This window comes from Glossina fuscipes, unplaced genomic scaffold (genome assembly GCF_014805625.2).
Source record: "Glossina fuscipes isolate IAEA_lab_2018 unplaced genomic scaffold, Yale_Gfus_2 28, whole genome shotgun sequence".
In the NCBI taxonomy this organism is placed as follows: Eukaryota; Metazoa; Arthropoda; class Insecta; order Diptera; family Glossinidae; genus Glossina; species Glossina fuscipes.
In genome coordinates this window covers 7,079,861-7,151,949 of record NW_023998423.1, presented here as the reverse complement: position 1 = coordinate 7,151,949, position 72,089 = coordinate 7,079,861, and the positions used below count along the sequence as shown (strand labels likewise).

Genomic DNA, 72,089 nt, shown 5'->3' with positions numbered 1-72,089 from the left:
AAAACTTTTGTCAGGCGATATCTCGCATACCCTAAATGCTTTACATCACTTCACCTATAGATAATTCTTTCTCTTTGCCATGAAATATTAAAACTTATGCTTTAATGATATATAAATTAAAAACGACTTCTTATGCGAACCTTTCTATGGAAAGGTGTGTGAAAATTGGACCTATATAATCTAAACTTTTCCCAGCGAGCTTGTTCCTGCCATATAAACGGAAATTTTCCTATAAAAAGTTTTAAGCAGATTCATCCCAAGCACATTTATTTGCTTAGTACGACGAAATATTATTTTTTACCGACTTTTTTTTCATTTAATAATTCTTTTTAAATAAGTTATTATAGATGGAGTGGCTGTACGCATAGTGCGATCCGATGCATTTTTAATAAAGCTCGCTTTTGGATTGAAACAATAGTACATTGATTCAACACAAAAAAGCATGAGCAGACATTGAGCGGACTGACGGACAGACATGCTTAAATTAACTTGAAAAAACGATTCTGATTGCTAATGCTATTATAAAAGTTAGGCCTATCTCAAGTCCTTCTAGGTGTTGGACACGAATTTCATATGTCTTTACCTCGACTGACTACTACACCCTAATTTTTCTCAAAAGCGATGAAAAAACCTTAAATTGACAATTATTTCCGCACCATTAAAAGAAATCTTTGCATAATCAGGTCCCTCGAGCATATATAAAATTGTGAAACGATCGATCTTTAACAGTCAGTACTATAAAGGATAAAGTTTGTCTTCTGGTACCGGTTTCTTATTCTAATCCACAAAGTTTTTAACTCTAATCTGTGGTTTTAAGCTAAGAAACAATCTGGATATGTTTCTATCTCAATCGTTGGAACGTTTAGAACATAAATAGGAGCCTACGAAGGAGCAAACTGAACAAACTAAAGTGTGACATGAGTCTTTGAATCGCTTTCATAGATTTCTAAAATGATTGCCGATGAATTTGAAAATGATTATAAAAAGATATATATTCGTCGTAAAATAGATAAAACGAACTAATCTATATAATCTGTCTCGTTATCGTGTAAAGAAAATTAACTGATTGCCGTCATGAAGTGCATTTTTTTATTATCATGTCAAAAAAAAAAGTGTTGCTGTGCCTAAATAAAAAAAACAAATTAAATCAAGTGTTAAAAGAGCTTTTATTGTTTGGTGTCACGCGGAAAATTTGCTGTCATTTTTTTTATCATTTCTCCGGTCAGGACACTCATATATAGATTTTATGGCTCATATGATGAGATGAAATCAAAATTTAATTTTTTTTTTTCTAGATTTTATTAAAATTAAAAAATAAACATTAGAAAAGAAGCAAAATGATTTTTACGTGCGAGAAATATAAACGATTGCGGATTCACTGAGGATTCTCTTCATTATTCTTTATCATCCGATTCATCTTTACAGGTAATTTTCACATTTCCTTTCAGTATTATTTTTTTCCTTTATTGAAGAAAAAGTTTGTCCGTCCCATATTAATGCTATGAGTCATTCAAAATAATCTACACGTATACGAATGGAGGAAGAATACATTTGTTTGTTGTTTTTGCTTTTCAATTATTTTTTCTCTGTATGGATTTCATATGCGCAAAGAAAATTTCTTTTTTATCAGTTGTTCGTTTTTTTTCTTTATTACTGCAGTTGTCGATTGAAACTCATTTTATGTCGTATGTAAGATGTGTAGATATTCGTTATAACGCATAGAAATATGCGTCGGTCGATCCTATAACGTTGTATGGAATGAAGGAAGGAATGCTACACTGGAGAAGAAGACTTTCTCCAACAATATTATAACGCTATCGCTTGAAGACATCATTCTGCCGAAGCTACGAAGAAGAGCAATTACACGGTGTTAGATAAAGAGTGCATCACGTGTGCATTCCAATTTTTAACGATGTACTAAAGATGAATCATTCTGTCAATATCTGTCCATCGACAAATTCGAATCATATTTTTCGAATAAAAATCCAACTGCAGGCAGCTTAGATCCGAATATGTGCATATTCTTGCATCGTCCCGACACTAGCTCATAGTTAACTATGATCTTCATGGTTAAGGTATACAATGGTCCGATCACACTTGCGCTTATTGTAAACATACATCGCAGACTTATCTACCGCCACTAGGAATTTGCTCTAGAAGACGTATCAATCATAGTTTGAATATAAACGACGCATAAAGAACGACGAAAGATACAGTTGTCGTTACTATCCGTCTAGAATTAACTTTAATGTTGTCAGTCTGGGGTAAACTTTAAATCCAAGACTTGTCTCTACCCTTGACTTACCAATGTAACAACTGCCCAGGAGTCTTAAACCTGGTAGGTGTTATTACAATACCTTTAGTTTTGCCTTAAGTTACCCATACCAGAGTATTGTGCAATTTGATTAAGTTAAGGTTAACCCGATTGACCATATCATGTGCAAGTCGACGAGAAAGAGGGTAGCAGATCATCTGTCTATAAATGAATTTTTGCAGTTTAGATAACAAGAAACCATATCGGTTATAGGAAGAGTAGATAAAATTTGCCTCAGAATGGAAATTTGCCAAACACCAGAACATCAACTGCCTACCTAAACACACGGACAGCGATTAATTAGGTAAGAGTTAGTAAGCCTTTATCGGCTTAAAATTTGGCAACATCCTTGAAAGTTTTTACTTACTCAAGTTGGTATCGCATGGTATGGACTAAATTGGTTAAAGGGCACATCGACAGTACAACTTGAACTGAGGAGAACTTTTCGTACTTCACGTACATTCTATAGATAATCTTACAGTGCCAATGCAAATGTCGAATAACTCAGCTACGCGCAGCCAACATAATAGACTATCGAATTTCGCTTATCCCGAGTTTCGTTTTCAGATAAGGCTATAATAAGGTTTTGCTAATATGGGTTGAGTTTAGTAATTTATGCGGTACGAGCAATATGTAAATATCGTGAAAAGATGTTGGAAATAAAAGAAATTATTGTCTTTGAGTGAGAAATATATACAAGAACAAGTGTAAAAATTGTTTTCGAATTTATTGTACTCACACCATTTTTATCTTTGGAATAAAGCCGAAAAAAAGTAAATCTCAATACTCCCGATTTCTTCCATTTTTCACATTCATAGAATATATCTGAGAGTTTTTATCGTTATATCAATCGTCAATAATGCAAAGAATAAAAAACTTCTAAAGCAAATGAGTTCTCGTCCTTGTAATTTTGCAGACGTGTCTAGCACTAATAGTAAACTCTGTGCAAGAGCTTCGAAGGTTGTTAGCAATTTTGAGGCCAGACGGACAGACAAAGATAGCTATATCTCTTCAGAATTTGATAGTGGCCAAAACTATAGCGGCTCTGAAGTATCTCTCCAACTATTGGCAAAATGAATACGCGTTTCTCTCTGAAAGCTGAGTACAATAGAGACGTGCTGCCTCGATAAATATATAGATACTATATAAATTGAAACGTCTGCCCCAATATCAATCGATTATTAGATTATTTATCATAGGCTAGATAATGGATGAATCTTTAATGATTTGCGACTTGTACTCGATCCGAAGTTTCATTTGCAATTTTTTCCTAAGTTAAATAAGTCAAAACACTTTTTTAGGTTTAGGCTGTTGTCAAGCGTTAATAAGACCTCTACGTGAGTACGCAGTGATTGTTTGGTCCCCAAACCACACACGCTCTATACGTTTGTCACTTCGTATCTATTCAGAAATCTTTTTTCAGCATTGCATTACAAGAGTTGGTCTGACATCCCGAACGGATCTTACTTACCTCTTTATGATAGTCCGCTAAGTGTTACAAGCTTGCCATCTCTTTTGAAAGGACGGACTTGATTGGTTATGTCATTTATGATAAAATTCTTGAAAGGCGAAGTGACAGACATTCGGTTCGATTAAGTTTCCTCGTTGTCGAAACGATTACGAATTGTTTCGGCCTCAAACACTAATAGATACTATAATTCGGACGATGATTCCTCTTCGTTCGTAAATCATGTAAAGGGTAAAGCGAAGCTGCGTTGTTCTGGGTTAGCTGTCGTACTTAATTTGAAGTTGTCAATTAAGCGGATAAGGATAAGGATAAATGACTCGTATTAACCTCTTATATTACTTGCACCTTTCGTAGATATCATGAAATTTGGTTTGCTATATATTTAGGGTTGTCTTTGGCCTTTAATAGCTTAGCATATACAGTCCAACCAGTTTTTGTGCGGTAGATAGGGACCGCAGAAAAAGGATCGCACAAAAAAAAATATTCAAAAACTTCTTAAATAGCTATAAAAAATAATTTTTCACAGCATATTAAAGAATATTTTTTTTATGCGGTAGAGAGGGACCGCATAAAAAAAGTCTCACTTAGAAAATATGTCAAAACTTCACGAAATAGCAAGAAAGTGCTTTCCAAACAAAATAAATAATTAAATTACACATTGAAACATTTAAAAAAATTTTAATTTCTAATTTTAAACAAGGAGAAATTTTCAAAATGTACATAATTCAATACTACTCGTCGTAGTTCAAAACGCGCAAATTTTTTTCCGATGAACTGGTTCGTAATCGCTTTCGTCACTTGAAGATACTACAGTTGATTTATTTTTTGTTAACATGTAGGCGGTGATAAGTTTTTGCGACGACGGTCGTTTGGTCAGCTGTTTGTAAACGTCGCGATAGCCAGATATACACAATCGAAGCTCTTTTTGGAATTTCAAACTTCTTTGAGAATTGTTATCTACTTTAAGAAAATGCTTTTCCAATTTGCTGCAAAGCTTTATCCCTGCATATATTTTATCCGCTGTAATAGATTCCGGTTCCTCTTGTCCGTCTTCATGATCTGTTAAGTTATTGATAATGTCACTATCATTAACGGTTTCGTCCTCAATCATTTCAATAAGATCATTTTCGCTGAAAGAGTCAAAACCTTCTCCGCAGATTTGATGTGCTAGTGCAATGATATCTGATGATACAGTGGACGTGTTGTCGGTTACATTTCTATTAATGACACATTCAGGCCAGACCGCTTTCCAGTACGAATTTAAAGTGTGTTGTTTTATTTGAGTAATTGCTGCAGTGGCGTGGTTTATGCAGTCTAAAATCGAAAACTTTTTCCATACTTCAGTCAGGCTTATTCCATCGTTTTCTAGTTTTTCCAAAATGTATCTGAAAGTTATTTTCACATAGTGTTTCTTAAAAGTTGCGAGTATGCCCTGGTCCAATGGTTGTATAAGGCTAGTCGTATTGGGTGGTAAAAACACTACTTGTACATTAGGATGCTCTAAACAAGGATGACCGGGTGCATTGTGAACAATTAACAACACTTTAAAAGTATTCATATACCGCACAAAAAAGAATCGCACAAAAACAAAGCGGATTAAAAAAGACCGCACAAAAACCGGTTGTAGTTGTAGACAATAGCCACTTAGTTCATAATTCCCAATTTCGCAGCTGAGTAATGAATAAGCAAATAAATAAACAGACTTTATTCCATTAACATAGGCGACGAAATTAGTTTTAATCTCTGCAGATTCAATAGGTGCCATCTTTGCAAAGTCTCAGCTAAATTCAACTAGAGAAAAGATATTGCCAAAGGCTCCACGTGAATTTAGAGAAAAAATCTTGGTGAGATAAGCTTTAGTGTCCCTAACCACTTTTCTAGGTACTTTATCTTGATTAAGCCTAGTCAATGTAAATACAATTATCAGCTGTTTAACACTCTCAGAGTTGTTTGCAGAAACCTAAATGATGTTTATGACTTATTCTCATTACCCGACCCTTTAAAGTCTATTAAAGCAACTTTGCTTAATATGCGCGATTTACCTATGTCGTACTTAAACTAACATTTCATCCCTTAATATCTCGTTTTTTATTTAATATAATATTATGCTGGTTGCCAAGCTTATGCTTGTTTGCAATGGTTCAGGGATTCACTTGCAACCTGGATCTCTTCTTGTTGCGGATGTGCTTCTGTGCTAGCTGTATACAAGCTTTTTTTTTTCTTTCTTTTTTCTCTCTCTCTCTCTTTTAATTTTTTAATTTTCTTTAGTTGAATTTCATGTATAAATTGGTAAAATAAAATTAAAATAAAATGTTAAACTATAATTACAGACAAAGATCAAAAATTAAACAGGTATGCGATGTACAGATTTACTTTTCATAATAATACTGGTTAACCCATTGACCGATGCGGTTTAAATTTTTCACATCAATTTAGCGTTTTGAAATGCCACTTACTGTCCATAGATTTTTTTCAAGAAATTTCGAAAATTCCAGATTATCTTCTCGTAAAGGCATTCAATATAAAGGCTTATATCCAGACCACTACCACTACCAATGGAGTGGTCTGGAAAATGGTCCGATTTAATCCATTTTCAATAGTTTCCGTCGCTGGGCCATTATATATCAGTGTACCAAAATTTTCAAAATATCTTAACGCAAAAATACATAGGAAGGCATAAAACGGACAGGCATCGATTCAGAATAGGCTCCGAAAAGATTCCGAATCGATTCAGAAATGATTTCGAATCCATTGCTTTAGTAGGAGGCAGTCTGTCTCTTAGTATTTTCATGCATTCCCTTAAACCTAACATAATCTATGTCGCAAACGGTATGCATAAATATGTGTGGCCTTATCTACTATGACGCATATTTATTTCGAAGAAAACTACAAAATAAGTTTTTAAATGCATTCAATTTTTTATGGGCAATCAATGCTATAAAAGCATATATTATGCAGTCAGATCCATGATGTTTCCCTTTTTTTAGTCGGGTCTTTAAAGATATTGAAACAAATATTCTCTATATTATCTACTCTTTCTTTCTTTACAGTTTTGATTAATTATTTCTAGGACCTCTCGCCGCCAAGATGTCGTCGGTTAAAGTGGCGGTGCGAGTGCGTCCGTTTAATTCACGGGAAGTTGGCCGTGAATCGAAATGCATTATAGAAATGTTCGATGGCACCACAACTGGTAATGATATTCTAAAATTATTTCAATCAATTTAAAATGTCTGACTATATATTTTCTTATCCATCTTAAGCCATTACGAATCCCAAAGTACCATCCAATTCCAGCGAAGCAATTAAGCGTTTTAATTTTGATTATTCTTATTGGTCACATGATGTAAGTAACTCGTACTGTTATCATCATTTTTAATTTGCATTATGAACGAGCTTTTTTTGTACGAATGTATGTATAGCCGAAGGATCCCGATTTTTCTACGCAAGCAATGGTCTATCGAGATATTGGCGAGGAAATGTTACAGCATTCCTTCGATGGGTACAATGTATGCATATTTGCTTATGGTCAAACTGGTGCTGGCAAATCATACACCATGATGGGTAAGCAGGAGGAACATCAAGAGGGCATTATACCTATGATTTGCAAAGATCTCTTTTGTCGTATACGTGAAACCGAGTCCGATGAATTAAAATATTCGGTAAACATTGAAATATTTTTTTATTCACTTGGGTAGATTCGCATTAATAATTGAATTGCAGGTCGAAGTTTCGTATATGGAAATTTATTGCGAACGTGTACGCGATTTATTGAATCCCAAAAATAAAGGTAATTTGCGAGTACGCGAACATCCTTTGCTGGGACCTTATGTAGAAGATCTTTCCAAGCTGGCAGTAACCAGTTATCAAGACATACATGATTTGATTGATGAAGGGAATAAAGCACGTACGGTGGCTGCCACCAATATGAATGAGACCAGTTCACGTTCGCATGCTGTTTTTACGATATTCTTTACACAACGCCGTCATGATCCGATGACCGATTTGACAACGGAAAAAGTATCTAAAATTAGTTTAGTAGATTTAGCCGGTTCAGAAAGGGCTGACTCTACCGGCGCCAAAGGTACACGTCTCAAAGAAGGCGCTAATATTAATAAATCTTTGACTACGCTTGGGAAAGTAATTTCCGCCTTAGCCGAAATTGTAAGTACAAGACGATACGTTTGCGTATTGAAAATTTTTTCATTTCCTCTCCTTTTAATTTTTCCTCGACTTTTTCACGTTTTCAGTTAACGTACTTTATATATATATATATATATATATATATTTATCCACTCACTTTTTACAATTTCTCTGTACGAAAAGCAAAAATTTGGTTTAATAACTTTATGAACTCACTCTTTTTTCTCGCTTTTTAAAACAATCACTAAATAACTTGAAAACCGAATTTTTTAACAGTCCGTAAGTATTCTGCAGAAAAAAATTCTTTTAATTTTTGTATCAAGAATATATTGAAAATTTCTAAATTATTTTGGAAATTAATTCCGAATGTTAATGCTTAAGCAAATAGGATTTTTTACCATAAGCATACTTTGCGGGTACCATGTTGGGCCGTCTTGCTGATGAAAATCTCCTTATGTCAGAGAAGAAAGATTATGCCTGGAGCTCTTACAACGTCATAGCGCGTGCCATTAGCTGTTTCGGCACTGTCTCGTTCATTAAAAGAAAAGTACGGCACAATGACGAAGCTGTCATGACAATTCGTCGTTAGAATAGCATTCGTCTTAGTAGCGAGGCCATAGAATCGAAACGATCTTTATAATAAAAAATCGTTGTTCTCTTCGATGTGCTCAAGAGTCCGAGTATTCAAGTATCGATTTGCAAGACGAAACTGTAGCTACAATTGTAGTCCAGTGCATTATGAAAAAGAAAAGTTTTTTCAAAATATACTTCAAAACCACAGATCATCCTCAATATAGTCGCCTGCAACTCTAATCATCTCTTTTGTTCTTTTTTTTGCCCTTAATATTTTAGGAAAACTATGAAATGATTTTTTTTTTTTTTTATAAAATGTTCAAGTATTTGTTAATTTTTGATAGAACTTGAAGCAGAACATAAGACAAGTATGAAAACCATCTATAAGCTCAAAAGCGGCGAAAGCCGTCGCTATAATTGATTTCAATTCGTTGATTTTCATTTCAATGTTATTCCAACGGCTTACCCTGCGTAGAGGGGATAGGAGATTTATAGAAATTTTTTTTTTTTTTTTTTGTAATTTTCTCCAAACCACTTTATTGCAAAGATTAATCGGCAAGCTACACGTTCTCTTTGGAGATTGGTTATACAATCACAGAATTCTTCTTTAGTTTCCATTTTTAAATCATTGATTGCATTAAACATCTCTTACAAATTCAATTTTTGACAAATAAGTATCAAATAATTGCCAAAAATAATTGATAGGCTTCCAAAAATAAGAAATCGAAAAAAGCAGATTTTATACCATATCGGGATTCGGTGCTTACTTGGTTATTACGCGAAAATCTAGGCGGAAATTCTAAAACTGCTATGATAGCTGCCATATCGCCAGCAGATATTAATTACGATGAAACTTTAAGCACTTTAAGGTACTAAGCATTTATTTTTATTCTCTCATTTTATTTTTGAATCAAACATTTTCTTTGTTTTTTTTTTTTTTGTTTAAATTCATATCCGAAGATATGCGGATCGGGCTAAACAAATTGTCTGCAAAGCTGTGGTTAATGAAGATGCTAATGCGAAACTTATCCGCGAACTTAAAGAAGAAATTCAGAAATTGCGTGATCTCTTAAAAGCTGAAGGCATTGAAGTCCAAGAAGGTAATTTACTCATAAATATGTTAAGCGAAATAACGAGGATGAATTATTGTAAAACGACAAAGAATAACAAAAGCATTTCCTTGAATCCTTTTTGATAATAGTTAGAGTTAGTAAATTAATTGAATTACTTTATATATATATATATGAATTAGAATCGCTTATTTACAAAAACAAAGCATACTTTTTACACTGTATCAATTCTATCCTTTAATTTCAATTCATTATTACTATCATTATCAATAATTATTTAGGGCCCGATGGCAAAGTGGTTTGTGAGAAGCGCGACACAAATAGTAAGTAAAGCTCTAACCACTCATTCATTCTTTATTACTGTGTGTTCGTCTCTGGCATACGCTGAATACAAAAGCAAACACATAGATATGTATGTAATGATAACTAAACACTCTATGCTTTGCTGGCTATTATTATATCCTATGTTCCTTTTTAATTTTTTCTATATATAAAATTATTTTTGGTTCTTTTTTTTTTTTTCTTTTTCAAGAATTATATACCAAATTAGTTATGCTGTATGTTTATCTCGGTGTTGATTTCGACTAGGAAATGTACTTATTATTATTAGGTTGTCTAAAAAATATGAAACCCTGAAGAAATCAATTATTCAAATGAACATAAATAACATAATAATTTAGGTGTTTGCAAAAATTTTGATCACTTTTTCACTTGGAGAAGGAATTTATTGTGGAAAATGTGTTTTAATTAATAATATAGTTTCCATCATTTTCTACAAGATTTTACAAATTTTATGGCGACATGGCGATATCATGTTGAAAGAACTTATATTGTTTTGGCAGCGATCCACCCACCGGCCCTATTTCGCACTTCTTCAATTTTGCAGATCCGCTTACAAGCCACGCCATGCTGCACCGATGTGAACAATTAGTAATCAGGAGGCGCCATGCCTGGTGAGTACCTTTGGTGTGAAAAAATTTCCCATTCGAGTTGCAACAATGTATCCTGGACAACTATTGCAACAGCTAGACAGAAAATGGCGTTTTCCGTCAATTCGTGTCACCACTCTTAACGATGTGGTGCAACATCGGCACAAACCTCTGAACGTTTTTAGAGGGCAAGATTTCTTTAAATAAGCAACAGAGGTAATGAATTTGAAAGAAGAAGAATTTCGAATGCGCCCTGATTAGAGTCGGCCTCCGCCGAATAAATCAATGATAATAAATGGAAAAGTGTGATTTTATGTAGAGGAAGGAAGAGGAACCATCGAATTCAACCATTATGTATACTGGTGTTTCCCATTTCTTCATAATTTTCACCTCTAGAAGTCGCTGATCAAAATTTTTGCAAATACCTAATAAGAAAAATAGTAATAAAACTGTAACTAAATACATGTCTGCGTTCTTTGGGTTGAATATATTTTAATCTACTTAGTATTTATATGAGGAGGAAAAACTCTTTCGCCCACTTTTACAAATAAAAATGTAAATTTTTTATTCACTCATTTTGTTAGCATATTATCTAATGGAACTTGAAATCTACTCAGAATATTTATTATTTCATACCTATATCTACACAAGATACGTTGTGTAAGTACGTAGTGTACGCTTTCTTATATATATATCATATTGCTTTGCAGAATAAACTAATGGTTTGACTTCTTTCTATCTCCACACGGGTAAACTAAAGTAGGTCAAGGCGAAAAAGGAATATTAACAGCAAAAAGAACATTACAGGTAGACAAGGGCAAGCTACCCCCGCTTCGCCTAATATACCTGCTTGGCTTCCTCTTTTTTTGAGTAAAGGTCAACAAATAGATCTATGTGGTCCAAATTTAGTAACATATCTTATTACTTCAACTTAATAATTTGATCACATTTTATCAGAGTAAATGCTGTCAGAAGTGCTTCAATAGATGGCCCCATCCCATCGAAATTTTCCGCATACAATTAGTTTACTAAAAGACATTATTTTTTATCGATTTGGGTGAAGAATTATTTAACTTGAAAAAGTTTTTTTTGTATTTTGTTTTCTGCGGATGTATGTAATAAGCAGAACGCATTTATTCTTTTTTTTACTATTCACTACAATACTTGCTTTTTCATATCAATCGGGTTTGATTCATTTTCGGAATTAGCAACCATGTCTGTCGAAGTTTTTGCTTGATATTTACCCATGTAACTATATACTAAAGCTAAAAGATAAATTTTCGAGATGTTTTAGTGAAATTTGAAACGCTTGACATATATTGAACCAAGCACGAGCGCTAGTGGAGCGTAACTGGGACGCATAATTTTTATCGCCTTTGGAAAAAGTTGCAATAAATTTCATCAATATGTCAAGAAAATTGCAATTTGTAAGTTGACCACAAAAATACAAAATACATACATACATACATAGAGATTTGAAACGGATAGACCGTCAAACATTTTTAATTCGACTTACGCAACGATCTTGGGTATAATAAGAGATGAGTTAAGTCGTTCTGACTTCTGTTCACACATGCTCAAACGTTTAATCTGCTCTTTTTACAAATGGTGGACGGTATAGTAAATTACTGAGATTTTGCTTTTTATTGAGATTGCTTAGAATATTCGATAAAAACGATAAAAATGAAATTTTAACTTGTAAAACAAAGCAACATCAACGTTTAACGAAATGCGAAAAATGCTTTATAATTAGAAAAAACGTAATCGTCGGCTTAAACGTAATTAATTAATATCCTGCGGTAATTTAAAATAAGCAAAGATCTGCTCTCCGTACAGTGGAATGTAAAAGAGCAACAAAATAACGGCGGCCTTTAAACATAAAATGTATATACTAACGACGAATACCAAAAGTTTTTAACTTGCGCTTTCATTTTTATACTCACAACCCAAGGTTGGCGATATATTGATTTTGTCAAAATTTTGAGAAAAGCTTCGGAGGCTGTATAAACTCTATATATCATTGCTCAGAATCAAATTCGAACAAATTGATTTAAGAATGGTCGTCCCTCCATCCGTATCTCTGGACAATAAATGCGGTGAAGATCTTGGAAGTTCTTGTATGTCAAAATCGGTCGAAAGATGTGCAAACAGAGCAACTTGCTTGAAAACACCTCAACTTAGAATACAAAAATTATATCTTGTTTATATATAAAGGAATATTTCTCCTGTGCGTAGTTCTTGGGAAGCGGGCCCAAAATGCAACCTAAGGTACTACAAGTTTAATCCGTACAGGGACCAGTATTCAAAAATAGGCGTAGAGAATAAAATTTCCCGGCAAAAGAGTTATATTTCGACTAAATAGTTATAATTCGACTTTCGAAATTGGTGTGAAAACTTTGGACCGGCGGGGCTAATCCTTTAAACCCACTTTTATAAAACCGCTTTTACGGAAATGGAAGCTTTATATGGTAAAAAGGTCGAATTTCCAATATTTCATTGTGAAAACTACCTCATAATCATAAATTGGCAAAGGAATATACCTTAAGGACCACATAAGACTGTTTTTTGGATACCATTGCATAAAAAGATTCTCATAAAACGTAAATCTTCCTATGCCAATCCTCATATGTTAATTTTTTTGTGATGAAAACTTGCTTGTGACAGTTATTAAATAAAAAAATGATGTAGACCTAACTTGAACCACATGGGTCTATTTCTTCCCCCACTCCATATAAGATATCTCATGATAATTTAATAATTCATAGAAGCGTTTGAGCAAAAAAAAATTAACGGTAAGGAATTTCGATCACATAGGTCTACTTCATTTGGACCCCCCATTTGTATAGGCGCTATCACGAAATGCAAACTCTTATGTGAAGAGAAAATCGAACCTTTCAGTATGCGGGCTTGGCATGAAAATGATGGCTTGACATGCAAATAATGTGTACTTTTTGTTGCGCGCAAATAACTGTACTAGGCGAAGTGGTGTAGGGTATGTATGATCGGCGTCACCCGAGTATAAAGCTCTTAATTGTTTTTTCTATAAACCTTAAGAGTTTAGATCAGTTAGATTTTGATTCTATCCAAGGATAATACAACTCCTTTGACAAAGTTTCAGTTTGCCAGGTTGTGCAAAGAATGCATTTAGCGAGGGATTAGTACATTACACAATTGTTGTAATTGTAACCGAAATATTTTTATTTACTTCATGTGAGAAGGCAGGTACAGCAAATTGGACAAAAGTCAATTAATTTCAAAAATGATTTACCGAACGACCAGTGATAGCAATAATAGTAAATATTAACAAGCAATTATTATAAATATTTAAGAGAGTAAATAAGTTGCAGATTAACAAAGGAGCAATATATTCTCGATAATGCAAATTGTCTTATCATTTTTGCCATGGTATTGTTATTGTTATTGTTTTTTTTTTTTTTTGTTTGTCTTTTCGTCCTTAACGAATATCCTTAATAGCAATTGGTATCGCTTTGTTCATTGTAAATATGTAAATTGCTTTTTTAGTATATAAATATATATATGTACATATATAGATATATATATATATATATATGAATATATATAAAAATCTATTGCCTTCATAAGCACGCTTTTCGAAATTCTAATATCAAAGTTATGACTAATTTAAGAATATTGTCTTAAAAAAAAAAAAAATTGTATGTAAAAAATTTTCACATTTTCCAGAGGATGAAATTAAGATTGGTAACGGTATAAAGACACCAGTCAATAATAATCGTAATCGTAATGGTTCAACCGCTGAAATGGCCGTAGATCAACTACAAGCGAGTGAAAAATTGATAGCAGGTTTGTAAGGATGCAAAATCGAATCTTTAACGGATTTTTTCGAAAATTGAAAACTTTACTTGTTGATCGTTTAGAATTAAATGAGACTTGGGAAGAGAAATTGAAGCGTACCGAAGAGATACGTTTACAACGCGAAGCTGTTTTCGCCGAAATGGGTGTGGCCGTTAAAGAAGATGGTATTACTGTGGGCGTTTTCTCACCTAAGAAAACTCCCCATTTGGTTAACTTGAATGAGGATCCAAATCTGTCAGAATGCTTACTCTATTACATTAAGGATGGCATTACCCGTCTGGGCACCCACGAGGCTAATGTACCGCAAGATATTCAATTATCCGGCTCTCATATATTAAAAGAACATTGCACGTTTGAGAATCGTAGTAATACAGTGACCTTAATACCGCACAAAGATGCCATGGTGTATTTGAATGGTCGTAAATTGGTCGAACCAGAAGTATTGCGGACCGGGTCTCGTGTTATTTTAGGTAAAAATCATGTATTTCGTTTCACTAATCCCGAACAAGCAAGAGAGATACGTGAGAAAATGGCGGAAAGCGCTGAGAATGAAATGGAGAAATGCGACGATGCTCAAGATATCGATTGGAATTTTGCTCAATGTGAGTTATTAGAAAAACAAGGCATTGATTTAAAGGCGGAGATGCAAAAACGTTTAGATAATTTAGAAGAGCAATATAAACGAGAAAAGCTTCAAGCCGATCAAGAGTTTGAAGAACAACGTAAGGTCAGTACTAATGAGTGACTGAATATAATGAATATTTGAAAGTAAATGGCTTTGGATTTGCACACTTACAGTCCTACGAAGCGCGTATTGATGCTTTGCAAAAGCAAGTCGAAGAACAATCGATGACAATGTCTATGTACAGCACGTACACTACAGAAGATATGCCCGAAGAAGATGTCTACTGTAAATATCGCCTATTAATAATGTTGTTAAAATAATCTATAGATTAATTTTTTTTTTTTTTTTTTTTTTTTTTGCCTTAAGCAAATCCAGCTTATGAAAGTTGCTGGTCTGCACGTGAAGCCGGCTTAGCTGCTTGGGCATTTCGCAAATGGCGTTATCATCAATTTACCTCTTTGCGCGATGACTTATGGGGCAATGCTATATTTTTAAAGGAAGCCAATGCCATCTCAGTAGAATTGAAAAAGAAGGTAAAAGCTTGCAAGAAAACTAAAGTCCCTTCTATTGGTTTCTTCATTAAGGGGACAGCAAAGAACTTCCTTTTGAAAAATTGGTTCGTTTAGGTGGTTGCGCAGCATATCACGACGTGTTGTTGGAAACACCTTTCCTAATAAATTCAATTTCAAAAATGTTTCTTAAAATTATTCGCTTAATATGACAGAGCGGCGATCGTCTATATCTGTTATGATCGAGCGAAAGTAACAATTGCCTTAATTGCAACGTTTCAAACTATTAAACAAATCCGAAATTGCAGCAAAGTTATTAATTTAAATAAGCCCTTTCACTAAGCAAGATTTTGTTGTAAAGTGCTTTAGTCTTTTCTTAACAGAAATTACTCTGCAAAGTAGTCGTACAAACATCTAATATCTGACAAAAGCGAACGATGCAAAAACAACTGCAATATTCATGTCATATTTTTCAACTCCTTACCTTGGTGGCAAGCGAATATTACGTAGTGTGTTGTCCGATCAAGAATATATAGATCATACAGAGTGTCTGAAGTTTTCTTTTGGGTAAGATGAGTATATTATCATCCTTCAGTGGCGGGTTTAATAGAGTAAAATTTACGTATAAGATATATTGAGAAAAGCAATGTCAGCACCAGTTCTCTTCTTACGGCTGAATGAAACGCTCTTCACTTAAGGGACAGGCTCTGATAAGTAGCAGTAGTAGTCGTAGTGTAAATATCTCGACATATCTTTAAAATAAGAATGCTCCACTGCGGCAAACATCTAACAAAACTTTTGTTCTTCTATCCCAATTCTTGTTTTTACTTCAAAACATTCAGGTGCAATTTCAGTTTACTCTATTAACTGATACCTTATATTCTCCGCTACCGCCGGAGTTGGCGTCATCAGCTTCTCCCATACAAAATGAAGATGAATTTGGTGTGCCACCAGTGTCAAAGACCATAGTGGCTGTCGAGGTTACCGATACCAAAAACGGCGCAACGCACTATTGGTCCCTGGAGAAGTTGCGGTAAGCCTGCAGCTTTCTTTCCGTATTTTGGTGTTTTATTTCGTTAAAAAAACTATTCTAAAAAGCACCATTTCAATTATGTTAATTTTTATTTTTGTTTTTTTTTAAATTATAATTTTAAATTTTAATTTACATTTTCTGTTTTCATTTTCTTTTTCTTTCGCCATTAAATTTTTACTCAAAGGCATTCTTTTATATTTTAGTTGCTTTAGAAGATTTCTTTTCAATCATTTTCGTACTATGGAACGCCTCTCTCGATTATATAATCTTTTGTTGTTTTACTTTTTCGTGCATGGTGGTTGTTTTGTTGTTATCACCTTTTAAGAAATCTTTTTTTGCAGAATAAACCAAAAAAATGTAAAATGAAAACTTTTGGGATAAAGTTCTAAAGCTTTGCGATATATACACTAAACCACCATAACACGAAATCATATCATCTTTTTTTTTCTAGTTTTCTTTACTTCATATTCCTCGTTAGTTCTTTTTTTTTTTTTTTTTTTATTTATTTTTGTTTATTTTTTTTTATTTTATTATTATAATATATATAAAGATACTTTATATATCCTTCAAAAAAAAAAAAAAAAAAAAAAAATCGCAACCATATACATGCGTTTAATTAACATTCATCACACATATACTTAGTTACCGTTTGGAAATGATGCGACAAATTTACAATGTGGAATCGCCACCCTCATCAATGTTATTCGATACAACGAATTTATGTGACAATGCTTCTTCCACATCATCATCAAATGGTTCCAGTCTTACAAATTCTCTCGGCAATATCGAGGCACAGCCTCAGCAGCAGATTTCACAACATAAATCCGGTCAACAACAATTAACTAAATCGAACAGCAACAGCTCTCCATCCCGTTTATCATTGGCAAATCTAATGCCTTCTAGGTTGGCTTTCATTTTGTCGAGGTTTTTAATTTTTTTTTTTCTTAAATTATCTTTTTTATGCAAATGTTGCTTTATTCTATCTTTCTCTTCTTATTTGTAATCTATCAATATATATACATATATATATATATATATATATAAACAAAGTTACTCACTTGTACCCCATGTAGATACACCATCAAAATTGGTTTCAGGTTTCAGCAGGCAGAGCATAAGAGAGAATGCTTCAAACTTACATTTATAAGCTTTATATTATCCGATATCTGGTTGTGTTACAATCAAAATTTACATTGTCCATTTCACGATACTGTCGACCTTAACAACCGAAAAAAGACCTGGCAGTCTATGAATGAAAAGATATTGAGTTTATAATTCCAAGATCAGGATGCGAAAGTTGCATTACGGCAGTTGGAAGGGCCCTTGAAAACTGGCATTTGAAAAAGGTCAGATGTGCAACAGGCGTTCGAACTCTTATACGCAGATGTAACGATTAAATCCAAAATTGTCTTAATTACTACAATTTCAGGACCCATCAAAAGCAACAATCGATAGATACTTTAGTCGTTTTCGCTCTGACTATTTTGGTTTTCAAAACTATTTTTGCGGAGTACAATAAATGAATTTCGTGATTGAAAAGATCGATTTTTTTAAAGAGACTCAACTAGCAAAAGCATTCCGATGTTGGTTGCCACATAGCCGAAATTTTAGAAACTTTAGTCGACAAAATCTTCATTAGCAAAATTCTGCTGGAAGGTTCACCAAGGCGGCCTTGACAAGTTTTTAAAAAAGGTGAACAAGTGAGGAAAGCGATGGCGATTGGAGCCAAGGAAAGCTCCGTAGGCTGAGATAAAGCCCACACGGGCAAGATGAAGTTAAACACAGAAATACAGATAAAGGTTGTGCGTTGCGCACGCCAGTCAAGTTTAGAGTTTAACGTTGTTCTCTCTGGCAACGCGAACGAAACATTCGAAACTCATAAGTAAATGTTAAAAAAGAGCTAATTAATAATAGCGGGAAACTGACACTTAGTTATTAATGTAGCTAACTTATGACCGAGGCTTGGCTCTGCCAGTCTTCATATGTTTTGCTCCTTTTCAAGTTTCCTGAACGGTATTAATTTTAGAATGTAACTCAAGAACGGCAAATGTCACGAATCTTTACCCGCAATGCAAGCAGGATTAATCCGAAAGACAATCAGCAACGCAGTTTGCCCATAACATTAAATGAATCTGTTAATCTGATCTCCAAATTTTGACGACCTATTAGTCCATAAAATCACAAATCAACAAACAATTGTTTAGTTTGAATTTAGTACGAAACGAAAAAGGGAATGAATAAATAAGAAGACTATAGCACAACACAATCTACACACTACTTAAGTAACATATCCGCATGATTTGAAGCTTCATATTTATCATAATTCTATTTTCAAAATTTCATATGCATATTAATCGTGATTTTATTGTTTACAATGCCTTTGGGAGAAGTTTTCATTTGATTTCACAGGAAATTATACAGCTACTTTTGCTTACATACAGCTGCACCTATATACGTCCTAGCTTTTCAAATAGCTTTCATTGCAAAATAATATTATCTTCTAACTCAAGTACGTCATTCATTTACTTACCATATATAATGCACATATTTGCCCGAATGCATCTCAGTATACATTATTAATAATTGGCTTTCAATGTATTCATCTTTTATCATATTTTTAAGGATTTTTATCAACAGTTTATGTTATTTCTTGACTTCTTTGATAAGTAGAAAAATGAAAGTACGCGTGCGTTCATTTTTTTTCAGACAACGTTTGGAATTAATGCGTGAAATGTATCACAATGAAGCTGAACTAAGTCCGACTTCGCCGGATCATAATGTTGAATCGTTAACTGGCGGAGATCCATTTTACGATCGATTTCCTTGGTTTCGTATGGTCGGACGGTCTTTTGTTTATTTAAGTAACCTTTTGTACCCGGTACCATTGGTTCATAAGGTGGCCATTGTTAATGAACGTGGTGATGTACGAGGTTATTTGCGTGTAGCCGTGCAGCCGGTACTAGTAAGTTTTTCCTGATCGTAATCAAAACTGGTTTTTTATTTCTCTACCAACGAATTTCCAGGACGAAGAAACAATCGACTTTAGCAATGGCGTTAAACAATCGGCTCGCTTGATCTTTAATGAGGAAGATGCTAAACCGAAATATCGTAACCTCAATGAAAAAGATGACGTGCAACGTTACATTGATCACGGCGGTTTGGATACAAAGTTGGAAGGTATGTGTTCGGATCTATTTTTCATAATCCTCTTGCTTTTATCCTTCGTCAAGAGATCGGTATAGTAAAATCTTGTCATTCCACTTTTAAATCGTCTCGTGCTCAGATCGACTTTCGAAAGATGACATTTTTTTTAAATTCCTTTTTAAACAAATATTTTCTTATATGGCGTGTGACCTTCCACTGCGTAGGCTCTTTACCGAAATTGTAAAGATATTAAATCGACGGTGACACAGAATTGATAACTTCATCTCAACACCATCTTTGTCACTTAAAGCTACACTGTTTTCCTCGCTCCTTGCAAGTCTGTGTCTTACTATTAACGAGATTTGAGTGCTGTTCGAATGTTTGTCAATACCCTCCTCACAGTCCGGGCAATAGGAACTCTACACGAAGAAGTCGTCGAGAATCTCGAAGATCGCCTGATTTTGGATATTTTTGTACTAAACTAGGAATTAGACTTGCTATGAAGGTCCAAAATTGACCACACTCTCCCTTTTGGGCAAAGCGATGTCTGCCTAACATTTCTAAACGTTTAGTGCCGCCTCGGCTTGAGGGTAACCCCGATACCTCTCGAACGGCGGTACCCAGTAGTCCTGACTTGTATCGCTCCAATTCCGATTTTTCATACGCATTGAAAGATGCCTACGGCCATTCTTAATACCCGCGACTTATCGAGATGGGTATGTTAGCCCCTTTAGTTGAGACTATAATGTTCACGGTTATCGGAATTACACCGCTTTTATCATAGTTACTCTTGCATTTGGATTAAGCATACATCCTGGAGTGCCATACAACTTTTTCCAATCGGATATCGACGCATATGACGATGCGGCCAGTTATACCATTACTTCTGTAGTTCCTAATTAAGAAGACAGATCTGTGAAAGAACTGATTATGAAGTTAAGAAATTTGCAAACAGACGAATTCCGCCACTCTCGATGGCTTTTCCTTTGTAGATTCTCATTGGAAATTTCCACCGGAACGTTGAAAATCTACGAACAAAGGCAAGAGCTGGCTTAACCAGAAGTAGCTTAGGCCAGAGGTCGTCTATTCGCAAAAAGGTGTGGAAAGTATTTTTCCTTGGGGAAGTTTCGTGGTGACTTTGGTTATCTCTAAATAAGTAACGTAGTTCTTGTGCAGTGGAGAACCCCATACCGGTTTTCTTATTGTGGCTCTCGAAATAAATTAGGACGTACTAATTGATGGAGATTCTTTACGCATAGCAATGATTATCTCTTCACATTAAGCCAAATGTATTAAACACTAATCCCTTATCCAGACATCTGTAACCAGGATTTCGATGCTTCTAATATTCTATGAGATAATTAAACAACTTTAGTCATGCACAGCCATAAAGTATCAACATTTATACCAGTCTTCTTGCCATCACGCACTTTCCATGCGGTATCTTGCAAGAATTGTATCTTATTGGCCTGTAAAGGCAAGTCCAAAAAAATATCTAAATGGTGCAAAATTAATACGGTAAATCTTTGCGGCAGATAACTGTTTTAATCATATCTTATCGTAATAAATAGTAAAAATTAGACATGTTCCCATATAAAGCTTTAATTTTTGTAGAGAAGCTTCTGGGAGAGAAAATACAATATATAGATCCGTCCCATTTACGTTTCGTTCACCAATTTTTGTCCAGTTATGTTCGATTGGCATAATACAAGCTGGGATTGCCTTAAGGCCTGCCGGGTATTGCATATCTCCGCATAACTTTAAAACCTTTACCGCGAAGTGATCTATTTAGCAATAATAGATTCTCACAATTTGAAACGTGCAGAGAAGTAGCGATAGAAGTAACGATATAACCTCAAAAGAAAAAAAAAAAAAGAACAACAATAACAAGAAAACTTTCTTCACACTGAATGGATACTTAATTTAATGCCTTAGGCGAATAAAGTTTCCTTAACTGTTTCTTCTTCCTCATCTAGAGCTTGAAGATGCTGATTCAGGTCGTGGCATTGACTCGAACTCGGCGTCAGAGTGTCAGGAGGCTAACGACGAGCCTGGCGAGCATTTACATACAGGCAAAGAATTTACATTCCGAGTTACAGTATTACAGGCTACGGGCATTGGAGCCGAATATGCCGATATATTCTGTCAATTTAAGTTAGTTGGAATAAACTTACGTTTGACGTTGTCCTCCATTTTACTAAAATTATTTACAATTTTACTTTTTTAGTTTCTTGCATCGACATGAGGAGGCCTTCTCGACGGAACCGGTAAAAAATGCAGCAGCTGGCGCACCCTTGGGTTTCTATCATGTGCAAAATGTGAATATTCACCTTAATCGCTTCACTTTACATTTATTGTTTTGTATTTTTAGATAACTGTTCCGGTTACCAAATCGTTTATTGAATACTTGAAAACTCAACCGATTATGTTTAAAATTTTTGGACACTATCAAACGCATCCTTTGCATAAGGATGCTAAACAAGAATTCGTTTCGCGTCCACCGCCCAGACGTATGCTGCCACCCAGTATACCGATATCACAGCCTGTGCGTAGCCCCAAATTTGGTCCTTTACCCTGTCCACCGTCTTCAACAGTTTTAGCTAAACACGATGTTTTGGTATGGTTTGAAATATGTGAATTGGCTCCTAATGGTGAATACGTACCAGCGGTAAGTGTTGCTTTTCTTTTTTTTTGTAATCAAAATCTTCATGAATTTTTCATGTTTCCTCGTTCATAGGTGGTGGAACATAGTGATGATCTTGCTTGCCGTGGATTGTTTCTTTTGCATCAAGGCATACAGCGACGTATACGTATAACGATTGTACATGAACCAACACCTGAAGTCAAATGGAAAGACATACGCGAATTAGTTGTAGGACGCATACGTAATACTCCTGAATCTTCAGAAGACGATGAAGATTCATGTGTTTTGTCTTTGGGCTTGTTTCCGGGCGAAGTATTGGAGGTAGCCGGAGATGATCGTTCATTCTTCAGATTTGAGGCCGCCTGGGATTCCAGTTTACATAATTCAGCTTTGCTCAATCGTGTCTCTCAGGGCGGTGAAACGGTTTACATAACTTTGAGTGCTTATTTAGAGGTACGTTCCTAAAAAAGGTAGAACGCAGTCGATGTTTATTTCTTTAATTTTTGTTTTTTCAGCTGGATAGCTGTGCTCGTCCGGCTATAATTACAAAAGATTTAAGTATGATTATTTATGGACGAGATGCTCGCACGGCGCCTCGGTCCTTGAAACACTTATTCTCTGGACAATATCGTAACCCGGAAGCTAATCGTTTAACGGGCGTTTATGAATTGTCATTAAGAAGAGCATCCGATGCAGGTAGTCCAGGTAGAAATTTTTTGGCGTAGTAATCATTGTTGTATATACACATGTATTAAAGAACTTTAGCTTCAACGAAAGAAATGTAACTTCCCCCCTCCCCCAGTTTAGTAATTTTTTTTTATTTTTGTCCAAGGTGTACAACGTCGACAACGGCGGGTTCTGGATACAAGTTCAACTTATGTTCGAGGGGAAGAGAATCTTCATGGTTGGCGTCCTCGGGGCGATTCTCTTATATTCGATCATCAATGGGAATTAGAGAAATTAACACGCCTCGAAGAGGTTGGTCGAGTTCGCCATTTATTATTATTGCGTGAACGTTTGGGTATGGACATCAATCCAAATCCGACTACAAAAACTGAGAAAGATGTTTGCAATTTGGCCGCTAAAGCTGCCACCTCACCCGTTCATATGGTTCTGCCACCATCACCGCAAACACCGGTTAAAGACCCGCAGCAAATCATACCCGAACGGGAATATAACGAACGTGAACGGGAACTTATGTTAAAATGTGTAAAATTAATACAAGGTAAGATATCAGAAATGAAGGAAGAGTTTATTTAAAAGAAATATATCTTAGGACGATTTAATAAATCAGATAATGCGGACAACCAAATTCAATCAGATGTTTCGCCCAGTGATGAGGGCTGTGCTGATATGACCGTCAGTTGTATATCCAGCAATTCCATGGAGTGAGTATTTCGTTTGTTTTCTTCCGATTTTCATGGGATATTTCACTTAAAAAGTTTTTTTTTTTTGATTTTGAATAAAAGTAAACCCTAATTTTTTCAATTTTTCCTTTTATTTATATTTATGTAAAAAAAAAAAAAATACTTGATTTGGTTTCCACATTAGACGAAGGTAAATTTTTTATTCTGTTTTATTTAATTTCTTCTAGTATTCTTTGTTTCTTTGCATGTGAACGTATGTATGTACACATATATATGTAACATGTAAATTGAGCTTAAGAAAAAAGGTTTGCTTTTTTTAAAAATTTTTTAATTTTTTTTTTTTTTATTCGTTTAGATTATGCTCCCCTGATCGTGCAGATGCACCTAATGGTTGGGAGGCTCCAGCTCCGGCTACCCAACCAGCTCTTCCTCTTCGCTTATATGTACCCGAGCTAGAAGAAATTCGTGTTAGCCCAGTAGTGGCCCGTAAAGGTCTGCTAAATGTTCTCGAACATGGCGGTTCAGGGTGGAAGAAACGTTGGGTGGTAAATATCGTAGAAGCTTTTAATATCACCGCTTATTTTCTCATAGCACTGAATTTTTAGGTTGTCCGACGTCCCTATGTGTTTATTTATAAATCTGAAAAAGATCCCGTTGAACGGGCAATTTTAAATTTGGGTACAGCACAAGTTGAATGCAGTGAAGATCAAGCAGCCATGGTTAAGATACCAAACACTTTTAGGTAATCAAAAATTAATGTTTCTCCTTATATTTTGAACCTTTGTAATTCGAAATCTTTTCCAGTGTGGTTACCAAGCATCGCGGATACTTGTTGCAAACATTAGGGGACAAGGAAGTTCATGATTGGCTCTATGCTATCAATCCACTGTTGGCTGGACAAATCAAGTAAGTTATAAAAGTCAAAAAAAAAAAAAAAAAAAAGAAGAAAAGAAAAAAAATCCTTTGCATTTTGTCTAGATCCCGTTTGGCTAGACGTACACAAGACACTGTTTCGCAAACAGTCTCGCAAATTCAAGCCACTACAGCCGCAAACCAAGCCGCCAACACCAAATGAGATACAATTACGATGGAATCTGTGTTGGTTTATTAATTATAGTTTCATGGCATTAAATACTAAAAAAAAAACAATTACAAAACCAAAATTTTAAAGAAATGTCAGAGCAAAATGAAAATTGTGCAATATATTCAGGATTCCATCGTTAAAAAAAAAGAAGATAAATAAATAAATAAACCAAAAAACATTTGAAATGCAGGCGTTGAATGACTTACGACCCATTAATATTATGAAACGAAATTATGAAGACAAGTAAAATGATAATAACAAAAAAGGAAATAAAAATAAAAAGTATAATAGTAGGACAGATTTTATTCGGCTGCGGTCAGATTATGTGATACCCACCACCAGAATCGTAACCTTTCTAAAAAAAATTCATTGTGATAACAAATTAGAACAACGAGAGCTATGCTTGGAGCGATACGATAGTTTAGACAGATTTATGACAGTTTGCAATAATTGTTAAAAAACTGATGACGTATTTAAAGCGGTGGTTACTCCGTAAAGCATTAATTTCCAATCATCATTGATTATTGATAATTTCATCTGTTTGCTTAGGATGCAAACAAGAAGGCATTTAACCCGTTGACGTATAGACGTCCACTGCATGTGCTTGTAGATGCAAACGATGTCTACAGCAGTCCTATATTCTTAGTATTATAGAGCAAAAAAAATAGAAAAAAAAAGGGAAAAAAGAAATGTGTCTTTGCAAGCACTCACTGATTTTAAAGTGAGCGTCAACGTGTTCAAAAAAAAAAACCAAGTGATAGCAAAGAAGCCTTTGGCTGAGAAAAGAGAAGATATCCAATGTTTTATATATGAATTCCAATGAAAATTATTTATGCCTATTAAGCAAGCAAGGAAGGTATTTTACTTTATTTGACCTTAAGAAACCACTAAAAGAAACGTACGACGCGATAAACTTATTATAGATCGATTGGTGGTGGGTATAAAAAAAAACGTGAAAAAACTATACATAATTTATGTAATACGTTTATAAATATATTATACATAATTTAGGAGAAAGCAGAAAAAATCTGAAATATTTACGTCAACATATATATAACAAAATTGGTCTCAAAATATAAATGTATTTATTATTCATTGATCTTTTTTTTCCTTTCGGTTTTAAGATATTTAATAAAACAAAACAAAAACCGTTGACTTTTATCTTAACAAGGTGTGTGGCAACACATCAAGCCCATATTAAATATAAAATGAAAATTAAACCGCAAACAATATCGATGGACGTGCTAATAATGCGAGGGGGCAGAAAACCAATTAACGCTTAATTGCAGAATTTGTAGTAAAATGTTTTCGTTTCTTTTTTTCTTTTCCTTTGCTTAATTTGTAGATTTGTAGTTTAAAGCTCTATTCCAACAAAAAAAAAAAAAACAAATAATTTTCGAACAATTTTTCTTTAGTTTCTTAATTCCTTTTCTCATTTCTTGGTTGGCTAGTTATAAGAGCATATGATTTGAATATATCTATCTCGCTTGCTAGGAATATTTTTTGTACATATATATATGAATTTTTTTTTTTTTTTTTTTTTATCTAAGAAATAAGCAAAAGAATCTCATCACCAGCACACAGAAGTATTAAAAACATTTAAGTATTTATAAAAATTTATTAAATATAAAAAAAAAAATTAATTTATATGTTTATGATTCTCTTATATAAAATAATTTATAAATATATATGTGAAAAACTTAAAAAAAAAAATAAAAACAAAACAATTTATTCATGTTATAACCAAATAAAATGAAAATGAAAATAATAATAATAAAAAAAAAAATAAGAAAAGCTTATATGCGGCCTAAGTACCAATGTCTATATATATTTGAGTGACAGATGAACACAACACAACACACAAATTCAATAATCATGAAAATAGGTCGACAAAAAGTTTGATCAATTGGAACATTTTGCTATGCAAGGGTTTATTTTTACACTAACTATTTGTTTTAGAGAAGAACATTTATGGCGTTTTTTCGCTATAGATAAAATTTACACCTTGTCTTGTTACACTCTGTAAAGAGGTTCGTCTTTCCAGAAAAAAAAAAAAAAATAAATGCAAATGTCGCCTTCTTTTTTTCATAGAATTGAATTTTCAAAATACCTCTGCATATTTATGATGTTTTTCTCTTGAGATGTGACTCCTAATGTAAACTCTAATGTACTGCACAGTATCTCGTACTTTTAGTTATACCGCGGCGACTTGACATGGATTTCAAAGTGTAAACTTCGCTCCTTATTGATTTGTATTTCGCAACTTGCGCATTAAATTGACATAAACTAAGCGCTTATCGCTTCCTAAGTTGTTTGCAACTAATTTTCGTTATGATATGCCTGAGTGTCTTATTTGTTCTCATTTGCAGGAGGGTAAAAATTAAGGCATAATGGAGCTAAGCTTAACTCTTACGTTGTAGACGATGAGTACGGATCAACGAAACATCGCGATATATTCATATTGTTGCAACATTTTCCCATTTCCCAGAGACAAGTTCCAGACACCATATAAAGTATATATGTGTTTATGATCTGTGCCAATTTCTAAATCGACTCAGCCATAGTCGTCTAACCTTCTAATGTCTATTGTAAAAAGTTACGACATTAAATGGATCCATCTATTAAAGGACGCTCTTACACTAAAAATGCGACTTGTATCCTATGGGTGATCGATCCTACAAAACCTGCAGCAAAATGAGAAAAATCTGCTAGGGCTACCCAACAGGCGCAAGCAGGCGCACGAAGAAAAGCTAAAACTGGCCACCTCTGAGGCGGGTACTGCTCACTTCCACTTATCTGCTATATTGCTGCGACCAATATTTGGACCACGCTTCTGTTAAAGTGATAGAAATTGAGGGCGCATTTTGATTAAATGAGAAATTAAGTATGATTCAGTTAGTGTAAACATTGGCATTATCAGCTAGTCCAAGAGGTATGCGTGCTCAGGTTATATACGATCAGATGAGTATCCTTACTCGAGTTCGTTTCGCAGAATTTGAAGCAGCTAAGTGTTGAGTGGGAAAATTGGGGCAAGTAACAATAGCAAATAATAGCTTGCCATGTATAGCCTGATGGCTACGTGCAACCACAGCTATTCATATTGCCGTTGCCTTGCAAGGCTAAAGAAAGGTATTACTCTTTATTTAATATTTAAAATATTTTACTTCAAAACTTACGATACCACCGAGTAAGGACGGCTTCTGATTATCTTGTTGTACCGGAAAGCTTGCAGTATCGAGTATCGAAATTTAATTTTTTTTTTATTTTTTTTTAGGATAAAGTTGTGAGTGTAAAAGGATATAATTTTTGGACTTCAATAATAAATTGATACAGTTTCTGAAAACTCTCGTTTGATTGCATAAGGAAAGTTCTCCATTGCTTTGTGTTATATCATTTATCACCATTTGTTGTATTGCATGCGATTTAATTATGAGACAAAAATCTACATTGTTTTTATATTTAATTTAATTTAATATTTCCTCCATTACTACTAAAGAGATATTTTTTGCCTCACCTAAGATCAAGAATTTATAAAAATATAAAATTGCGAACGTGTAAAGACATCAGAATATATGCTTTAACAAAGAAATCTGTTCTAAGACTCAATTCTATGAAGAAAGTACCGTTTAACATAATTTACTTGAAGCAGTTGATACATTTTTCTTTTACCAATTTTCCATACTTTATTTACAATCGTAACTTAAAGCTTGTGAAGCTTTAAAGCTTTACGATTATTATCAACGTATCCGCAATATAAAACTGAAAATTGATAATCTTTTCATTTGTATTTATTGGAAAATACAAACTGTTAAGAATTCGGGCAGAGAGCAACGAGAATAAATAAATGTATATAAAGAAAGGTATTAAAGATCTTTTGATATTCCATAGGCCTTATTTAATTTTCATAGAGTCCGCGACAATAATGGAAATTGAATTATATTTAAAATTTTCAAACTTGATATTTTGTTTTAAAACTTCAATTTTGGCAATTATCTAAAAACATATTAGAATTTGCAACTTTAACTCTACCGCCACTAGACAGATATAAATAATTAGGACAAGTCAGACGAAATCGTAAGCCGTACGCTTCATTTGATGGAATTACCTCGATTTTAGACGCGATATATTTTAATGAAATTGCTAAATGACGCTATTCACCAAATTATGAGATTTTTTTTCTAAATGAAAATTAGTAAATTTCTTTCAATATTTTCAATTTATTAAAGGAAAAAATAAAAATTTATATGTAAAATAGTAAAATATTGTGTTCTTTTTTCTGTTAAACTATGTTTTACTTTGTATAAATTTAAGTAAAATGGAAAAATTGAATTGAAAAATTCAACAAAAAAAAACAACAAGAGGTATCCGCCTCTGTTTAACCTTTTCACAGTAATATATAATTAAAACTTGTCCTTGGCTCTCGCCAAGAAAAAAAATAAAAGAACGAAAATGTTTAAAATAAAAAATGTATGTCATTTTTTTTCGATATGTGTGTATGCAAAGCTACCTAAAATATATATAAATGTAATTATGTAATGTACGTATATACACGGAAAAAAAGGAGTCCGAAACATTCCAGTCGACAGAGTAATCGAGTAAATAATAAACCGAGAAATATAAATATAAAGAAAAAACAGAAAATTCATTATTCATTGCCTTAAAAATATCTACATATATGTGCAGCAGTCTGCCATCACTCTCTTAAGTAAGTAACATCGAATAATAAAAAAAAAAAAGAAATTCCCCAGGGGTACGATTTAAAGCTCTTGAAAGAAAACTTTAAATGGAAAAGCCTTTAATATAACCATAAAGCGGACTTAACTGCGCCTTATTTTCAAGAAGTAAGCAATTTCTAAAGACATGATTTTACAACTCTTTTTAGCTCTTCTGACCCATACATAAACTCACAAGACTATACGCGAACCGATGAAAGGACTTTTCGTTGTTATGTTCGGAGGCATCGTTGGCCAATGTGTTCGATTACCCAAACAACTGACCTTTTACGTAACAAAGTATATAATTTACACAAAATTTTACAAAAATTAATAAAATAATGATTTCATGTCTATTGAAGTTGGCGGCACATTTTTAAAAGCATGTTCTGTTTCGAGTATTAACAGAAAAGCGGAAATTTTCGAATACGTCTTTCATTTATTTCCAATGTATGACGATTCAAATCAACCACATAATCGATATTTTGCGCATTTTCATATATCCGTTCACTTTGAAATTTTAGGCATCTGCCAGATAACGGTAAAAGAAATGAAGAGTCGCTCTTTTAAGAAACGTTATGGTTACATTCAGTTTTCTTTATATCACCTAACAATTTTCACTATTTTCTTTTACTTTCTTACTAATTTTAATTAAAAAATGGCCAAAAAGTTCTATATTCCAACGTGCATTTTAACTATTATTAAAAATTTATTTCAAGTAATATGAAAGACGAGATTTTCTACGGGACAAAAGCTGGGTTGAATTGTTTATCTGTCATTGCTAATTCATTTTTTTTTTATAAATACATTTTGTTAATATTTTATTTATAGTTTAACTTTGCGATGCACGCAGGCGTTTGATTGTTTAGGTGAAGAAATTATCTATATATCATATATATTTTCTATCAAAATCTTATTTCAAAACTCTTTAGCTTTTAAATCGCATGCGATAAATAAATAAAAATGTAGTCTATCGGATTTTGTTATTGCAAAATTATCGTTCCCATTCATTCTTTAAAGACAGCCGTGTTCTGTTTTGTGCTCTTTTGTGGTCACTCTCCTCTTGCTTTCTACCTTTACGTTCTTTCAGAATTGAAATTTATTTTTGCACTCCCTACGTGGTAAAAAAAAATTAATTCATAAGCCAATAAATTTACATACGAACTGTATATTCATACCTTCTTCTGACCACTAAGTGCACGCTCTGAACATGGAAAGTGTTTTGGGCTTGTTGGGCGTATTGTGTTTTTCGTTTTGCATTGAAAACTAAAAGAAAACACGCAACACCATATCCACGATTGTGTATAATAAATAACGCGAATTTTTAAAAAATTTTCAATTAATCATTGAGTAGATTTACCTTTTATTAAAGAGCACAAAAACGATGTGTTTGAAACATTGATAATTAAGTACCTTTAGATAAATATGTTGATGTTGACGTATAAAACTATACGCAGTTGGATATCTAAAATAAAGTCTTGTCAGTTGCTTGTGTCAATTTTTATCCCATTTTCTAAAGCAGAATTCATATCTAACAACTCGACAAATGATCAAAAATCAGAGTCAATTGCACAATTGGCATCGTATTTTGGGGCAAATTTTTTCATTAGGACTCGTGGCTTTAAGTTAATGAATATCGTTGTAATTAGAAAAGTTCGAGGTAGTGGAATATTTCGTTTAATTTAGTTGCTGAGTTTAATGAAATCGAAGTAAAAGACGAGGAGAGAGGGAAAAAGGAGTCTAGCCCTGCAGTAATATGTTTTTTTTTTCATGTAAAAAACTTCAACAGTAATGATCTTCACAGAGCTTGTCAAACCAATAAAGTAGTTATGTTGCGTCATTCACATCCTTGCTGCGTTTTTGTCTTATTGTCTTGTCTGGAAGGCAAGTGGAGCAGATCGTAGATTACGATTTATTTTTTCATCGATCTGTGAATTTGTAGAATTTTCTAGAATTTGTGCATTGGGGATTTTATGTAGATAAGACTTACACTTCGTATTGATTAATCGTGCGTTCCAAAATATTTTACACGTATGTAAAATTTTTTCAATTTTCAAAATCTGTATTCATACGATATCATAGTCAGGAGTTATTCTACGGTAATAAACTTTTAGGCTAATCGTTTCAGCTCAGTTGTTAAGCTTTTTGGACGGTAATAAAAACCATCGGCAATATTAATAGATGGATCAATAACGTCTATGACAGAGCCACTCAATCATAGATAAGAAAAAGTCCGAAAGATCAGATTCGATTTTTGTACTATCTCTCTGGCTAAATTAATAATAATAACACACTTATTACGTCTGCAAACAGGCTTTAAAAATGCCTTAGACTCCACATGAGTTGAAATATGTTTCCGAATAGTTGAAACGGTTTAAAAACAACTCGGTGACAGACTTATCTCAAGGTCATTCCTTCTATTTGGTTTCTACATATACGTGGTAACCATTAATTCAAAATTTTCAAATGACATCTGCTATGGGAATCGGACAAACTTTTGTTAGCAATAAAAACACATAAAAAAAATCTTTGGTATAATATTTCTTCTAATGATTCGCTCTCTATATATTCTAGGTTTTTTTGTCAAAAATAATTGCAGTCATCATTATGAAGTCTTGAGTACTGTTACTTTTATTTCTTAAAATATTTCTGGAAAACAAATAATCCTATTACCACGCAGAAATCAGTATTAGTCGTCCCATTATTGACACCAATGTGCATGGAGTGCATTTTTCAGTGAGTTTATTCAGTCTCATGCACGCGATTCCAAAATTTTTAACCTTTGATGCCATTATAAAATATTTTTCAAGTTCCTGGACGCTTTAGAGCCTTTTAGGTACTACCCACTATTGAATCTTTCTCATGCTTTGCGGGCAAGATGCGAGCTTTCTCTAGAAAATGTTAATGTAGTCTGTTAATTTTAGTTCAAGCTACAAATGGAGTTCTTTTTTGCATCTTAAGCACTTGCTTTTTTATTAATATCTTAAATTAGTTGTAGTGTCATTTAAATCAAAATACTTAAATTTGCAGAGATGTAGATTTGTTCTATATATACTCTAAACTTTATTAGCCAAAGCATTCACGCGTTCCTCTACTTTGGCCATCTCTTTATTGATGGTATTCAGATTTTCTGCAAATGTCTCTTGCACGGAATGTAACAATTCTCTGTTATTAACCAAAGTAGTACTAATAGTTGTTTGTTTCTCCTCAATTTCAAAGATGATTTTAGCAAAATTCATAGCTAAAATTTATAGGGTTAATTAAGAATGTATAATAACTATAGTTTCAACTCTTGACGCTCGCTTACCATATTTATGTAAGGCTTCTAGAGCCTGCATCCTTTCAATAATATCTGACAATACATCGGCTACCGGTTCAGTTCTTTTAGCAATATTGTACAGTTCAATAATTTTCTGATCACGTTTAGCATCCTCCGAAGAACCGCTAGACTTCTCCGCAATTGCATCCATTTTGGCGATTAATGATCCTAAACGTGATTCTATCGATTCTACCTTCTCTGCTTGCAGCATAGCCGACTTGGTGCTAAGTTGTCGCACTGCGTCCACAATATTTGTATGTTGGGTAAGTGAAGCTAGACGGCTAAGCTTTTCCGGTTGGGCACCAACAGCTTGTTCTAATTGATGCAAACGATGTTCTAATTTTGCGACACGTGCTGTTGCCGCTAAATCGTTACCAGAAGGTTCTATGGCTGTTAAAATACCAGATTTCTTGTATTCATCTACTTGATTGATTAGAGCTTTAACTTCCTTATCAGCCATATCGGGAGTTTGCTCTTTACCCAGCACTTGCTCCAGACGCAAAGAATCTAGAACCTTTTTGGCGGTAGCTATTACGCTAGCAACCGCGTTGTATGATACCTTTTCTTCTTCCTTTAACTTGCGGTCATTTTGTAAAGCAGACACCTCATCCATTAACTCATTCATTTCCCACTGTAGTCGGCGGCACTTTTGTACTGGTGTTTCTTTTTCCCCCACACCAGCTATTTCCAATTCTCCCCAAGCAGCACCGTAACCACGACAACCTCGTTTGTTAATACGTTCGGAAAAATCCACTGGACCTTCCAGACGAGCATGACGGAAGCGTTGATAAGAGTTTTGCGTAGATATATGCAAACGTTCAATGGCCTCGTTTTCGGGCTCCTCTTCATAATAATCTGAAGTCTCTGGTTCTGGGTTATCAGGTGTCTCGTAAACATCAGGTTGGTCATAAGTCTGAGAAACAACGAAAAGCATTTAATTATTCCAGTTTACATCAAATCTTATAATTAAATGAATAAACAAAAATACGGTTTTCATCACAGATTTCTGACCATTACCGAAAATATTTTGCATCGCGCTAATTTTTAAAAATCATGTGACCGAATCTACGTTGTGTTTCTGTTGGAATGAATATCAGCCCACAAAAAAAGAATTGTTCTAGTTAAGGTTCTTTAATGTTCTTTATGGAAAATTAATTAGTTGGATTTTTGCTCCGCGAATTTGCAATTTGCGTCTAGCAATTTTGTTTAGTTTGGGGGCTTGGTAAGGCTAGATTGCTTGCTCGTTAACGGCTCTTGTATAAGCTACATTTTCGAATTGAGTCTTCCTTTCCTTAATTAGAACTTGCCCTCCCTTGACACCAAATTCTACCAAGATTCCGACGTACAAAACCTTGAATAGTCTGGTTAAAAAAATCGTCTTTATCATCGCTCTCTTCTTCGGTTAAAAGAAACACTACAGAATTTTGAAGCATTTCGTTCATTTGGTTGGTAAACTCTTAACGTAGAGAAGAATCAACATTTGTTTTTTACTTACAATGCCTGGCAAATTTTCGAATTTTGGGTTGGCCATTATGACGGGCAATGCGTTGAATTATTTCTAACAGCGACGTGTTGACAGTTTTCCTTTAGTTTTTGTATTTTATTTGACTCCTTTTTTATAATTTTCTTATATATGATAAAACTTTCTTCGCGATATTAAGATAAATCTGTGAACTCATCGATTGTATAAAAAACACCCAGTGTTAGAAAGTGAACGATTTCTTCCTCTAAAACGTTGCCATTACGATATTAATTGTATTGAAAGTGTGCCATTGTAGCACTACAAAAGGAAAGAATGCGATAGCAATTAAACAAACTATCTAGCTATGTGAATTACAATTGTTTTTAGGAGTAATTCGTACTATAAATAATAAATTTAAAGAACATTTTCCCGATAATTTCGGTATCTTCTTTTATGTTGCTATCTTTTTCCATCACATGTAAGCGATGGGTAAATCAAAACAAAGTATAACCGGCAACTCATATAAACAAGAAATTCGAGAAACAATCAGCTGTTGCCTAAGCAAGAGAAATGAAATTTATTTTTTTTTCAATAATGGCGTCTTGGGAATGCCTATTATATTCTGCTTTTTTTAAAGAAAAAATAGAGCGATTTCATGACTTTGTTTTAAAAATGTTTTTACTGCTGTATATTTAAGCCTTCTTTTCAGTTTTCTTAGGCAATAATACGGCCTGTATATTTGGTAAGACGCCGCCTTGAGCAATGGTTACACCCGACAAAAGTTTGTTCAATTCTTCATCATTCCGAATGGCCAATTGCAAATGACGAGGGATTATTCTGGTTTTCTTGTTGTCTCGAGCTGCATTGCCAGCTAATTCCAGAACTTCGGCTGCCAAATACTCCATAACTGCCGCCAAATATACAGGAGCCCCAGCACCTACCCGTTCCGCGTAATTGCCTTTCCGCAGTAAACGATGGATACGACCAACGGGAAATTGCAAACCGGCACGATTGGAGCGTGATTTAGCTTTGCCTTTAGCTTTACCACCTTTACCGCGACCAGACATGTTTTATTTTTCTGCTTTTCTTTTTAATATATTATCTTAAAACACACACCAATGAGCGCACTCACAAGATTGATAACGCGTCACTGCAATATATCTTGTATATATACTTTTTTTTAGCTACTAAACAGTTACTAAACAGAGTTGAATTTTTTGCGTTTGATAACATCGCCGCTAAAAAAGCGCTTGAATGATGTAGTAGAAGAAAAATTTTGTATATTATGTTTAAATATCACATATCGATATTTAAAAAGTTAAATGAAGAAAAAAGTCTCCTGAAATAGGTGACCAAAAGTAGCGAAAAACTCTAAAGCATAATTACGAAAAGTACAAAAAGAAAGAATTGCTATGTTTGTAAAGTTTAATACAAGTATATGTGAATTGAATTCTCATTGTAGTCGTTGAATATTATAACTTGTTTTTCCCTCGAAATTTGCACATCTCACTTGGTTTGTTTTAATAAAATGTAGGCTATCAAAAGTGGGAAAAGTACAACGGTTTTCGGTGGTTAGCATATTATTGCTCTCAATTAGGACAATATTGGTTCAAATGTAAATTGAGAATAAAATCTGTCGATCACAATTGCTCAACTTTTTAGTAGAGAGACCACAGTATGAACAATTTTATATTAATACCGTACATATAGGCACACATGGCCAAACGGTCATTGAAGACTCCTTGAAAATTTTTGGAAGAAAATTGGCCTCATTCTTAAACCCGTAAATGATGCTAGGTCATAAAGCACGATGACTACTAGAATAGTCTTTCAGCTCTCTCTGCATATATTTTATAACTAACGCAACAATACATATTCGTGTAGGACTTTACAGCTAAAAATAAATTTTTAAGGAAAAAAAATTCAGCTATTCCATTTTCAAAAAGCGGTGGTTGCATTTGCTTTCGCTTTTTTTGAGTTCTTTTATTTAATTCCGCCTTTGCTTCGTTTACCGTTTTAACGCTTATTACATTGTCCGTGTTTTTCTCCTTTTCTAACAACATCTGTCGAAATTGGCGGCACAACTGTATTCTTCGTTCTACACAGTGGTTCAATGAAGTCTACATGCAGCATGAAACATTAAAGTTTCTCTTAATGAAGACTTATTATTATTAGATTTGTGTGTTGCTGGCAAAAAAATGTATTTCTTAAGAAACAAGAACTTATACGGAAAAAAATATATTTTCTACATCCTCGACAGACTCTCTATCATGCTTTACATTTGTTAAAAAATATTGTATTGCCATCCATCTACTAGGTTTCTTTCATACTCTTTGTTTAGCAAAATTTCGCTTATAAACGGTTTTTTTCTTGGAATACGTCCGCGAAAACATTTCCAACGGCTTGGGAATAAATACTAATTGGTTTTTAATAACCGTAATTTTAATTTTTGGTACTGTATGTAGATTTTATTCGGCTACCGCATGAAGTTAGTTTCCCACCACGGCAAGCGAAGGTTTCAGACTACTATTTTGCTGTAACGAATTTGTAGGGAAATATAAGAAGGAAGCATTTTTATTCTATATGCGATCCGCCTGAGTGGCCGAGTAGGCAAGAGTCTCGACTAGCAACTCCAATGCTCGTGGGTTCAAATTTCAAGTGCGGTAGAGTTTTTAATAAAAGCCGATAGCCTTAGATGCTAGTGCTTTTAAGAGTTTAGCCTTTGAATTTATTTCTCTGGCGAAATTAATAATAATAATAATAATAATATCCTATATGCGAAAAGATCAATACCTCCCCAAATTATATTTAACAGAGCCGATGGACTGTGTTGCGAGTGTCCAGCTTGTTTCGTATTATACTCTAAGAAGCTATTTCCTTAGCCTAGAAAAATTATAATAATAATTACATTTAATGAATTAAATTTCGTCTTCATACTTTTTTGTTGCTACTGGAGGTTTCTTTCATATTTTTTGCATCGTTTGCTAATTAATGGTAGGTACAGATCATGTGTGAGCAGGATTTCTAATTTTTATTATAGGATTCGCATCATTAGCATTAGCAACAAGTTTCCATTAATTTACCTCACTGTAGACTTTCAGCGCTTAAAAGTTCTTTTTCTGTTGCATGTAAAGCGGTGGTTGAAAAAAAATTTTAAAATTGCTTTTGCATTTTTGAACGACCCTTATGTTAAGGTCGCCGTTACTGTACTCTTGTTACCATTATTTTATTTTCCAAAAATTTTCAACAAATATTCCAATGGTTTCGTAAATATAACCTCTTATATACGGGTCTATAACTCCACCTGAGTTTTTTTTTTTTGCTATTAATATCTCAGTTATATCACCGAATTCTTACTGTTGTTCTATATATGTATGTATAGATGTATGTATAGATATTATTTTGTATTAAAACATTTACTTTGAAAGCAATATTTGGCTTTTATTTATAACTAATGCTTATGTCAGTATTTGTACCATAGAATATGTACATTAAACATTACCTTGTTTTAAAATTATTAAAATGATTTGTCTTTTTTTTTGGTTTTGGAAATACAAGTAATGAGAATGACAAGAAAAAAAAAAGGAAAGAAGAGTACTCTAAGCGCGTTCCCCACGTATACGTCTAGCCAACTGGATGTCTTTAGGCATAATTGTTACACGCTTGGCATGAATAGCGCACAAATTGGTATCTTCGAAAAGGCCGACCAAATAAGCCTCGCTAGCCTCCTGCAAAGCCATAACAGCAGAACTCTGGAAACGTAGATCAGTTTTGAAATCCTGAGCAATTTCACGTACTAAGCGTTGGAAGGGTAATTTTCGTATCAACAATTCGGTACTTTTCTGATAGCGACGAATTTCACGCAAAGCAACTGTGCCGGGGCGATAACGATGTGGTTTCTTAACACCGCCAGTAGCTGGAGCACTTTTACGGGCGGCCTTAGTAGCTAATTGTTTTCGTGGCGCTTTACCGCCAGTAGATTTACGGGCAGTTTGCTTAGTGCGAGCCATTTTTCACTTTTTGTTACTTGATTCTGCAGCCGTTTAAATAACTTTTTCAATACCTTCGAATAATCTTCACTGATCACTTTACAATAAATGAATGTTCTCTTGTACGATTATGAGTTGCACTTATATAGAAAATTCCACTACAAGAGTAAAATAAATGTTTAGCACTCGTTTAGGTAGTCGAGTTTACGCATATCAGTTTAAATATGCTCTTGCATGTGTTTCGTTTGCTCAAAAATTGTGTCGAAATTTATATAAATAGTGGCGCATTAACACAAGCAAGGGCGTTTATTAAGTCCTTACGAGAGCATAGTTGGAAGAGAAAAATTAATAAAAAGAGAGTAGAATAAAGCGACTGATAGTGATAAAGGCGGGAAAAACCTTGCGCGTATCTGGCGCCAAACGTAAACCGTTGCTTGATATCGTATGGAAAGTGTTGCTAACCATAGTGCATTTGTTCTATTGTAGCGATATTAGATGTATTTATTTGCTGATAATGACGTTTACAAGCTCTATTGAAAAATATTACTCGTTATCCGCCTACTTATATTGGACAGGCAAAATGAAAAGTAGTTGACATCATGGAAGCCGTTCGTGCCCTGATGTAAGAAGGTCGCGTATTTAATGGTTAAATCATAATTGTAAGAATTATGTATTGTCTGTCTTTATCGAGAACATTAATGATAACAAAGAGATGTGCTTAGAATTCCTTTACTTTATATAGTGAATGGATTGCGCGTATTCTTATATCCATCATGAGACGCCGGGCTTCCATAATACATAGATATCCTCACAGAGAGAATTTTAATATATTCATTTTAATATATTCATTCTAGGACTAATATAATTTTGTCAATTTATATATGTTTGTTGGTTTCCAAAGAACGGAAAGAAAAAGGAGAAGAATATGACCTATCCAGCTTGGGATGGATTACCCTTTATCATGATTTCATAGATGGTTTGCAGTACGATATTGGATTCATATTGAAATGCAAAGAAGGCATATTGAGAATCGTAGACACCGCATTGTTCCATTTTTTTATTGACTTTTTGAACACTGAACCTTGAATTACTAAGTTTAATGTTATGGTTTAAGGTTTTAAAGTCTAAGATAAAGCTCATAATTACAAAAGAGTAGGCCAGTGGTCAGAGATGCTCAATCAAGAACATATTTTTATATCATTCTACATGTGTCTTTCTTTTTTTTTTTAGTATTGTAAACATTTCATTTGCATATGAAAACAACACAAAACAAAAATAAAAGTTATTTTCTTTCGTACATGCACTACAGACCAAAGCCATATTGAATTCAAATTTCTTACACACAGTTTTCCTACTTCTCTCGCTCGCTCGCTCTCTGTCTATCTTTCTCTTTCTTCCCTTCTTAATACTAATATTTTTCTACGTGTTGTGTACTTTTTGTTATTATATTAATTAAAGGTACGAAGAGAAAAACAAACAAGAGCAGATGTAACTTTTCGTTTGGTCTCTGGCGAAGAAGGAGTACCAGAAATAATAAAATAACAAAAAAAAAAAAACCGGTCGAATGAAAGCGAAACCAAAAAAGGGTTCTTATTATTATAGAATATGTTTTCTTTCTCTTTCCAGTTGCTATCGTCTTCTATTATTATACATAATAGGGTGGAAAAACAATGAAGTCCATCCATCATACATCATTATACGTTTTATTAAATTGACGAACATAATAAAATTGAAAAGCAATAAAAGCAACAAAAATAATGTACCACTGTAGGTGATGGTTCAATACAAGAAATTTCGTCAAAGCAAAGAGGAAATTACAACAATTGAACATCTTAGATATCTTGAATTTGTTGTTCCTTTTATCCCTTTATTTTGTTGTTTCATCAAGTATATCGAAGTTAACCAATCTTAACCATGTTCAAAATTTTGCAAAATTGAACAAACTTAAGCATTGTTAACCATAAATAAAAAGTATTTTTGATAAATTGCCACATGAAGAACCGTTATTTTATTGAGTATTATAAGTAAAAAGTTCTACACATTGTACATATTTATAAGTCGAACTTTTGTACTATTTCATCATTATATGCTATTATTATATTATTCAAATGTTCTCTTATTTCGTTCTTCCATAAATTCTGTAATTCTGTTATTCTTTTATCCCTTTATCGCAGCTCACCGACAAAGAAGAGAGTTACTCAGCTGCTCACCGAATGCGGGATCGGGCGCTATATCCGTGAGCAAGTGAATTGCCATCATTCCTTAAGAGACCTAACCGAAGAGGTTTGCGAGAAAGTGAACGGCGAACAAGTACCAAAGGACCAATGAAGCAACTTACTCCTCAGCTCAACATACCTGAAGCCGGCGTTCCCAACACCAGAGGTCAACCAGGCATTCGACAAAGCCTATGATGTATTTCAGGTCAACATATGGTGGAGCAGGGAATAGTCAAGCGGGTGAAAGCAACTGTAGTGGCACGCTTTGCCTTCTTCAGAGATAACGGATCTTGCACCATCGGAAGTAGCCACCACATTAATTTGCTTGTGTATACTGTGTATACTGGAAATGCTCTTATCGGGTAAAATTAGGAGAGAGCCCGTTTCGTCATTCTAAGGTAAATATATTATTCCATATTTCAATATCTAATCTTTACTAACTTTCTTCTATTGTGGATTACGAAACAGTGCGCCCCCCACCATGTTTTAAAGGAAAATCATTCAAAGAACGAAGCAATGTAAAGGTAGTTATAATATTGTTACAAACATCCCAAATCCAATTAATTCCAGCTAAGTAATTTTTCCTAGTAATAAATTCTCTAAAGAAGAAAAAACCAAATGCACATTCGCGAGGCGTCATGCAGCTGCAGGCCGATGAAAGCGATTAGCGGAAAAGCACACAGGTAAAGACCAAGTGCACATTCGTAGGCGCGTCATGCAGCTGCGGGTTAATGAAAACGATTAGCGGGAAAATCGGTCAGGGATTAAATGTAAAAACTATGAATTTGGGTAACATGCTTGTAAAAATGTATGTAATTAGAATATTTGTGGAAGGCAGAGTTAGTCGGGCAAGAACATAGAAGTTGAGAGAAGCACGGCCAATATAAATTGTGAATACTCCTACTTATAAGGAATATAATTATAAATAAAAAAACATTGGAGTGTATATCTCTTGAACAAAATATCCCTGATCCAGTGATACGGTCTGTATCTTATAAACGCGAATTTCATAACAATATTATAAAAATGTTTTTATCTATTACTTATTTATTTCTTCTATTTTAGGGTACAAAATTTTTTATACCTAGGATGACTAGTTCTTCATCTTTCTAAGAACGAAATGATGTGCGGGCAGTTTTTTGACATACTCCCATGTTGCTCTTAATGTTTAAAGCTCTACTGCTGTCTAATGGACAAACGTTTCATTAATTTTTAGATTATATGTGGTAGTCAGGTTTACTTAAATTTCATTCTTAATCCGTTTAATCCGGAAAATAAAGCACAGACGTTGTGCAGGGGGTTAACGTAGGTTTCTGCTGTGGGGGCTTAACCCTACGGTGCCCGATGGCACAAGGAGCGAGAAAGCGTCAGTCACGCTTCACAGGGAGCAGGTAGGCTCCCCTGCAGTTCCAGATCAAGGGCATGTTAATGGCATGTCCTTCCCTCTTGCGGAGGCGAGACCTATCTAACACCTGAAATATTTAATGTTCCTGCGATTTTGGGTCAACGCAGCCATCACGGGCCTTCCCCAGCGGTCAGGTAGAAGACCCACTATGCAGATTCTGCTGCAGCAAAAACTGCAGCCGGCTATTCCACGAGAAGGGGATCCTCTAGGCAACCTGATCCCCTCGCTACCTTAATTATTTTAAAAGTGGAAAAAGTTGATTCGTGGATCTGCTATGCGGACGCAACTTTTTTTATCTGCATGATGACTATCCTCGGTATAAACGATTGAAAGTCAAAGCGGCAGATGATTAAAATTTATATTCATAGTTTATAAGGGCACATGATATAAAAGGTAGCCAAACGGCGTGTCCATAAAGCTTGTAAATTATTTACTCATCTAAGTGCGTATCAGTTTATATTATGGCGTTACAAAGTCGTGTTAAAAGTTTCTTCTATAATTTCAAAATTGTCCGCTTGCAACAAATTTGAGAATGAAAAAAGCCCAACAGTTTACATTGCTTGAGCTCCCATAATTAATTATTTAACTTATGATATGAATACATTGACAGTACGTCCTGTGCGTGCGAACATATTTATTGGATGCTTTTGTTTATATACAACTTTTTGTTGTATACGATGTCACAATAAAATGTCTGACATAATATTCATTAACATCGTTACGAAAGTTTAGTTGTTCGTTGCTTATTATTTCTAGTGAATTTCATATTCCGTTCGCAATCAAAAGCCCTATAGGTATCTTTTTGTGCGTGTTTTGCTGCGTCAAATCTTGCTAATGTGATAAATATTTTTAATTAACTGACGTTTGCTTAAATGAAAATGTGCTTCTGATTGTATGATTGACTGACTGAGTAAATGGTTGGCTGGCTGGCTGGCTGACGCAGTTAACTGATAGAGAATACAAAATATTGAAAAGTATTATTATACGATTGTCATACAGGAATGAATTCAGACAGTTTTGCAACAAACATTGCATCCTCGTCATAAATTTCCTATCTTTTAAAAGAAATAAAAACAAGTAAAAAAATTATATTCGGTCGCGCCTGACTTTTTCATACTCCTTATCGTTATCCCGAAAGAGACAAAAAAAAGTAAAAGTAAATTTTCATGCTCTGTAATATGGAATTGGCGGGACTGGTTTTCTCTATTTTCAAAATAAAAGTTTTTGTCGCAAAGACGTTTGGGTGTTGTAGGAGTGTCGTTTTGAAAAGTTTAGGTCCCTGGCAAATGTCTTTTTTTTTGTAAACGATGGCTTCCTTTCGGAAGAATTTTTATTGCAGAAACCACACAGATGGACAGGCGGACAGACGAACATTCTAAGGTGCGTTCCAAATTTGACGCCAGCCAAGAATTTATATACTTAATGAAGTTTGTGTTAAAAAATATATTAAATTTTGATACACTATACTATTAAATAGGCGTGGTCAATTTTTCTTTTTCTGTACAGCTGCTACAATATTGCCTATAGAATATACGTCCAAATTTTTGTACATTTATCTGTCATAGTTTATGAGCAATAGGCAAAAAACCATTTCTTTATTCCTTTTGAAAAACAGAGCTGTTCTCAGTTTATCTGTTGCTGTGGACGTGTCCTGCGACCGATTTGGCCCAAACTGCGTGCAAGAACTTCCCTTCCCTTGTTTTTGCTAAATTGGAAGTCTATAGCAACATTTTTGCGGCCAGAAGAATGTTTACAATAGGCACTATAAAGACGGACGGACGGAATAACGGACAGACAAAAATGCTTAAATCAACTTAGAATTTGATGCTGATCAAGAATAGGTATACTTTGTGGAGTCTCTACAGCTTTCTTGTGGGTGTTGCAAACGTTTTGACAAATTGAATGTATCTCCCATTTTTCGGGGATGGATATAAAAAGATACTTAATCTTTTTTTAAATTTACAGTTTATAAGGATTTCCACAAACGTTTATACGCATATGCAGTCGCATCACTTCCTTCGAATTTCAATTTGTTTGCTTTGTTTGATCTTTTTGCGTAGCGTTCGCTTGTTACCTTTGGCGTTTGCTGTAAATAATGCTGACAATTATTTCTTGGGAGAATATGTCGTTGAAATTGCGTGCATTTGTGAATCTTTTATGAACTTCGTAATCTGTTAAGAATAATTATGCAAACATATATGAGGTTAATTCCAGAAGTACTGGAACCGACTGGACGTATAGGTGGCCATTGTTTGAAAAAAATTATTGGCTTCACCTTGAGAATTTGTACACCCATCACCGAAGGATGGACGGTATATTAATTTTGCCAAAACTTTTGTAACGCCCTGAAGGAAGCATCATTCATGTCCGTCTGTCCATCTGTGTGTTTGTCCATCTATGTAAAGTCTATCGTAAACATTGTCCAGGCCGCAAAAGTATAGCTGTCCAGCTCAAATTTGGCAGAGATATTGGAAGTTCTCGCACGCAGGGTGGTTTTGAAAATGGACCAAAGGGGTCGAACGACCCACGTAAGCTGAGAACAGCTCTGTTTTTCAAAAGAAATGAAAAGTTGTTTTTTTCATCATTACTCATTAACTATAGCATGTAAATATACAAAAATTTGAGGGCATATTCTGTGGGCGATGTGTGCATCTACTATACCTGCACACAAATGGAAAAAATCTACCACGCCTATCCAATATTAGTGCAGTGTATCAATATTTAATTTTTTCAATACCTTTATAATTAGCAGAAAGGAGCTTCAAAAAGCTCGCAAAATTAATAAATTCTTGTCGAAATTTTCAATGCATCTAAGCACGTCGGTCTGTTCCTTTGCCCATTTGCCCAACTGTGTAGTATCTGTTGTAACAATTCTACCGTTAGCGAACATAAAATCGCCTGCAAATTTACAAAAGAATTTGAAAGTGACTTAAACCTTTTCAATGACACGCCTACAACGATCACACGCATATGCGACAAAAAGTTTTATTTTGAAAATTGCAAAAATCGTATTATCGAACATGAAAAGTTAGTTCCTTTCCTTTTTTGTATTTTTTAGGATAACGAAGGTGGCTATAAAGGTGATGGGTATAAAAGATTCGATACCAACCGAATATGATTGTCTTACTTGTTATGTCTAATCTTGTTTGGCGGTCAAAAATATAGAACGCACTCAGTGAATTTGTAAACAAAAAAAACGAAAAGAATTGATGAGTGTTACGAGATACAATGTTTTCCTTTGAGAAGTCTCATCAACAAGCCAATGTCAATACTCTACTAGAGTCTGGCCTCGTGGCGTTTACTTGTTCGTCTGCGACACTAAAACGTGGAGTAATACAATTTCAGTTATTTCGTAAAATCTCTCAAATAGTGATAAAACCAATTGAAATAACTGGAATCTGGCCCGTTATGAGGGTCCTTAACCCTTAAATGCAGGAACTCTTCTTTTGCATCTGAAAAATATGCTTTTTTTAAAGGGAATGTAGTTATAGGTTACGTAAAAAATAATTTAAAAAATCAGGTACTGAGTATTTATTTAGAAAAAAATCGAGTTTAGACTTTTAGCAATTGCGTATACATCTCACATAGGGTGGATAGTCAAGGCAGACAAGCAGTGATCTCACACAATAACAGTTTGGCTTTATGTGCTATGAATAACTTTTTAGATGTTTCTTCTGGCTTGGCTATTTCTTCCATGATATCAGTAGGTGAAATAGGGATTTTAGTTCGTCGCTAGCCTGCCATTATTGAATTGAACTTGTACTTCTCGCCCTTGGCCATCCTGTGCGTTTGCAAAATATGGTAATGTGCTATGTATCTCCGTTGAATGGATCGGCTATCGCAACTTTCCTGAAACCGACTTGTGAAAAACCTCTTTTAGATTTATCCCATGATATACCACAAAATTATGTCTGTAAAGATGCACAATGTATACCTTGCATAATATCCACAATTTTGTCGATTAGCACCTGCGTGTCTGATAAGGATTAAAGGATTATCAATAAAGAGTACTTTTATAGGTTTGCTTATCAATACAGTTGCTTTCTTGAAAAATGCAAATATTATTAAAAATATTGTCTTCGATTTTTAACTGAACTCTCAGAAAAAACGCTAGGAAACGAACAGTTCTTGAACGTCTGTTTTTTCACTCTTGCTATAATTCTTCTTCTTCTAGTAAAATTGAAATAGAAAATAAGAATAATAAACTCGAAGAGTAAAGTCTTAAAAACTATTTGTGCCCAAGGTCACTCAAAGTCTACTCAAAATTCTACCTCAGTCGGGATTTGAACTCAATGAGCAATGAATTGTTAATCGAGACTCTTTGGTTCCCCGGCTACTCAGGCGGTTAGAACGCTTCTTGTTTTATAGAATTTAAATTCTATATAGAATATCACTAATATAGTTTGCGGATTTATTTAAATTCCTTAAATCGCTTTACATGAGTTTATTGTATTCGCCTCAGAGCTGCGCTTGAACTTGAGCACAAGTAGATCTTCTCATTGTAAGCGCAAGTTTTCAAGGAGAACTTTTCTTGACCATTTCCAGACATTATCTACAATAGAAAATGGCTTTGAATATTATGGCTATGGTCCCTATCCATACTAAATATATATAACTCACTCGATCCTTTTTACCATCAAATAACTAACTTTAGCTAACATGTGTCTTCGATGAGTGTATGTAACATACATGCGACCGTCAGATTAGATATTAGGAAAACAGTTTGAAGGCTCAGTAATCCATAGAAAGCTTTGTCAAATTTCCCGCGTTTTCTCGCACAACTTTATTAAATTATTTGAACAAATATCCGGCTGACTAGCCGAGTAGCCAACGAATCTTGACTAGCAACGTAATGGCCATGGATGGATTTGAATCTCAAGTACAGTAGAGTTTTTAATAAAGCCACGATATCCTTAGATGCTAGTGCTTTAAGTCTTTGAACTTATTTCTCTGACTAAATTAATAGTTTATTGTATTAAGATTCTCTACGTTTTAATTTCATTTTTTTTAACCGATTTGGATTTGAACGAACCTTCATATATCTCTTATTATCTCGTTATGCCATATTCAAGCTGCACGTTGCAAAAAAGGTAAATAAAGAAATTGCTTATGAGATTTTTTAATTATGTTATTTTTAATACATACACACTGTCTTGATAGCCACCCACACAGAAACATATACGTGCGTGTTGAAATATTTCAAGGTCAACTTGAACTCTTATGCCATATTAAATAAACTATACATGTCCTTGCTAAAAGGAATAACAATAAATTTTATATTATCTACGCATGTTCGGCATACAATCTGAGTATATTAATCAATTCAAGTCAAGTTTTGCGTAAGGTTAAGTTCAAGTTTAATAATAGATAAGAATTGAACTCACATGTCATTTGGTTTCAGTTAAAATGCCTCACCTTACCTTGTGTATATGCGATTAAATATGAAATGATGGAACACAACAAACACTAATATATTCCTTAATGCGATATACCTATGCCTGTTTATCTACATAAGCAAACACCTAATATAACTGTAATAATTTACAACCACCTCATAATGGTTGCATTAGCCAACAGGGTATCGGCCTGTGGATCCGCTTTTTTTTTCCAATCTGTGATAGACTAATATACATAAACGATTGTTAAATATGCGTAAATAATAAATAACCAAATTGTTATGCCATAGGCTGAAAAGCGCACAGCTGGAATGACATGAATCGAAGTATTGTTGAATAATGCGATGGATAGTAAGCAAATATGAATAATAACTGAAAATGAATTTCTCATATTCGTCTTCCGTCTAATATGATGTAATAATAAGTATATTCTTGCACGTTATTACGTCAATATGCTGAACTTTGATATTATCTGAAATCATTGTAAACATAGCTACCTATTATACAATTTTCTATTGTTCATACCACAAAGTGATTCGTAATCCCATAAACTTCAACTGGAACACCATTAACAAAGTGAGGAATGTTCCACTGCCGAATACGGAGATAAACTAGCCAAACCATGTTGGTTTCTTAGAAAATGAGACCAGCGGCCAAATTTGCATCTTCCGGACTTTTAATTACGGACGAGGTAATATAAAGGTTTGACCTTCAAAAATATATTCAAAGAAAAATTAAAAAGAAAATAGGCGAAAAAAATCGACAGTACTACTAGTAGTAGTCCTACTGCTACTGCATATTAATCATAACCCCGTTTCACCTCTAGATCCAGTCAACGCCGAAAGGATTAAAATCAAGACATGTACAAGAATCCGACTTGGGCATATCATAATGCCTAGTTTCTGAATGCCAAGACCTTTCTAATTTTCTAAGATAAGTTTCGCAAGCTTCTAACCCTATGGACACCTTGAAAATACCTGGAAAACTTAATCTCAATGGAATATTTCACTTTATTACAGCTGCTACAATGACCAACTAATCTACTCTGAAATAAAAAGAACACTTAGAAGAAGAAGAAATATTTGAATTTATTATGCGTGGCAAACTGACCATCTAATCTGCGTTAAAACAAAAGTGGAGTTTGTAAGGGATATGTACATTTTTGCGAGCGGGAGAAAGTTTACCACAGACGGGCAGATGAATGCTTGGCCATGCTGAGGTGCATTTCGAATTTGAAACCGGCCAAGAATTTATACACTTTATAAGGTTTTTGAAAATGGCTTCTGTGCGTCATAAAAGTTTTGAAAAAAAGCAAGTAAAACAAGTATGAAAATTAAATACGGTCGGAACCGAATCTTTAATACCCACCATCACCGTTTACCCTTAAAAAAAGGCAAAAAAAGTAAAAGAACAAAATTCTCACACTCTATAAAATGGAGCGGGCGCAGTTGTTTTCATCTGTTTTCAAAATAAAAGTTTTTGTCGTAAAAGCATTTCCTTTGAAAAGTTTAGCTCAATTCCAAATTCTTTCGCAAATTCTTAGGCAATGTGTTCATCTTCGCTAACGGAAGAATGTTTACCACAATTGCTACAAAGTTGGACGCACAGACAGATGGATTGATGAACAGGCGGACGTTTCAAAATTTGAAACTGGTCAAGAATTTGTATACTTGATGGGGTTTTCGAAGCTTGTTCTTGCGTGTTGTAAAGGCATTGAAAAAACAAGTAAATTTTGATACGTTATAATATTGGATAGGCGTGGTCAATTTTTACCATTTGTGTGCACGAATGTTACATCATCGCCCACGGAATATGCTTTCAAATTTTTGTACATTTACTTGCTATAGTTCATGAGTAATGAGCAAAAAAACAATTTTTCATTACTTTTGAAAAACAGAGATGTTCTAAATTTTCAGGATGCTGTGAACGTGTCCTTCAACCGATTTGGCCTGTTTTCAATACCAGCATGCGTGCAAGAACTTGCAATATTTTTGCCAAATTTGATGTGGATAGCTTTATGTTTGTGACTAGGACAATGTTTACAACAGACGTGACATACACGGACGGAAGGACAGGCGACATAAATCGATTTATGATTTGATGCTGATCAAGAATTTATGTACTTTGTGGGGTCGCTGATGCTGCCTTGTAGGCGTTGCAAACGTTTTGACAAAATGAATATACCCGTCAACCTTCGGGTGATACTATAAAAACAGCCTCCATTCTTTTACCAGACATAGGCATAGTGAGTCATATTATCTTCTAATCTGTAGACAATAGGGGAGATAATTACGATGATCGAATATATTTAAGAAGATTTTTGTTATCATATTTTCAAATGTTGCGAACAGAATGACTTCATTAACATATTTACTAAGAGTGAGTAAAAAATATTCGTCCTCAGTATTTGCACAGACTCATAAATCGTAAAAACGTTTATTTGTACAGCTGACAGGTACCAGCCTCGCTTTATATGCGGCTTAATCTTTTTGGGAAATGGCTGCGCGTCAAACCACAACGAAGAAGGAGTAAACCTTTGCTGAGAAGGATAGCAAATATTGCCGGAAATAATTTATAATTGCCACAGTCAACATGTTCTCTGTTATTTATGATCTTAATTATGAGCGCCAGAATTTATCAGTAATGTTTTTAACTTGCATTTCCCATGAATATTAACCATCGACTGGCTATAAAATGTTTCTATAGCTTTACGTGCTAATATGTGCATAATATTTTTCATCGTAATTTTTTATGATGGGGTTGGTGGGCTCGCCTTCAATAGCAGTAAAAAATTTCAAATAATAATAAAGCGAAAAGGAAGCGAAAAGAAACCGCCAAGAGTTCAACTAGATAACAATACATTTTCAAGTATCTGAAAATGAAATTTAAATTTCTTTAACTACGTCAGTGATACGGACTTGTGATCACGTAATTATGGCAAATTTTTCTCAGCTTATTTCTGAAAGGCTTATCAACGTCAAATATTTATAAAAACTTACTAATGACTACGCGGAAATAAAATGATGACGCAACAGTTCTCGGAAAAAAAGCATATTTGAAAAGACCTTCTAGATCGCGTTGCTGTTGCGAATTTGCAAAAAAAAAAAATTTCGAAATATTATTTAACTATCTCCTAACGGATCTAATTAGCTATTGTTCTGACTTAGCATTTTTTTTTTGTAACCAATTTGAAAGGATAAATGTCGATGGAACAACTAACAGCAGCGAAAATGTCATTTTTTCGCAACGACGAGAAGCACAGTTTCGAGGTAAACGTAAATTGTGGGTAACGCAAAATTTTACTCGAAGAACTGAGTTCTGAACAATGAACGCTATTGGTAAATCTGTTAGTTCACTAGAAAATACAACAGCATCCAGTTTAAACGCAATAACTTCAATCCACATTATCTCATCAAACTCACATGGAAGGTGAGATTTATTGCAGAACATGAACTAAAACAACGTAAATTGCACTGATATAATAGAAACACAAAATCCCGCCACAGCCATTAATGCGACCTCTAATGCAATGAACTATCAACGGTAAGATCAACTTAAAACTCTGCCACAATGTTAGTTTGTATTTTGATTCTCATATTCTGTAGTGCGAATTGATTGCACGGCGATTTAAATCATTACGAGTATCCGTCTTTTAACATCACTCCCAATCACAAAGCGTATCCATAGGATAGGATTTGCAATCATTGCATTTCCCACATTCACCGATCTTAGCTCCGTAGGTAATCCGCTGAGCAAGAATTGGGTAACTTCTACCAGTCACCAAGAAATTAGAAGTATAGCGACTGTTTTTTTATTTCGCTTAAAATAGTTGCAGGAACGCCCACTTGCAGACTTAATAATATCGAGGCTTAAATTCGATATATCCGATTGTTTAAAAAGGACTCTTTAGATGTTGTAAAAAATGGGATTGTAAGGTAAATATCGGAGCAGATATTTGCTTTCGCAACATTTGAAAAGCAGCCTGTGATGAATTTCTTCACTATTGGCATCAACCAGGCACCATATTCTAAATGCGAAGTCTTTCTTTTTAAATATTTGGTATACGCCGTCTTGAATTGACTGACTTACCCGATTGAAATTAGAGGGGCAATCCTAAGATATATAACAGTAAAGAGTTCTTATACCAGCGATATGTGTCTACGTTTATAGATATATCTACTTTAACGATTGATTCAACATTTTCCGATATTTTGCAAGTCGAGCGAATGCCCGTAATTGATCAGCAATTGCTGATATTAGAATATTCTGAAATCTATAACCTGCGGCTCAAATATTTGTCAAATCCTACCCTCTAAGATCCAGTTACAAAGTTTGTTGTTTAGAAAAACCCTATGATTCCTACGATATATTTGGTTATCACAATGGAGACATCATAAAGTGTTTTTCTTACGGACTCCATAGCAAATATATATCACGTTCTGGTTTAAACTGTAACGTCCTTATTAGGCAAAATGGCAAGGAAATGGGTGATGAAAAAGAGACTCTAGATTGCTTATAGAAAGGTGCCCGTATTTCTTCCCATTTTTAAACACACAGGTGTTCAAGTTCAACTATATGTAGAATGTTGAAATCACTACCTATTGCATTTCGAACGGGGCAACTCTCTAGAAACAGTTGCTATGCTGAATCAGATAAGTGATTCTACAATTAAAGCATCGATGTTTTTTCTTTTCCCTCTGTAAACAGTGAAGAATTACCAAACTTGGAATCCAGTGTAGAAACTAAGCAAATTGAACTTCACTACAACAATATTTTAGCGCATTATAAAAATCGTACGGAACCAAAAGATTTCGGGTTAGAGATTTCATTCGCCATTAACTAAGAACATTGAAAATATTCAAAAAAATTACTGATGGATTCAAGTCCTCTGTTGCGTTGAAATAGGAAAAAAATTTCAATATTTATATAAACCATTTTAGACGTTGCTTTTTTTTTTTTAAGTATTATCAATTTCTTATTTAACATAGAAAGTCAAAGTCATCAAAAGAGGATAAGTTGAACTGCACAAGTAAATTTTTTTTTGTTTAATCCTCCTTTTTTCCCACTAAATGTTGAACATGGTTTAAGATTAATAATATGAAGTCCGCTATTGAATTTTGATAGTATTAAAATGAACTTTCATTGGCTGCTTTTTCTTCCAGTGCGTGGAAATCGCTGAAGAAATTGCGAGTCAGCAATTTCATTTCAGTGTTCAGATATTCGGGAAATTTTACTAAAATAAATTATTAGGTTTAATGCTACGCGAGGGATAATGGTTCAATTTACATCTTACTTTTGAATTCTATTATAAGGTCCCCGTACTCGTAAGTCGGGACACCTCTGCTCTTTGATATGTCATCAGGACTTTTATATTTCGGTAATCCTTCGTTGGGTAGAATTTTGACGAAATCTGGCGTAACTACATCACTAATAGAAACTTTAATTTTCCGCTTATCCAAAGTCTCAATCACGAATCGGAATCCAATTAGGGCCTGACATAAAGAAATTTCATGAGTATAAACAATATTGTAAAGATTGCGTCTCTTAAACACATCGTGCGGTTTGTCTTCGACAATAAATATTATATCAGAGGGAATTTTCGTGGGAAATCGATCTCCCTCTTCCTTAAACGAAAAACGGGTGCCGGCCGTGATACCCGGTGGTATATTTAATGTTAATGTTTTCTTGCGTTTCTCTGTTGCAAGCTCGTCTTTATCTATGAATTCCTGGCGCCAGACATGCATTAACTTAACGCAACCGAAATATACATCTTCTAGGGATAAGGCAACTGTTTTCTCAACCGGTGGCTCTTTTGTGCGAACTCCAATACCGTTACTCTTGTTTGTATAAAGCGGCGGTGGGTTTGTTATAGGATCCATAATGTTCGCATATGGCGAATAAGTGCCAAACACTTCATGGTAAACTTTCATATGATCGCCATGATAATGATAAGGGGGAAAATAGCCGTTCGGTAAAAGTATGCCTTGTATTAAGCCGGCCTCGCCGTATCGATCGTAAATTGAACGATACAAATCGTTACCTTTTAGGAGAGGAGTACTTTTCATCTTTATTCTATTTTGCAACCTAAAGTCTACGTACCCAAAACATCCAAAGCCATATTAATATAAGCCCATTGCTTGTTTAAACCCATCGGAGACATATGCGTCAGTTGGTTTTCTTCAGCCAAAGGCACAAATTCTTTGCAGTGCTTCGGATCACGGTATGGGTTTAAACGGATAGCCAATTTACGGTAAGCTAGATATATTTCCCCTTTTGTTGCACTCCTTTTCACGTTCAAAATTGTATAATAATCCAGTTCTGAGAGATTCATGGCTTCTAAAAACAAATAAATCAATTTCTCGAAAATATAGATACGTTAATGTGATTTAATTTCCTAAGCAGAATATGGAATAAAATGTGAAATTAAATAATATGAATAATTTTCCCCTTTTGATAATCATGATCGAAGGATGAGTGGTATATTGATATCGTCAAAACGTTTGCAACGCCAGGAAGGAAGCATAAGAGACCCAACAAATATATATATATATTCTTGATCAGCATCAAATCCTAAATCGATTTGTGAAGCCTGGCCTTCTGTCCACCTGACTATCTGTGCATCTGTCCGTCTATGTCATGTCCGTTGTAAAACATCCTCCTGGCTGCAAAAATGAAGCTATCGACTTCAAATTTGGCAGAAACAGTGGAAGTTTTCGCACGCACGCTGGTATTGAAAATGGTCAAAATTGTTCGAAGGACACGCCCACAGCATCACTAAACTGAGAACATCTCTGTTTCTCCAAAGGAATGAAATATTGTTTCCTAGCAAATAAATGTACAAAAATTTGAAAGCATATTCCATGGGCGATGGTATAGCATTCGTGCACAAAAATGGAAAAAATTGACCGCGCCTGCCCAATGATGTAGTGTACAATCAAACTTGGATTGAATACCTTCATAATGCGCAGCAACAAGGTTCAAAAACTCCATATAGTATACAAATTCTTGGCCAGTTTCGAATTTGGAATACACCTTAGAATGTCCGTCTGTCCAACATTCTTCCGTTAGCAAAAATGACGGTACTGTCTACAAATTTGCAAAAGAATTTTCATTTTGAAAATGAAAGAAATCAGCTGCGCTCCCTTCATATTGTAGAGCACAGAAATTTTCATTTTTCCTTCTTTTGTCTTTTTTAGGATAACGTTGACGGGTATAAAAGATTCGATCTCGACCGAATTTAACTTTCTTACTTGCTTTGTTTTTTAGTCCGGTGTTTGACACATTCCAGTTTATGAACAACGTTCCTGTTGAATAGTTTCCATTCTTTGTTGCTCCCGCACTTAATTTCACCATTACATACATACATTACCATGACGAAAATTTACTCTTCGCATTTCATTTTTGTCACATACTAATCCATAGAGTTTATTGTATGTAAATTGTGGTCATGTCGTCAATTTAGTTATCCACTAATCTATATCCGTGAGATGGACAATATATATACATTTTAAATTGCTTTACTTACCACGCGTTCCATCAGCAAAAGATGAATTCCGGTTGTACTTCAAAACTTACCTTAGCTCGAAAGTTAAGTTAGTGGTGAAGTGCTGATAGGAAGCCTTCAGAGAAAGATTATGTACACTTCTATGGTACCTACAGGTTAACTCGAGTGCAGAGCCTCTAAAACCATTCATTTCTTATCGAAAATTGTCACAATTCGTTAAGTCATCCAATAAAGCCAATTCTGCGTCTAAGCGACGTATTGCAGCACGTAATAGTAGACCTTAAAGTTAGAGGCATACCTATATCAGCACTTAAAAATACTATCAAAAAAAAAAGAAGAAGAAGAAGATACATATAGAATATTTATATGGATTTCTTTCACTGGGACGTCCCGGTTTTCTTTGTTTTTCACGTTCGCTGCAGTTTAGTGGTGGTCGCTAGAATAAACCGCTGCAAGAAGACAACCGAAATTCCCAACGATTTGCAGACCTAGCATAAATTTTGATTTATCGTTCACGAACATTTTTCAGAAAAGTTATTATATATATTTTACACAAATTTGAAGAGCTAACACTACACACCATACAATGAGCGAAGAAGATTGGTAAGGGGCGTTGTAAATAAAAAGGAATATTAATGTTGTGCTATACCATTAACAGCAACATTTTGAGAAGCTTTCGTCACTTGTCTCATACAGTTTTCCATCAGGAGAAAATATTATTATTTGCTTAACCAATCGCATAGCGACTTATAATCAACGAAGTGGATAAAGATAGTAGAGAGGGTTTGTATTTTTCTTTTCATTAAATCAAAGCAATTTGTTATATATTTAGACTAGCGGCATTCATAACGAATCCATAACATCGCCTGAGGTACAATTACTTGATGTCTTTAGCGCACAAGTGGCTAACGTTGTTCGGGTAAACTTGTGCAATAAATGCAAATTAAATGTATAATGAAAGATTACCATATTGCAGACACGTACCGGTATGCCGCTAGAGGATACTTTATGGCATAACGACATATTGATATCATTCTTCAATGCTTGGAGCAGCATTTAAGTCTGAAAATAAACTAAATTTAGTTTAATGTATATACTTGGTGTTTGCATGTATTTTGATCATTTATTCACTTGGAAAAGCTATTTGTTGAGAGAAATTGTTGCAATATATATTAATCAAAATATTTTCCATCTTTCTGCCAACATGACGATATTATGTCGAACGATCCATTTTCGCATTTCTCCAGCATTACGCAACTCCCTGTCAGTCAAAGTGATAACCAGATCACTGAGTGAATCAATCAAGTACAAGTTTTTACAAGTAATCGTAACTGATGGGAAATATTCAATGAAATCATAAGAGGACGCAACTCCAATGCACTGAAAGTCTCTATGGATCAGCTTTATGCAAAAATTAGTTAAATAAGTTTTTTTTTTAAATTCATTAACAAAGGTTTTCTTTATTTTTATTTTAAGAAATAAATTAAACTGATTATAAAACAAATGGAAAACTTTAAGTTGTTGATTATAAACGCCGTCTATAACAGTGCACCACAGGAAAGTTTAGAATGCTTTTCTTTGTTTCTTTTATATAATTTCTATCTTTACGAGTTTCTTTGTTTTATGTTTGGTAAAGAAAAACTTATCGCTACATCTAGCGATGTACTTTGTTTTTATATATCAACTAGATAGGTTGACATCATTGTAACTTCGTCATTCCTTTTCGAACAATTGTTACAAGGAGTTGAGAAAACGTGAAGACGAGACAAAGAAGCATTTATTTGTAAGGCAATACGACATTAGGAATTAAAGCGCCTTCCATACATATTTCAGGAATAACAAACACAAGACTGTCAATATTTTTATACCCATCATTGAAAGATGAGTGGTATATTCATTTCGTCAGAACGTTTGCAGCGAAAAGAAGAAGGAAGCATCAGAGACCCGATAAAGTATATATATTCCTGATCAGCATCAAACTCTAAATCGATTTAAGCATTTCTGTCTGTCCGCCTTTTCGTCTGTCCCTCGGTGCAGCGTCTATTGTAAATATCCTTCTGGCCGCAAAAATGACGCTATCGACTTCAAATTTGGCAGAAGCAGTGGAAGTCCTTGGACGCACGTTGCTATTGCAAATGGGCTAAGTCGGTCAAAGGACACGGCAACAGGACCATATGAATTGAGAACACCTCTGTTTTTCGAAAGAATTAAAAGATTACTTTTTTGCTTACTGCTCACAAAAATGACAAAAAAAATAGAAAAAATTATTAAATATATATATATTACATTCTATACATATATACATACTATACATATACATGTATATATATTGGATACATACATCAACGTTTAATTTTTTTTGCCCATGCCTTTATAACGCGCGGAAGTGAACTTCAAAAGTTCCATAAAATTAATCAATTCTTGTTCGAATTGTCAAGCATGTCCGTTTGTTCGTTTCTCGATTTGTCCGTCTGTCAAGCTGTGTAGTATCTGTGGTAGCGATTCTATCTCTAATGAAATCGCCTACAAATTTACAAAAGAATTTGGAAGAGACTTAAACTTTTCCAATGACACACCTACAACGCCCGTACGCATAAGCGGCGAAAAGTTTAATTTTGAAAACAGAAAAAATCAGCCGCACCCATATCTGCATATCATAGATTATGAAGAGTTAGTTCTTTTCATTTTCTTCTTTTTTAATATAACGATGATAGGTATGAAAGATTCGGTCACAATCGAACATAATTTTCTCACCTGTTCAATTTCAATGTAGATAAAAGTTTCAAAACAACCGTGATCTGCCTACATAGGTATAATAGCAATCATTCTTTTGTTGTCAAATCAGTTTTATTTGAAATTTTTCTGAGAAAAGCAGAATTTCGTTACAGGACTTCTAGCGCAATTTCTGAAGCCCTGCTCCTATATTTATCTTCTTCGTTTGCTTATCAAGGTTTCGCTTAATAAAAAGAATCCGTTCTCTATGAGGAAAAAAAGTCTACACCGTCTGTTGCAGTATATTGGCTGGCCATTCTTCATGTGCTTAGCTATGGTTTCCCATGAATTGGGATGGAAAGCTGATCGAGTAAATATTTATAAATCTCTTCCGGAAGGAGGCAATTTTGCTAGTATGGAATTATCTTTGGCATAAACTTACCAAACCCAAGCAAATAAATTATTTATCGCTAAATTAAAAAAATACAAGTTTTTTATATTGATTCAATTTATACCCTGTGTACAAAAAAAAAAGAATGGATCCCTTCCAGGAAGGCAGTAAAATTGAAGGAATTTTTATGACATTTCGATCAGTAACTGTAAGTCTACCGTAAGTTGTGGCTTTGTCGGAAAATTGTTCGCAGATCAAGTCAAGTATATTAATAATTTCATTCATCCTAACAACAGTAGGCTCTGATTTTCAAAACTCCAGTACGTTCCAGACAAGCTATTATTTCGCGCTGGCACTTCGACACCTGTACGTAGTCGCATTATAAAACATTCGCTTTTAAAATGAAAGGAAAAGCGCGATTTCTGAGCGCGATTTCTGAGCGCGTTCAACTTTGAGATGTTAAGTCATCATGACGCGTCCAGAGTCGAGTGTGATTTTTGTGTGTGCGTGCGTGCTTTTTTCTGGAGATAATGTAAGCAATGGAGCGTTTTTTGTTTAACGCACCTTCATTCGTTTCTTGATTATACCGTCTCACTATAACCACCGCGTATTGGAAAGACAATCGAAGACACAAACACACGAACATTCTATCAATTTAAATTACTTATAAAAAATAGAAATTTGAAGAGAAAGGGGGGGGGGGGGGGGCACCCCACACTGCAAAAGCATCTCATACCCTGAACCTTGCGCCAATATCGCTGACCATGTTCGTAGCCTCGGCTGTCTTCCTGATTTTAATTTAACGGCCATCCAGCACAACTTATTGAACTTGAGCGATGTTTTCGTCGATCTTTCAGAACGTCGATCGCCCTAGTTGGTGCAAAAAATTTCAATGCGGTGCATAAGAGAGCAGAGCCTTCATGTGCAGCGTCTAAATCGTTTTTAATTTGTTTGCGCGTATTGCACTTAATCGCAACTGTAATTATTACAACATGCACAAACATATTTCCAAACTTTCATGTTCGGGTCAGAGACGTTTCAGCAACATGTGCTTTATGCACAAAGACATCATTAACTAAAATTAATTAACATAAATGCATCGAATCTACCTAAACTATAATATTCATAAATTATTTCATAAATTATTTGGTGTACGGTTTTCATTTATTTACTTGCATACTTCTTTTGCAATTGTTACATGTTGCATGTACGCGAGTTATGACACCTGCAGAGTTTCTAATGATTTTGGGAAACATTTGTAAAAATTTTTATTATAGATTGATATCGTAACAATAATGACTTGTTCAAAGCACTGACGACAGACGAGCCGATGAATGTGTGTAGATCGATTTTGAGGTTATCCATATCACATATACACAAACATAAATATGAATTCCTAATTCGATTTAGTTATATCCACCTGTTGGCCTGCCTTCTTGATGCTTTTTTCTATGGGATGCGAAGAGCAGAGCAAAGCTGACATAATTTCAGTGTTTTGTTATAAGCAAAGGAAAAAAAAAAGGCAGAAAATTGAGGCCACAATTGCGTTAAAAATGCAAGCGACGTTTAAAAAAATACTAGGAAGCAATATGTGTCGAAAGAAGTGTTAAAAATTAAGACTGAAATCTGTATAAAACAGCGAAAATTTTTATGAATTAATTAAATCAGATAAAAAAAAAAAAAAAAAAAATGAAAAATAGCGGTGGCGTTAAAATTGCTTAAAATTACTTTCGTGTCGTAAAAGCGTTTACCTGTTATATGATGTTAAACAGCGCCAAAACGTACGGCTGCACGTTCTTCCTAGATAAAGTCAAAGGTAGCCGACAGTATTACTTTTATGCAATATTAACTTTTACATAGCATTCCCTGACAGTGATTGATTAAAAATGTACGTCATACTAGCATATGTGCAGCGTAAACACACAATTACCACATCAACTAAAAAGATGTCCGCCGTTGCGTAGGCATGCGACAGCATACAATTCCTGCCACATACAAATAAAAAAGACAGACATGCTTCACATGAACGAACAAGTTTGTTTTTTGAAGAAAAACAAAAAAAAAAAAGAACATAAACGTGCCATCGCTCATAAAGGTAATTACATCAGGATATTTATCATGACTCCTTCTTCTTCTTCTTCTCTCTTTTTTTTTTTTTTTTTTTATATTTTCTCTTTACATTTACCAATCATTTCTGCGTAAGACTTATTGTATTACACACGATCCAGTAATTATTGGTTCAGAGGTATGTACGTATTGTGAACTTGACTGATTGCATGATAGTAGGACAGGCATGAATATCTATAATCATACGCTGACCATATTGTTGTTGTTGTTGTTTTAAAAGTGCCATACAAGGCCACTACACCTTGGTGGTTTGGTTTGCTTCAGTTCAATGAGAATGGATTTCTTTCAAGTTTTATTTCCTCACTTACTTCCAACTTAGAATTCGCGTCTTCGCCTTCACGAAGCAATTTACGGTCTTGCGAAGAGTTAAAAGACATTCGACGACTTGGTTTCATGTCACGTATTTGTAACAATTCAACATTCATTCCCTCTAGGTCTTCGGCCAGATCTCTAATGTTGCGATGTATTGCAACAGTTTTATACAATTTATTGGTGATAATGATTTTATTGCTTACGGCGTTCAGAAAACGGAAAGAGATCATTAAACCTTTATACGCGTTTTATTTCAATGAGGTGGATGATTTTCTGCCTTAGCTTTTATGCAATTGTGTAAATTCCTATTGTCGTCGACTGAATTGAAATGTTTCCTTTACATTGTTGCGGTCCAACTCACAGACTGTAATGCTTGATTTAACTCTGAGTATTTACTCGTTAGAGTTTGTTTTGTAATCTAATCAAACTGTTGCGTTGCATTTAAGGTTAACCGATAAAAGGATGTGGATAAATAGAGCATAAAGTGTATGCAATTTTTTAATGGATTTTTTTTCACATCAGTAAATTAAGAGAATATGGCGAGTATCAGATTGCTGACCTACCAAGTGGGTCTGATAGCTATTTTTAGCATGTTTTCAGTCACTTCGTTGATTTTCAAACTTGTTCTTGTAGTCATCAAGTACAGTAGATTCGGGGATGGGGCTGCGAAAGTTGCTCAAATGGCTTCCGCAATATATGGCTCGGCGCTGACAACATCAACTTAATAATATCTCGTCCCCTGACGATGATGTCATTGTCTTGCAGCAAATCATCATACAGGTGGTCCCATCAAATCAATAGCACATCTCTGGCTTTTTCGTTAATGCTATTAGTGGCTTATCATATGTATGTTTCACGATCCATGCGTTCCAGGCGGAAGTTAGTACAGGAAGAAGGGGAGAAAGGGGTAATCTTTTGAACGAATCGCATATGTAACACAGACGTTGCCTAGATTATATTAATGCAACGTAGCATCCTCGTGTTCGACGATAACGAAGTCGGGAGCGTAAGAAAAAATTGTGTGTCCATTCGAGATACGGAGATTATTTGTCCCCGACGAGTGATGCCTGTGCTAACGGGAAACGTGGGATTACACCTTTAAAACAGAAATCCACGCTAACTCCTGCAGACATAAGTAGCGTAAAATCTAAAGATTGCTGGTTTACATCTAAATCTATCCAGCACGATATAGGTCCCGACGATAATATATTCTCCACTGAGATCTCATCTTATATCGGAAAAGGTCTGCAGAAAGACATCTTTCTGTGTAGTCATATTACTGTGAAAGTCCATAAAGCGCTTGATAGGAAGCTTAGCATGGCATAGTTTCTTAAGTACTAGAGGAATAGTTGTGGATCTGAAATCCTGGCATTATCCATACCTCTCCTTGGATATTGCAAATCTATGCAAAAAATGGGACGGCCACACCTTCAAAACTTATGGGGGCCACTAGGGTCTCTTAGCTCAAGAAAAATGGCTCCAATTCACTGCTGGCACAATGTCTAGAGCGAAGGTCTCTGCCCTTGTTTTTGGTAATGGCTCTGTGCGGTAGTATAGTATCGAAAGCGGCTCAGCGGAGAGTTCTCAAGAAGAGTAAGCTTTCACATGGCCACAACTTGTAATGTGGATGGAACATAGAGCTAAAGAATTTTAAAGAATTGTGAAGACCTGTATTAAGCGATATGATTTAGGTTAGATCCAACTATGTATTCTGCTTTAAATTGCTTTTATTTGTTATTATGCGAGTGAAGGACAGAGTTTCAGGTCAACCACGATTCTCTAAAGTGCTTTTCATTATTTTTGTAAAGTTTTATAACTTTTTTCTTTTCAATCTTATTCCTTTCTATGCTACATTTATAATTTGATTTCGCATGGACTACTCTTTACTTACCTGCCCTTACATTTGTAGTCAAACTTTCTAAAAGCAAAAAAGTATTTTAATGAACTCTGACAACTTTACAGAGCAGTAATGTAAAAATCTTCCTATGCTCTTACATTGTAAATCGCCAAACTGCTGTTAAAGCGGACAACGACGAGTAAAGTCAGCATATTAATTAACCAAATGATTTTGTTTATTAAATAAATGTGAAAAAAAATATAAAAATAAAGCTTGTAAAATATTCGTCTGACGCGGCCGAGAGAAGAGCAAAGCAGTAATTGCATGTTGTAAATGATAAACGCCTCCTATGTACGTACAACATGCAATTATTTGTAGTGTAGAGCGATTTTGCCTATTTTGGTATAATAACCAAGAACCAAAACTGGCTTTGAATTGTCTTAAGGGAGTACAAGAAACAAGGCGTGTAATTGGTTTTAATTAGTAGTTTATGAATAAAAACCTAAGAAAACTTACTTCATTACAAGACGAATTTTGGATACCTATCACTGAACACATCTTAAATATTCGTAAAGTCAACAATTCTCAGGCAGGAGTGAAGTTGAAGAGTCATTCACTTGTAAATCAGAAAAGTTATTCAAATGTAAAGTTGATTTAGATGCATTCCTCATTTCCTCTGCCTCTCCGTCAGTTACTGCCGAAGCTTCCAATTTCGAGAAAGGAAGCAGTGAGACCTATCGATTTTATATGACTTTATATAAGATACTTTGTATCATAATTAACATAAGCAGTTAATGTTTGACAGAGAGTGAGTTCTGAGAAGGCTTACAAAAATTCAAGCGTTGGAATAATTGCGAAAGACACTAAAAAACTTATTTATATATATTTTTTGCTTGATAATTATAGGTTTCTTTTATGGTAGGCCTCGTCACAAGTCAATAATTAACACATAAATCCATGACTCGCGCTAAGGAGACCTTAGTTGAGTTTCTTGTTCTTATTAATTGACTAGCAGTACACACGGTCGCTTATAATGTGCAATGTTTACAGACAGTGTAGGAAAATTTCCGATGGACTCGAAGGAAATATGTCTTCTATCTGTTTATGTAATTGTTGTAAGATTGAATTTCTTCGGAAGTCAGAAGACCTTCAAATCTTTATTTAGTAAAATTTCTCTTGCCCTTCTCTATGAATGAAATAAAATCAACCAAACAATAAAAAGAAAACCACATAGGAATAATTAAAATCTTTTAGAGCCTACTGATTATGTGCATATATATATATATATATATATATATATATATATATACTTGTGAGATGGTCAATTTTGTGTGTTTCATACCGAATAACAAAAGTAGTTTGCTTTTATTCTCTGATGACAGGTCAGGAAAAACATAACTGCAAGAAAACATATACACACTAATAAATTATGTAAATATGCTTACTCAGCATATCTCCACATCATAAAAAAATTATTTCATATTTTTTACACTCCACTCCACATACACGCACTTAAGTTTACTAATTTTGTCGTTGGCTTCCAACAGCTAAAAATACGGATTGCATGTTGTACATGTTCTTAATCAGCATGAAATTTTAAATCAGTTTACTCACACAACCATCTGTTGTTTAACAAAAAGAAAAAAATAAAAAAATAAAAAAAAAAATTACCTAAGACTTGGTAAACGCATCGCTAATTATTTTTTTGTTTCTAGACGTTATGTTTATAAATAGGCTAAATTTATATCTAGAAGGCTAAAAACAACCATAAATGAATGTAAGGAAAATTTTCCAACTTTTTTTTTTTTTTTTAACTGCCAACTTACAGCATACAACGTATGCTGATCTGAAGTTTATCACAAAAAGTTATGAAGACCGACAAATGCGATTATGTAAATACGATTTCAATCGTTTTTCTTCAGAATCGTTGCTTTAGGGATTTGCAAATGTTTATTGTAGTACTATTGTAATATTGTTGTGATACTTTACGTAAGATAAAATTCAACGAGTTTTGATGCCAAATTACTTTTTATCATGATTTGGGATGGACGTAACAGTGGTTTTGTATTGTAATGCAATGCTGCAGATGATGCCACCACACGGGCAGATCTTAAGCCCTGTGCCATTTTGCAGCCTATCATATTTGTGGTCTTCTTCGGGCCATGATTTCTAATGGAAGCACCCCAGGAGTGGCCCGTTTGGTAAGTAGGAAATTTAGGTTTCTTTTCTCGGATGACCCTAGAGTAAAACTTAACATTAATTACGATTCATGGCAAATAGTGGACTAAGTAAGCCTAAATAACCGCTACACAACTATAGTTCCAAAGCTATTTACGAATAAACTTGTCATATCAGACATCGATCCGTCTACACGCGATACGAAAAGCAATAGATAAACCGAGAAAAACAGTGGTCGGACAATGGGAATATGCAGCAAGATCAACAATTCCAAGCTGTATTTACTCCGCCATGATTGCTAATGGGAGACTTGGAAGGAGACCATAGAACGATGATTTTGATAAAACGTTTTTAAAAAAGTTTTTTCATTATTCGAATACTCGTCGATGACAAATTTTCACATCATCATGCTCTTTCGAAAGGTACGTCTGCCACAAACCCGTTCCAGAAAAGTCGTGAATTTTATCAGCAAAGAACAAATACTATATATGTGTGTTACGGATGTTAAGGGGAAAACTAAAGGAAGGGAATCAATGGCCCCTGTTACGGTATCGAATATGTTCGCAAAATATTCTGAGCAAACTTGTTCTAAAAACACCTTTGCACGATCAGAGTGTAAGTATCGTAAGTATAAGTATTCCTCGTATCATATTTTCTTTAACATAACTTTATTTGAGACAGAAGATCGTGATAACCTAGTATCCTTAAAATATTCCTAGCTACTTGTAAGGAACAGCATTCTCTCCAGCGCCTTTATAAATTGCTATGAATATATTGTTCGACTCTTCATCGACATATTCATTTTTTTGTCAACAAAGGGTATTTTGCCGGAGTCTCATCTCATGCTGGCCCGAAGTTTTGTGAGAAACGTCAGCATGGGTTTATTTCTAGTAGAAATAATCACATTAAAGAAACTAATAAAAGATCCAAAGCAAGCTCATGTTTATTTTATTGTTTTCAATAACCCATGACTTACTCGCCTTTAAACTTACTTCAGATGGCGTTCCAAATATTTTCGTTAATTGGTTTTCCTCTTATCTGAAAGGTTTTATACAATGGTACTTTATGCAGAGAAACAACTGTTCTGAAGGGACTATCACAGAGCAGCCATGTTAACCCCATACCTTCCATTCTTTCCATGACTGGTCTGCCGTCGATGATTCGATTTTGTAATGTTTTAATGTACGCTGACGTTTTGAAACGATCTCTTGCACTAAATGACGGGAGCAGACCAGCTAATGCAAGCGTTAGTGTGTTGGAGCAGAGTAAATCTCTTGTCTCTTAATCCAAATAAATGTAAGTAATTATCTTTTCGTGCAAGCGGATTTATAAAGACCACTTACAATATAAGTGGGCAGATAAAAGAGGATGTTTCACATTTTTGCCTTATTTGGGCTTTATTTTTGATCGCAAAATGCAACTCTATCCCTATATACGTTCATTTTTAAATAAAATCAATTGTGGTCTGGGATTTCTCAAAGGACGGTCTCGTCAATTTGATGACCTTTCAAGACTCTGTTCATTGGCTTGATCATACCAAGTTTGGAATACGCGTCATTTGGATGCTTTCCAACCTTCGAATAGAATTTTATTTTGTTAGACTTTGTACAAAAGTTTTACGTATATGTTTGCCTTACAACGATTGTGATGGGACCCCAGGTGTAATCTATCCCTATATGTTAATCGTCTGAAGCACTTTTTGGAGGAAACTTCCGTTTTGGATTACCCTTGTGGTTACATTCATTAATAGGGAAACGTCGTGGCCTGCTTTGCTAGGCAGCGAGTTTCGAGGCACTACACCGCAATTAACTTACCGTTCGATCGCTCCAAGTGGGAAAATTTGAAATCCTTTTCGCTGCCTGCGAAAAAAAACACCTTCTCCTTTTTCGACTCTATTAGCCGAATCAAAATGTTAACAATCCACTTACTGTAATTGTGGACTGTCCTACTAGCCATATAGTAATCATACAAACAGCTATTTAATATGTATGAGATAAGAGTGTACATACCGGCTCTATTAAAAAGCTTCTATTATAAATTCCAAAAGGATAAGACTAAAAGTGGGGGACATATTTGGCCGTCGCAATATTCAAACGATAGGTTGGTGATGATTGAAGTTTTAATTTCATGAACGTGAACGTGTATCGTTAGCATCAAATTCGTTGCAACCAGTTTTGACTTGTTCTTTTGTTGGCATCTTTCACTTTATACAGGACCTTTATTGCTTAGTAAATTTGCGAAGCCTGTTCATCCTTTTTCAGTAGAGCATGACTAAATGCCACTTGCTTAAAATGTTATTACTCCTCCCGTACGTTACGTGGATCTCAATGAACATTTCCATAGGGTTGTAAGAAATTGCTAACGATGTTTGGCGAAACTCGGCTGCAGAATTGTAAACTGGCCAAGAAAAAAAAAAGAAAAGAAATTATCTTCTCTCGTAACGTATCTTATCTTTAGCTAAAGAATGTTTTGTGCATGGGAAAGCACATCGAAAGCATAATTGTTTTATTTTGCATACTTGCAAGCGGATCAGTAGAGATTTTTCTTACTTCCGTTCAGATGAGGTCCTCGGATAGAGAATGTTGTGTTCGAAGTTTAATTTATTATAGTTGCATTTAGCATATACAGATATATAGTGGGTGTTGAAAATGGAATGGCGAATGCCATATGTCTCCCAGCTCTAAGTGATAGGTCGTTAAAAGTTTAAATTTATAAAAGTGAAAGTCCCTGCATGCCATGCTAACAATTATACGTATGTATCGTATTGAATGAATGCATCGAGGCTTTCTACCATCAGTGGCCTTATGCTTGCTGTAATTGAGCAAAAAGTCTTTGCAACCCCTTTTTTTTCTAGAAAAAGAAATATATGGGAAAAAGCATTCAACCCCTATGAATAAATTGCTGCAGGCATAACTAAGCCCCACATACATTTTCATATACATGTATTACGTAAACTCTTCTCTATGCAATATGTACGTAATCGTATATGCGTTAAGAGTACAGCTTGGAAAAAAGAGAAAAGCATTTTCCAAGCATAATAAAAGGTAAAGGGCAATACAAAGCTGCTATAAAATGTTTTACGCATTGTACAAAGATAAAATTTCGTAATAATTCATTCATGTTGAATTCTTTTTGCAAAAATATTTTGCATTTGCATGCTACCAACCAAGATTTGATAAAAATCAAACAAAAAAAAAAAAAAACAAAAAAACAAAACAAGAAAATTATTAAATATTTCCTTTGTATTTCGTTGCTATTGTTGTTGTTGTTTTTATGTATGAAACAATTAAATACATTTGGATAAGTCGTCTAAGGCCATTCTTCTTTTTTTTTAGAATATCAATGTCTGTTTTAAGTTTTACCAAACATAAAATAGCATTGCCTAAATCTAGGGGTTCTATTCATGATATTTTTAATGCCTAATTTATTGGGTAAATATTGGGTAGATTTTTAATTATTAATCTTTCCTTTTGGCAGATGCAAATTTTAAAATATTTATGTTTCATAATCAAATACCATTTTTTTTCCTTTTTAAAGACATTGGAATTTCTTTCAGCTTAAGACAAATGGCAAAGCGATTTATTTTCCTCATTTTCTTCTTTTTTTGTCAACTTCTAAGAAGCTTTCCTTTAATAAGTAGAACTGACATTTTTCCCAAAGAAAAATTTTTCCATATGTGTGCCAAAAATGTAGCTGAACTTTATAGAAACTTTGTGGAAGATTATGGTTGCGAAAAAAATTGCGTTCGCGGCAACTCTGTAAGTTGTCTACAGATAAGATTGGATAAATTAAATTTAATTTCAGTTGAAAGAATAGTTTCGTTAGGTATAATTTCGTTATTGAAAAGTAGAAGAAATAAGAGAATTATATTCGGCTATGGCCGAAATGAGCCATGCCCTACAAAAGACTCTTTAATATATTCCGGGCATGGATGATTTGTTCTATTTTTGTCTAATAGACCATAGATGGAAATTGTTTTTGCTTAACTCGAAGTCGATATTTAAACTTCTTTCCTGTCGGACGAAAGGTTAGCGCATATACTACACAAACCGACAGACGGGCATGCTTAAATCGATTTATAATTTCATACTGGTCAGGAATGTATAAACTTCACGGGCTTCCTGGAACTTAACGTTGCCCCTGAAGTTTACGCCTCGATGTTGCAAACGTTCCGACGAAATGAATTTATCTTAATTGTTGGATGGTGAGCTTTTTACAAATAAGAAAACATTATGACAGACAACGCGTAGTATTATATATAACAGAAATAATACTATAAAGTAATGCTCTTTCGTACTTTACAGCAGTCTTTTACAGTTAGGGAGGAGGCGAACGCTTTTAGCTCTTATTTGAAATGCTTTTTACTAAAAATGCAGGTTATATTAATATGAGTACAGCTACGTGAAAGAAAAAAAATTAAGAAAAGGGTTCAGTCTTTTATTTTATATGCGTCATTCTCATATATATATGACAACAGTTAAATGTATAGTACTTTCAGAAAGACTAAGCTAGGATTCCGGTTACCATAATACAATAGACGATGAAGAAGGATAACATGCTTAGCGAAGAACGAGATGATAGGGGTACGAATTCTAAAATTTAAGCGAACATTTTCGTAAAGTCTTCATTGGTCTTGAGAAGGTATAACTAGCCTAAGCATTTTTTCGAGATGTAAGTACAATTAAACGCGGACACCGAGCCAGCAGAGAATTGCTTTCTGCATTGACGGATTTGATTATGAAGATTTTCATTTCAGAGGTGATCTTTCGTTTGGCCTAGCACATAAAAATTTTGTTGACCACACAAGGGTTTCAAACTGGATTTGACAAACATAACCTCAACATTGATCATTTATAAACAAACATGTGTCAAGTAAACATAAATGTTATATTCGTCATAGAGAAAATATATTATTATTATTAATTTCGCCAGAGAAATAAATTCTAAGATTAAACTCTTAAAAGCTTTAGCATCTAAGGCTATCGGCTTTTATTAAAAACTCTACCGCACTTGAGATTCGATCCCACGACCATTGACTTGCCAGTCGAGATTCCTCGCCTTCGGCTACTCAGGCGGATAGAGAAAATATAAAATGCATAACAAATGAGAAAATCATATTTGGATATATACATATATGTATATATATATATATATAATACTCACATATGATCATCGTTATCTTAAAAGAAAAAAAAGAAGAAAATTATGCCACTCTATGATACGCATTAGGCGGCGTAGAATGTTTTCATTTTTGTTCACGGAATGCGTACGGAAAAATTGATTGGTGCCTGTTGTAGTATTTGATCGTTGTATCTGTTCGGTTCATATTGTACTGTAGCCATGTTCTTTGATAACCAACTTCTACGATTGTAAAAATTCCAAAGCATTCTCTCAATCATGGGCCTTGCAGTTAGCCAATCGGTAGTAGTTTTGATTGACTTGGATGGCTGTAAGCCATATCAGCACTAAGTTTTAAATCACTTTACGCTGTAGATTATAAATGGACACTCTTCCTACTCAGCATCGAATAATGGAGGCGTATTTATTTTGAAAAGTGTTTGCAGAAAGGAACTTGGGAGACTCTGCCTAGTGTATATGTTCCTTATCAGTATCACATCCAGTCCATCTGTCCAGGTTCGCAATATTTGTAGTAAACATTTTTTCGATAGTAAAATTAAGTTTCAAATTCGGTAAAAACATTGCAATTTTTTGCACATGGTTTGATATTGAGAATGCACAATATGGGTCAAATAGAGGGTCAAAGAACACGGTCAGAGTGCAACATAAACTGAGAACAATGTTGTTTTCGCAAACAAACAAATTGGTTTTTCGTTGTACATTAGTTACAAAAATGACGGATAAAAATTTTGATGCATATTTTATGGGCCACGCCTGCCTGGTTACTTTAGAATATCAATTTATCATTTTTTTTTCGGTTTTACACGGTCTTTTCGACAGTTCGTGTGTGGTGGATATAGGCGATTGGCATATAGTTTTCTTATTTATTACTGGTTATGGTCTAAATTTTAAATCGATAGCGATCAGTAATTATTGTCCATAAAGGTTTATCTGCCAACTTGCGCAAGTTTTCCATTTTACATCTTACAACTATACGCGTTTCAGAAAAACCTAACACATGACAAATGGGCAGATACTTTAACACAACGCATCATCATTCGCTGCTCGATAAAATCGAAACAATTTATTTATTCAGCGATCTGCTATCCTATTTCTGTACATGTTGCAAACAAAAGGGCAAATCAAGTATAATCGCATTATTTGCTTGTGGATGTAAAAATAAACGACCATAACATCGTAACATTTTATAATACCTTTCTGCTCAACGTCAACTTGAAATTGGTAAAAGCATTAAAGTAAGAAACAAAAAAAAAAAAAAAAAAAAACAAAGAAACCATGAAACTATAAATCAATTTTTTTGAATGAACTTGTGCTATGCTAAGAAACAATTCCATTTTAAGGAATATTTATTTCGTACCGGTCGTTTAAACAGTGCGAGACAGCAGTTTTTGTGTTCCTTGACTATATCGTAAAAGTCAATAGTAATTAAAACTCGTTTACACCCCATCTATCTTTAAAAGAATTCTTTTCACATGATCGTACCTTATACTCTCTTCGAAGCCGATAATTAAAATATGTCCATATATATAATATTTGTTTTTCGTTTCTTAGTCTTAAGTAACGACTGATTATCATATTGTTTGTGCAAAAAATATCCGGAATTATTAAAAAGTATATATTTTTTTTTCCTCAAAATTCATTTTAACCCTTTCAAACAAAATATATTCAAATGCTTGCGAGAAAAGTATATTGACTAAGTCTCCCATACATTTTTCTTAACCTAATCAAGGTAAGGCCAGCGTTTCTTTTTCTTTTATATATTTGTTTGAATCGAGAAGGCATCGTCAAGGACCAGGATAAACTGAACGGAATAAGATAGATGGCAGATGCAGGCAACTATGGGACTTGTATGCTCATATCGTTTGGAAAGCATTTGGTTGAAAATTTAGGCAAATATTTTGAACTTTTCATATGCTTGAGCTTCTTACTTATACTTACACGTTTTATTGTTAGTCTTCTTTGGATGGCATTTATGTAAATTCTTTGCTCAAGTAATTCTTCAAACTATTGTTAATCAAAAAAAAAAAAAAAAAAACACAAGGCACTGACAGAATGAGAGATAAGTTACCCGCGACAATTATGTATACAGTGATAATGACCTTCAAAAAAAAAAAAATTTTTTTGTTTGCATTTGTAAAACGTAAATTCCGACTACTTTATAAACAGAACATACTATGGTAGGATTAAAGGATTATCTACGCGGGTTTTTTTTATTTACCTGTTACCTATTAACTGTTATTTACCTGTTACTATGATATATCTCCTTAAGGCTAAGTTTAGTTAAGTGTCACTAATTTAAAATCAACCCAAAGATAAGTCAACAACAAACATCGTAAGTTTCCATTTTTTATGGATTTGATCTCTTGATCCTTAGTAAATTATTCATTTATTTATTGAATAGCGTAAAACAAACGGTTTTTGTCTTAGAATAATTTATTGAAAATTTCGAAGCAATCTATCAGTTACTTAAACCTATTCATATATATATATATATATTATATATATATTTTGGATTATCTGTTATTCAACTAATATTTTCTATTTAAAAAAAAAAATTCCCATTAGACACTGGCTGTCAGAGCGGTCACCTTTCCTGACACATTTACCTAAGGTAGTGGATATCCTGAATTCGTCTTAAAAGGAATATAATCTGCGT

The 72,089-nt window shown here is 34.3% G+C and overlaps 5 protein-coding genes across 19 annotated transcripts in view; 1 reads left to right on the top strand and 4 right to left on the bottom strand.

The window, feature by feature from the left end:
• Nucleotides 1–24,796, top strand: part of LOC119636827 (kinesin-like protein unc-104) — a 50,398-nt gene extending 25,602 nt beyond the window's left edge. Inside the window, exons 1-28 of one of the 15 annotated variants that reach the window (XM_038032485.1) lie at nt 1,296–1,425; nt 6,833–6,972; nt 7,043–7,125; nt 7,202–7,441; nt 7,503–7,943; nt 9,201–9,364; nt 9,456–9,595; nt 9,847–9,888; nt 14,197–14,316; nt 14,391–15,055; nt 15,127–15,238; nt 15,329–15,486; nt 16,305–16,495; nt 17,138–17,398; nt 19,202–19,457; nt 19,519–19,672; nt 21,616–21,793; nt 21,867–21,957; nt 22,011–22,307; nt 22,377–22,736; nt 22,799–22,988; nt 23,116–23,508; nt 23,560–23,671; nt 23,835–23,840; nt 24,006–24,195; nt 24,256–24,392; nt 24,455–24,556; nt 24,629–24,796. In XM_038032485.1, coding sequence (XP_037888413.1) covers nt 6,870–6,972; nt 7,043–7,125; nt 7,202–7,441; nt 7,503–7,943; nt 9,201–9,364; nt 9,456–9,595; nt 9,847–9,888; nt 14,197–14,316; nt 14,391–15,055; nt 15,127–15,238; nt 15,329–15,486; nt 16,305–16,495; nt 17,138–17,398; nt 19,202–19,457; nt 19,519–19,672; nt 21,616–21,793; nt 21,867–21,957; nt 22,011–22,307; nt 22,377–22,736; nt 22,799–22,988; nt 23,116–23,508; nt 23,560–23,671; nt 23,835–23,840; nt 24,006–24,195; nt 24,256–24,392; nt 24,455–24,556; nt 24,629–24,725 — 5,283 coding nt within the window. In that variant the 5' untranslated portion in view covers nt 1,296–1,425; nt 6,833–6,869 and the 3' untranslated portion in view covers nt 24,726–24,796. Of the gene's footprint in view, nt 1–1,295; nt 1,426–6,832; nt 6,973–7,042; nt 7,126–7,201; nt 7,442–7,502; nt 7,944–9,200; nt 9,365–9,455; nt 9,596–9,846; nt 9,889–14,196; nt 14,317–14,390; nt 15,056–15,126; nt 15,239–15,319; nt 15,487–16,304; nt 16,496–17,137; nt 17,399–19,201; nt 19,458–19,518; nt 19,673–21,615; nt 21,794–21,866; nt 21,958–22,010; nt 22,308–22,376; nt 22,737–22,798; nt 22,989–23,115; nt 23,509–23,559; nt 23,672–23,834; nt 23,841–24,005; nt 24,196–24,255; nt 24,393–24,454; nt 24,557–24,628 lie in introns of those variants that run through there. The other 14 variants (XM_038032484.1, XM_038032486.1, XM_038032487.1 and 11 more) reach the window with 14 other exon arrangements.
• Nucleotides 24,797–32,382: 7,586 nt separating this feature from the next.
• On the bottom strand, nt 32,383–34,669 carry LOC119636737 (dynactin subunit 2). The gene is made up of 3 exons (XM_038032313.1): nt 34,261–34,669; nt 32,754–33,678; nt 32,383–32,687 (listed from the first exon to the last, which is right to left on the bottom strand). Exons 1-3 carry the CDS (start codon nt 34,294–34,296, stop codon nt 32,503–32,505), a joined length of 1,146 nt encoding a protein of 381 aa, XP_037888241.1. The 5' UTR covers nt 34,297–34,669; the 3' UTR covers nt 32,383–32,502.
• A 109-nt stretch (nt 34,670–34,778) lies between these two features.
• Nucleotides 34,779–35,396, bottom strand: LOC119636738 (histone H2A). The gene has a single exon (XM_038032314.1). It carries the CDS (start codon nt 35,292–35,294, stop codon nt 34,920–34,922), a length of 375 nt encoding a protein of 124 aa, XP_037888242.1. The 5' UTR covers nt 35,295–35,396; the 3' UTR covers nt 34,779–34,919.
• A 2,225-nt stretch (nt 35,397–37,621) lies between these two features.
• LOC119636672 (histone H3) lies at nt 37,622–38,355 on the bottom strand. Its single transcript, XM_038032203.1, has one exon. It carries the CDS (start codon nt 38,235–38,237, stop codon nt 37,827–37,829), a length of 411 nt encoding a protein of 136 aa, XP_037888131.1. The 5' UTR covers nt 38,238–38,355; the 3' UTR covers nt 37,622–37,826.
• A 14,004-nt stretch (nt 38,356–52,359) lies between these two features.
• On the bottom strand, nt 52,360–53,564 carry LOC119636316 (dnaJ homolog subfamily B member 13). The gene is made up of 3 exons (XM_038031618.1): nt 53,333–53,564; nt 52,527–53,273; nt 52,360–52,466 (listed from the first exon to the last, which is right to left on the bottom strand). Exons 1-3 carry the CDS (start codon nt 53,562–53,564, stop codon nt 52,360–52,362), a joined length of 1,086 nt encoding a protein of 361 aa, XP_037887546.1.
• Nucleotides 53,565–72,089: the final 18,525 nt, after the last annotated feature.

Coding starts and splice junctions, on each gene's coding strand:
- LOC119636738 (XM_038032314.1), bottom strand. CDS start 35,294: ATGTCTGGTCGCGGTAAAGGTGGTAAAGCTAAAGGCAAAGCTAAATCA.
- LOC119636316 (XM_038031618.1), bottom strand. CDS start 53,564: ATGAATCTCTCAGAACTGGATTATTATACAATTTTGAACGTGAAAAGG. Junction 53,274..53,332: donor TATGGCTTTGGATGTTTTGG/GTACGTAGACTT, acceptor CTCTCCTAAAAG/GTAACGATTTGTATCGTTCA. Junction 52,467..52,526: donor CCTTATAATAGAATTCAAAA/GTAAGATGTAAA, acceptor AATTTATTTTAG/TAAAATTTCCCGAATATCTG.
- LOC119636737 (XM_038032313.1), bottom strand. CDS start 34,296: ATGGCCAACCCAAAATTCGAAAATTTGCCAGGCATT. Junction 33,679..34,260: donor TCGAAAATTTGCCAGGCATT/GTAAGTAAAAAA, acceptor GTTGTTTCTCAG/ACTTATGACCAACCTGATGT. Junction 32,688..32,753: donor AGAAGCCTTACATAAATATG/GTAAGCGAGCGT, acceptor TATAAATTTTAG/CTATGAATTTTGCTAAAATC.
- LOC119636672 (XM_038032203.1), bottom strand. CDS start 38,237: ATGGCTCGCACTAAGCAAACTGCCCGTAAATCTACTGGCGGTAAAGCG.